This window comes from Cyprinus carpio, chromosome B3, assembly GCF_018340385.1.
Source record: "Cyprinus carpio isolate SPL01 chromosome B3, ASM1834038v1, whole genome shotgun sequence".
Taxonomy (NCBI): Eukaryota; Metazoa; Chordata; class Actinopteri; order Cypriniformes; family Cyprinidae; genus Cyprinus; species Cyprinus carpio.
Window position 1 is genome coordinate 46,026,291 of NC_056599.1, and position 72,089 is coordinate 46,098,379.

The 72,089-nt window shown below is 39.9% G+C and overlaps 2 protein-coding genes and 1 pseudogene across 2 annotated transcripts in view; all 3 read right to left on the minus strand.

Moving 5' to 3' along the window:
* Window positions 1-7,077: 7,077 nt before the first annotated feature.
* On the minus strand, window positions 7,078-31,986 carry LOC109110133 (annotated as a pseudogene).
* A 7,697-nt stretch (window positions 31,987-39,683) lies between these two features.
* On the minus strand, window positions 39,684-52,011 carry LOC109110134 (gastrula zinc finger protein XlCGF57.1-like). The gene is made up of 2 exons (XM_042721085.1): window positions 51,697-52,011; window positions 39,684-41,293 (listed from the first exon to the last, which is right to left on the minus strand). Exons 1-2 carry the CDS (start codon window positions 51,779-51,781, stop codon window positions 40,050-40,052), a joined length of 1,329 nt encoding a protein of 442 aa, XP_042577019.1. The 5' UTR covers window positions 51,782-52,011; the 3' UTR covers window positions 39,684-40,049.
* Window positions 52,012-66,807: 14,796 nt separating this feature from the next.
* Window positions 66,808-72,089, minus strand: part of LOC109110141 (gastrula zinc finger protein XlCGF57.1-like) — a 6,127-nt gene continuing 845 nt past the window's right edge. The window contains exon 2 of the mRNA XM_042721086.1: window positions 66,808-69,215. Within this exon, the coding sequence (XP_042577020.1) occupies window positions 68,041-69,215 (1,175 nt within the window). The 3' untranslated portion in view covers window positions 66,808-68,040. The remainder of the gene's footprint in view (window positions 69,216-72,089) is intronic.

A 72,089-nucleotide genomic window follows, 5' to 3' on the forward strand; every position in this document is an offset into this window, starting at 1 on the left:
TAATGTGTTGCTTAATAATGAAGCAACAAAACTAACTCAAACATTAGCCATGATAGTCAGGGCTATATATTAAGCATATCCCACATGGGCCCTAAAGGCCAAATTCAAAAGCAGTGACACTGCCAACTGTAGCAGCCGCACTACATCTGGATGTGCGTCCTTTAAGGCAATTAGCTATAGTAATTAAAAATATATCATTTCCCCTAGGTGTGAAATGAACTTCATCTTTCAAAAATAGCCCAGGACTGTCATGCTAAGTGGGAGGGTGCTACAAATCATGGCACCATTTAGGCTACGAACAAATGTAGCCATAACACTGTTGACAAACCTTCCTGAACTTGTCCAGTTTCACACGGATTGGCACCAGCCTTCACCGCGCACCGTGGGTCTGGGTCACAGCTGAAAAACATGATCTTAACTGCCAGGAGTGCGGAGTGAAGCTGGTGCAGGTCCTCCTTCATGACATTTGACCAGATGGACGCCGCTGCTCTCCCCATGTCCCTCTCACTACTTGACTGCCAAGGCCAAAGTGGATGATGAGGCCATCCTTTCCACCGGAGCCCTTCCCAGACACACCAGACAGACAGACCACCTGGCTGATTGAGGGTGCTTCCAATGGGTCTGGGCAGCTCTCGGGTGCACCACGTCTCATTAGATCTCTGGGCCCCATGTCTCGCATAGCTGGTCCCAATGATCCACAATGGAAGTTAAAATTTAATGTGTTTAATAAATGATATAAGGTAATGAAAAATAAGAAGTTAACTATGAAAGGTAGCTTAGTTTTATTTATTTTTTTACGTTGACAATACTGTCACATGTGGGAGAAAATAGAACAAGGGATCAACACCTCAAAATATAGACAGTCTAATTTTTTTTGGCTGACCTTTTAAAACAGACCGTGAAACATCAGCTGTCAAGTAGCCAAGACTAGTACTTACAGATATAAGCTGTGTGCACAGGCTGCTGTGGATGCAATCCATCAGGGGGCCATGGCAAAAAGGAATCAATCACTGAAAAAAAATAAAAAACATTTTATAAAAAATGCATCACTTTTGTATGATGTTAAGGTTCGTGATCATAAAAAACTGCGTTTCATTTTAATGTATTGTTTTCGTTATAATTGTAGTGATTCAAAGTAGAAATCAATAATGAACTAGTATTGTTAAACGCTCTGCGAGGCCTCTCGTGACATGCCTCTGGTGCATGAAACAGGCAGCAGCATCTCTCAGTGTCGGGGTCCACCTCTCTAAATGGGTTGGGGTTGGAGCGCTAGTCATCAATCATATTTTAAAGAAAGCCATAAAAAAAGTCCTGAGCAACATCACTAACCCTAATCACACGCCATCGATCTTCATCTTTACTGGCATTTTATAGAAAATTATCATCATTTCACCACACTATATTAAAATATATACACAATTTGTACTGCCATGGTTTTGGCTAATGCAGGACAATACTGAATGATGCACATCCATCAGAGGGGAGATTTAAATTAACGTTAGAAGTGGTGATATGCAAAGCCGACTGTTTTAAAGAGGTGGGTTTTATGCCGTGTACGTGCATAATAGCCTACCTGATATTACACAGTTTGTACAGGATGATAAAAACCATAAAAAAGCCTAGGGAAAGTCGCCACAAAGATAGCGAAACAGTGTGTGTCGTGTGTGTGTGTGTAAATGTCGGTGTAGATTTGAGTGTCCTTTGGGGATATCAATAACAGGATAAATGATTATTAAAATTTAATGTGTGTAGTTTCATGTTAATTAACTTACCTCAAGAGTAAGCTGGAAAACACCTCTGGAAGCGTCTCAAAAATCAACCGCCAATACGTCGAGATAGTACGCGCGAACGTGGTTTCAGCAACCAGGGCAATTCAGCTCCACCCACGTCCCGCCTCTTTTGCCCATTTTCGATTATCGGGAGTGACGCACGGGGTGATGCGGTTGCGCTCTAAGATGGCGCCGGTTTAGGCTTGCACTTTAGGCTTCAAAAATGCTCCTCCTGAATTCAATGGGTGACAATCATGGTACTAAGTCCATGTTTTTTTTACAGTCTATGGTTACACACAGTCCAAGGAATTGTCTTGGTGTTAGGAGCTTCCAGTACAGAAAGTACAAACATAGTCTAGACATACATAAAATAAAACTATCAAATTAAACAATAAAATAATAAAATAGTAAAAAAAAAATACATAAAATGGAAAATGTCCATAGACAGAACTGTGAATGTGCAGATGTGCTATTTACAGATGAAGGTTTGCCTGAGTTATTTACAGATGTGCAGTACTGAGGTGTGTTGGTATGTGTTGTTCGGAGCTTTCTGACCCTCCATAGACAGCAATGCATCCGGAAATGTAACCAGGCCCAGAAACGAAGGAAATCACATGCAGAGGAAAGCAACATGCATGCGTCGTGGTCATGGCCGGACTTAACATTGGGCTTGAGAAGGCTGCAGCAACAAGTGTTTTTTCCTCAGCGTTACACAGACCAACAAATGATTCAATCAGGCTATAAGAACAGTCATTGCAAAAGTTAAATGAATCAGTTTTTTAATGAATCGGTTGATTGAACTCACTTATTAAGAACATCACTTGCTGCCACCTACTGGCAGTTCTAGTTTCATATTTTAAAAAAACTAGCTTATTTCATTTTTGTAGTCATTTAATATTTCTACATTAAAATGTAATATTTAACTTAACATTTATGCACAATTACATCTATGAATTTTGTTGTTGATAGTGATTTCATTTTGATTGTTAATATCCAGCAAGTTATTTCAGGGTTTTGATCTCTCAACTGAGACATGTTGCATATTAATTATACTATTTATGAACCACATAAGCCTAAGGGGGCCTGTAGTATTTTGTGTTACTCCATAATGATGGTCTATTTGAGAGCATTTGTAGTGTAGGTATAGGGCCCAAAACATAACCTCAAGACCAGGGCCCCGCCCCCTCAAAGTCACTCCCCATAATTGATAATCACCATAATTGGAGAAATAATTGATTAATAAAATAATTATTTTTGTTTTCTTTGTGCACTTAAAGTATGGATTGCGCACCTTAAAGTATTTTTGTAGCTTTGTAAAATCAAGGTTGAGCCACTGATGTCACCATGCGACAGTTTTTATCGACGTCCTTACTTCGTTTCTGGGCCCTCTGGGCTTGGGCCTGGGAACATCTCAGTAGCATTATTGTCTATGGAGGATCAGAAAGCTCTGGATTTCCTTATAAAAAATCTTAATTTGTGTTCTGAAGATGTACAAAGGTCTTAAGGGGTTTGGAACAACATGACAGAATTAATGACAGAATTTAAATTTTTGGGTCAACTATCCCTTTAATGTTTCACATGATGTGGACTTGACCAAATTCTTGAGTCCAAAATGTCTGAGTGTATGTTTAATACGTTGTTAATAATTAGACTCAAGTTCAGACTTGAGTCCGAGTCTAACATTAACTGTACACTGTTTGTAAGATAGCACAACTAAACAGTCTTACTTTGTGATAACTCATCAATGCAACATAATTCAGAAGGGTGGGAATGAAGCACAAGAAAATTAACTGAGCCAATAAAAAATGAAAAACACAAGAAAAAAGAATTAGACCAATAAACAAAACAACTGACAAAACTTATTGAAGAGGGAAAATAAAGCTCTCCGAGCTAACGGGACAATGAGTCACACGGTATATTCAAAAAATGTATTCGTAACATCAACTCTTCTGTCTGCAAACCATAGCTGTTTTGTGGAACACTTCTCATGACAAACACCTGACTGGTCAGACAGTTTACCTGTTATTACGAAATGCTTGATTTGATGCAGACTTGACACAGAGTGCCAGTAATACTGCACTATGTAATGTAACTGCACCTGAAGTTACAAAAGTAACTTTTAATATGTTTTAAGACCCTGTGGACACCCTGAAATATGTACGCACCGAAAAAAAATCCAGACAACACGCACAAAAACTTCTCTATTGAAAAGATAAGAAATAAACCAAACCAAACTAAACTTTGTTCACATTTCGATATGCATTTACATTAAATATTCCACTCTCATTAATGGAGATGAGCACTGAAATGACAAAAAGTCCTTGTGCAGAAGTAAAAAAAAATATACATATCTCATGATACAAGAACATATTTTAGCAAGAACAATGATCGATGGACTCTTACTTATGGTGGACACTGCTGGATTCGGTGGTCAAACGGTCCATTGTCCTGTTTGAATAGGTCCAATCATAATAGTTTACTGCACAACCGCAGCTCCACAGAGGTGTTGATGTCATGTGAAGGCATCTCCACAACATTATCAAAAATACCACTGTATTTGAAGGATACAACTCAAAGGAAACGATAAAATAACAACATTCTCCTAAAAAAATACTTTAAGTAATGCGCCAACAGTTGTATTTACATTGGAATAAATATAGCTGGACCTATCTGTTTCCAAAATAGAATCTTCACCTTATTAGCAAAACTGCATAAATTTAATTTGATTTGAATCATTTAAAACAACACTGAAATACTATTTGGCCAGTGTAAAGAATAGAAATAACTCAGTTCTAAAATATATTCAGCAGAACTATTTTAAAATCATTTTGTTTTATGGATATTTTCATACGTTTATTACAAAAACATAACAAGAATACTGGATAATTTTTAGCAATAAAAATTAATGTGTATGGCACAAATGGCATTATAGTCTGTATCTTATATTTCCTTAATGTCTCGGTGTCAGGGCCGGCCCAGGCTCTGTTGGTGGCCTAGGTGAGATTTTAGATTTCCGCCCCTACTATCAGACCAGCCTACTTTGTTTTTGTTTTTTTATGTACTGGCCTTTTCAGTGCCAAGTTTGCACTTTCTATTATCCATTTTCTTTGATCTATTATTTTTTGCTCGCATATCTCCAACAACTGACCTTTTTGTTGTTATGTTTGTTGTTTCTTGAGCAAGGTGATGCTGTGAGGGGAGTCAAAAGATAATTATGTCATCATCGTTGCCAATTAATTTCAGAAATGGAAAATAAGGGACAATTGTGATTTGTTATCTTTTATTCTTTAAGAAAATAGTGTTTATTCTTGTAGAACATAAGTGTTTATTCTTTAAGAAAATAAGGGACAGACTAAGGGACGATCCAAATATTTGCACTGTACCCTAGCTGTCTGCATGCAGGTAAAAAGTTCTCAAAATAATCACAATTGTTTTGCTTAACCTATTTATGTACAGCTATTCTAAAAAGAATGTTAATGTCATACAAAAAATATATATAAAAATAAGTAATCTGCCTGACTAAATTGTACCAATATAAAATTGTGACTTCACAAGTGTATAATTTAGGAGGTGAAAATACTTCAAAATTACAAAATGGCATGAAATTTAAAAGCTAACAATTGCAGGTCTATGAAACATCAGTCAATAAAGCAGTTTGAACAATGGCATTTAAAGTTTAGAACTAAAATATCATTACAACCATATAGCCTTTGAATTAATGAAAATGCATATTTTTCAATTAAAGAAAACTTGAGAGAGTGTGTGCTGCTTCTGGGGGCTTGGATTTGTACAGAAGTTTTTTCTCTCTCTCTCTAACAGCAATAAATTACAATGAAAGACGTCTTCCCTCAGGTAGATTGAATAAAAATAAATAAATAAATGGATCGAATACAAAAAATAAAACAAAAACGAAAAAAACAAAAAAAAAAAAAACAGATTGAATGCAAAAAAAAAAAATTTGATTTCTGGATGTTAGGCTCATGATCAATAAGTTGTTTGCGTTCACCCAAACTGATTTGGCAAAATCAAAATGTGAACGGTGAATGAATTGCCGCTAGCATGAGTCCAGCTCGCCGTGAAGCGTGAGCAGCCAGCAGAGGATTCCGCTTGGTCTTAAAAGCCTTCTCCAAACAGCTAGTTCACAAATAAAAGAATGATTTGCACAAAATGATTTATTATCAATTGAGAATTTGTTATTGATATAGTCTAGTGAAAACAATAATATGGGTTGCGAGAAAACAATAAATAAAAGGGCTGCTATGAGTGCAGACAGCATCCATATTTCAACCCAGCAGCATGACAACACCACTCCTGCCCTCGTGGCCAAAAATATAGACCGGGCTCACCAGGAATCCTCCAGGTGCTCCCGATTGGCTAATCCGGGCCTGTTTAGAAATTATATTTTTAAGAGCACATAACCGCATAAACAATTTTAACTGCGTGCACCATGCATAATTTATTCGTTATGATGATGTATTATAATTACGTCATGAAGCAGAAAGTGTTTAAATTAGTCCAACATGACATGTTGTCAAATCTTATGATTTTTCGTTTGTCTATTTTATTCTAACATTATTTTAATCAGTTCGATGATCGATCAATACTAAAATTATGTAAACTATCAGAAATGATTTTGCTTAATATATGGGTGTAGGAGTGCACGATTGTCAAGAGGGTGCACTTCCAACCAAAAAAAAAAAAAAAACCTTTCTTGCGGTGCCTCCCCAGTCATTTTGCGCCCTAGGCAACTGCCTATGTCGCCTATGCCACGGGCCGGCCATGCTCGGTGTCAAATGTGGTATCATGTGGATGGGAATATGCATGGAAATGATATGAAGATCAGGTTATGCATAGTAAAACTAGGTGTTGTAAGCTCCATATATGGTTATTTCTGGGAGGAGACAGGGTGGAGATGCACGTACGCACAATCTTCCCCTGACTGGGATTTATAAAGGGATTTTTGAGTAGGTTCTGGCATACGCGTGGTTTGATAAATATGAAAAATTTTGTGCATACCTACACTTTTAGAATGAAATCTACGAGTTTTATAATGAGACCCCTTCTCATTATATAATGAGACCCCTTCTCAGTCTTCACTTCTGAGCTTCCTACACATCATAAAATTATTACATGATTCCTGTCTGCAAAACTCTTTCCACACTGATGACATAAAACAGTTCTCTCAAATGAATCCTTGTGTGTTGATTAAGATTGTGTTGAAAATATGCCATGTAATTTTCTCATGTGAAAGTTAGTTGTGATTTTGAGTAAAACTTTTTCCACACTGTTGGCAGGTGAAGGGCTTCAATTAAGTGTGAACTCTCATGTGGTCTTCAAACCTTCCCTGTAGATCAAAACTCTCTCCACACTGAGAGCATGTATAAAGTTTTTCTCTAGTGTGAATGGTCATATGCCTGTAAAGGTTTCCTTTTCGGTTGAAAAATTTTCCACACTGATGGCACACAAAACACTTTTCTCCAGTGTGAATTCTCATGTGTCTATTAAGGAATCCTTTATGAATGAAGCTTCTTCCACACTGTTGGCAGATAAAAGGACTCTCTTTGGTGTGAACTCTCATGTGCACTTTAAGGGTTACTTTTTGATCAAAACTCTTTCCACACTGAGGGCAGGTAAAAGGCTTCTCTCCAGTGTGAACTCTCATGTGGTCATTGAGGTTTCCTTTTCTACTGAATATTTTTCCACACTGTTGGCAGGTAAAAGACTTCTCTCCAGTATGAATTTTCATGTGCCTATAAAGGCTACCTTCATGAGAGAAACTTTTTCCACACTGTTTGCAGGAGTAAGGCTTCTCTCCAGTGTGAACTCTCATGTGCACTTTAAGGTTTCCATATTGTTTGAAACTCTTTCCACACTCAGGGCAAGTATAAGGCTTCTCTCCAGTGTGAACTCTCATGTGCCTGTTAAGGTCTTCTTTATATTGAAAACTTTTTCCACACTGTTGGCAGGTGAAAGACTTCCCTTCAGTGTGAATTCTAATGTGCCAGTTGAGGTCTCCCTTTAGGTTGAAACTTTTTCCACACTGTTGGCAGGGGAATGACTTCCCTTCAGTGTGAATTCTCATGTGTCTATTAAGAAATCTTTTTTTAATGAAGCATATTCCACACTGTTGGCAGATAAAACGACTCTCTCCAGGGTGAACTCTCATGTGCACTTTAAGGTTTACTTTTTGAATAAAAACTCTTTCCACACTGTTTGCAGGTGTAAGGTTTGTCTCCAGGGTGAACTCTCATGTGCACTTTAAGGTTTACTTCATGTGTGAAACTGACTCCACACTGCTGGCAGATGTAAGGTTTCTCTCCAGTGTGAACTCTCATGTGTCTGTTAAGGTCTCCTTTTCTATTGAAACTCTTTCCACACTCAGGGCAGGTAAAAGGCTTCTCTCCAGTGTGAACTCTCATGTGGCCATTGAGGTTTCCTTTTCTACTGAATATTTTTCCACACTGTTGGCAGGTGAAAGGCTTCCCTCCAGTGTGAATGCTCATGTGGTCATTGAGGTTTCCTTTTCTACTGAATATTTTTCCACACTGTTGGCAGGTGAAAGGCTTCCCTCCAGTGTGAATTCTCATGTGCACATTAAGGTTTCCTTTAAGTGTGAAACTGACTCCACACTGTTGGCAGGTGAAAGGCTTCTCTCCAGTCTGAACTCTCATGTGGACCTTAAGGTTTCCATGTTCATTGTAACTCTTTTCACTGTGCAACGGGGTGAAATAACTTTCAGTTCCTGTTTCACGAGCTGTTTTCTGTGAGAAAGCCTCCTTAGTCTGTGGCCACCTGAAAGATTCTTTGGTTTTAAAATTACGATGAGTCTCATATTTTTCTTTCTCTTCCGTTTTATTCGGTACTATGTGCTCCTCTTTCAGCAGCATGAGGTCTATGGTGAAAAACGGTAAATGAAAGTTAGCCCAGTTTAATAACCCATAGAAACAGACATCAAAACAGTTACCAACATTAACTAATCTATTAAAGGAAGTGCTTCAGTCATGGGGATTGCGAGAGGAGCGTCTGTTAACATGTTATTTCCTCCCTACTCTGTTCACATGGAAGAAGGTTCTTCCGGTTTAAAAATGAGGTTAGCGCATGCGCTGGTTAAAAGGTGAGTGAACGAGTAAAAAAGGGGTGTTGTTGTAGAGGAACGGTGCTGCAAATGTGAGAGAAGAGGTAATGAAAGGAATAAAGTGCGTTGAGCAAACCTTGTGTTTATTTGATTTATTATAGTAGCAGAGGATGGTTGAAGAATGGCAGCTAGTTATAAAGTTCTGCCGAAATTTGATTAAATGTTTTCATTTGATAAAAAGTTTTCATCCATGAAGTTGGCTCTAAGCAGATTTTTGGAGGAAAAACGACAAGCTCATCAAACGGAATACAAGTGAACCAGGACGTGGCATTTTTCACCAAACAAAGACCACAAGGAAGAGGAAAGTGGACAACCAAAGCAACCATTACCAGGGACTAATCCACTGGATAAGTACGGTAAGAGATCCAGATGTGCTATTTGCCAGTGCACATTTCATTGGGCTCAAGACTGTCCACACAAGGATGTAAATGGCTGCCCACTGCTCCGGGTGTGTGTTCACGGTGTGTGTGTGTTCACTGCTGTGTGTGTGCGCACTTTAGATGGGTTAAATGCAGAGCACAAATTCTGAGTATGGGTTACCATACTTGGCTGTATGTCACGTCACTCACAAGAAAACCGAAAAAGTAAAAATATCTGAAGATGCAAATATTGAGGAATGTAACATCACATTGTTTATAAAGGCCTCCATATTAATAACTGAATAATTAGGATCAGCGATTTTTGACACTGCATGTACCCGTACTGTGTGTGGGGAGAAATGGCTGGAGAACTATATTGAGGACCTCACTTAAGATCAAGTGAACAAGTTGATGCAAACAGAAACTCGCAGTTGCAGACCATTTTGGTTCGGAGATGGGAATTTGTTATATTCCACAAGAAATGTGAAATTACCAGCTAAAATAGGACTGACAAAAGTTTCCATGTACTGGGAAGCCGGGATGGACATTGGTATTTTTTGAAAACACCATGTGCCATGGACAGATTCTTCCAGCTTCAGTCACATTTGCATTTGGTCAACAATTTGGAGAAGCCGGCAGAGAACAATGATGTTTTATATAAGGTACGTCCTCTCTATGATGCCATGCACAGAAGATGCTTGGAACTTCCACTATAAACCTTTGTGTTGATGAACAAATGGTGCCATTTCGTGGATCTCTCTCTGTCAAGCAATACGTAGAATGCAAGCCACACCCTCGGGGGGGGGGTGAAAATATACTTCCTGTGTGGGAAAAGTGGCATGGCCTATTATTTCCTGTTGCACCAAGGAGCTACAATGGAAGTATCAGAGCAGTTTAAGACACAGCTAGGACTTGGAGCTGGAGTGGTGTATCATCTCAGCCAGCGCATTACAGAGGCCAACCACAAGTTGTATTTTGATAATTATTTCATGACGTATCTTCCAGAGCTGTTGGCTGAGAAGAAAATTCATGCCGCTGTGGAACAGCAAAGAGTCTGTCGCTTTGCCAACCCTCCTCTACAGTCTGACAAAGTGGTGGCAAAAATGCCGTGAGGAAGCTGCGATGAAGCTGTAAGCCATGATGGTAAGGTAGCACCGGTCAAATGGTTTGACAGCAGATCAGTCATCATGGCCTCCAACTTTGTTGGTGTCGGCACAATGGATGAAGTGCAATGGTGGGATAAAAAGCAGTGAAGTTTTTTTAAAGGTGTCCCGTCCGGAGGTGGTCAAGCTGTACAATGAAGCCATGGGAGGTGTTGACCTGCTCAATCAACTTGTTAGTCTGTACCGCACAGAAATTCGGTCAAGAAAGTGGACCCTGAGAATGATTACACATGCTTTTGATCTAGCTGTGGTCAACAGCTGGTTAGAGTACAGGCTGGATACCAAGAGGGCCATTTCAAGATGAATGTGGCCCAGTGTCTGGTGAGTGTCCATAAACCATTGGCAGCAAAACGTGGAAGACCCAGTATGTCTCCAGAACCACAACTGCATGCCCACAGACCATGAGTTCAGGATGCAAGACATCTACCTGAAGTGCAGTATGATATGGTTGACCACATGCAGAATTATGATGAGAAGACAGAGGCCATCAGATGCAAGAGGCCATACAGCACAGGGAAAACACATGTATTCTGTGACAAATGCAACATCCACCTTTGCTTTGTGCCACACAGAAACTGCTCATCGCAAATGAGAGAATATATGGGAATATCCAGCAGATGTATTTTTGTTATTTTCTATTTGTTAGTAATTGTGCGATCTCTTATTAGCTTACAGTGTTAAAAGTTAGCAAAGCGTTTGGAAGTTCCATGATAACTAAATGCAAAACTGAATTCTTGGGTTAAACAATACAGCAGATAGTGAAGAAAACACAGACGGCGAACAAGAAATCATCAGCGACAGGGAGGTTAATACAGGAGAAGTTGTTTATCCTAGAACAGGGCTATTATTAATCCGGCATGCCAATCATCTTCATCCGGCCCGGGGGAAGAGTCGCACACGAGCCTCGAATGGTTTTTGTCCTAATTAGTTTGTCCACAAGGTGGCAACACTGGCCCGAGCCATTGTTTCACAGCCAAAAAAGAAAAGGAAGACACTCACCGACAAGCACTCATGTGAGGGGATTACGAGATATACGCAACTCTTGTCTAAACAAGTATAATGACCGTGCTATCTGTCATATCTTCTAGTAAGAGCACAGAGACTGGAAAAAGTTGATTGTCAAATGGAGTTTGAAAGGCTGCATGTTCGACTTTCTACATATGCTGCTGAGCCACTTCAGCAGACAAAAACGCACACAATTATGTTAAAATGTGCGGTTATGGCGAAATACTTCATAAACACGGTCTTAAATGAGTCCTAAATGACAGTAAAATGCTGGCAGAAAATCAAACATTTATCAAAACCGAATAACAAAAAAAAAAATTAAAAATCATAGCACTGCTTTTAAAGTGAAACCTGATGAAGTCTGTCATTGATGTAAATCAAAGAACCAAAAAGGAGAAATCACTCCACTGCACTAGTCACAGATTAACTTTTGTAGTTTGAATAAAGATTAATTTATATTCACTTTATAGTTTATACATATACAATTTATGGTTTATGTGAAGACTGTTTTAAGTAGACTTAAATTAAAAGTTGTCATATTTTTCAGAGCCTCTTAAGTGTTAAAAAAATGGATTTCAATTATAATGTAATGTTGAAAGGCTATAATTATTGGCTAAAATTGAGGGAAATTGATTTAATAGAGATATCAGTAGCATTATTGGTACCAATCATACTGGCTTTCATTAACAGTAGGCTACTTAGTAAAAAAATGCTATTAAACTATATTTAAAATATACCATCTTTATGTTGTTTCTTCATTAATTTGGAGGTAATTGGGGGGTATTATATTTAACTTGTGTAAGATGGTAGAAAATAAAATGCAAAAAAAATACATAAGTACTTCTCAAGTTAAAATTAAAATGTAAGGTGTAAAAAGTTTTTCTTCAGAAATGTAATCAAGTAAAAGTACAAGAGGTTTAAAGGTTTGTAATTGTACATAGATAATGAGTACAGTAGTTAAGTTAAATTTCTAAAGTATTCTAAACACCTGGACATGCTTCAAAAATATCATGCATTTCTGTAGAGCTTGACATTTTAATAAGAATCAACTGAGAATGAAAACCAACCTGTTTGTTCCTCAGTATCTTCATGTTTGACTCTCAATGTTTCTTCAATCTTCACATCTTCACTCTCTTCTTTAAAAAACATCCATATAAAAAACAGTGTATCTAACCAAGCATTCTTTCTTTGTTACGACAATCTGTCATGTTTAAGATGAGAATAATTGACTCAGAGTGATAATTAATGGCATTAAATGACATACAGTTTCACAGTCTGAGCGGTTTTAACTGAATTAAACTTGCACTGCTGATCTTAAAATAACGTTATATCAATGTCTTTGTTTTGTCTCAAGATGTACACCAGTAATGTTTTTTTTTCTTTCTAAAAGTACCTGAAAAAGTAATGATTGAACTATGGCTTGATCCTGGTTTAAACTAAGCCCTGTCTGTGAAACCAGGACATAATTAGACAAAATCAATAAAAACTGGCACAACAAATTAATACAAGAACACACATTACTGACATTTCATATTTAGACACACGTGCATTTATGTTTGCATTTGTATTGTAATAGTTTGTTTATCACATTTAATCGATTGTACTTTACTCAAAACATGTGCTGTGGATAAATAAAAGTTATCATTATTAAACGCGTTTGTTTAAACTGTTTTGTCCCGCATGCTTCGCTGAATCGAGCGATTCGAAACAGAGAATCATTTTGTGAAGCAAATGATTCAATTGACTCGGAATTCGTGTATATGATGAACTGATTCTCGATTCTGTTCCTCGTGTGTGGACGCGCTTTACTCGCTCAAAACAATGTGCACAGACGCTAGATAACGCGCTGTAATGTTACGATAATGTTAATGAATTAACCTTAAATCGTTTGTAAAAACTATAAAATTAAACGGTTTGCATTGATGTAAACACTGTAATTTTTTAAAAAACACACCTTTCTTCAGCCGAATCACAACAGATGCAGGAGCGCGACGCAGACGTCACAGGGCCATACCAAAATAAAAGTCCCGTTCACACGCCAAACATATCAAGTAGATATTCAAGTTATTCAGTATTTCAACCTTTTATTCAAAGTTGAATAATTGATTAATTTGTCGTCTAAACATTTATTATATTATTATTATTGTAACAATTTAGAACCATTTATTTCTTCCCCAAAACAACAAATTAACCATGGTTTTACTACAAAAAAAGAAAAAAAGAGAGGTTACTATAGTTAAACCATGGTAACCACAAATTAACTATGGTTCTGCTACACTAACCATAGTTGAACCATAGTATTTGTAGTAAAACTGTGGTTATACAATTGGTAATCAATATGCGAAAACAACAACAACACTTTTTTACTCCACTTTTAATATAATAAAGCCATGGTTAATTTTGGTTTGGGAAGAAATTTTTATATTTTTATTGGATGCATTTTCTAGTGCCATAGCCAAAATCTTGTAGGCCTCATTATTTTACTGTTATACAATGAACTATGTTTGTAGATGAAAATTAACCTTTATTAGGGCCAGAGATTACTAAAAAACTCAAATACAAGTAATTTCTCAGTGATCTTTTCTTAAGTCCAGTATGAAATCAGAGAAAAGGCACAAAAACACAGACTTTATTTATAATGTAAAACAGAGGTGTTTCAGTGGAACAGCATCTGTTTCTCAGACATCAGTCTTACACAAACACTAGTATAACCAGTCTTAATGTAAAGTTTGTGTATTTTAATGTAGTAATTGTCAGTGGCCCAGGTGAAGGGTTAGTTTGCCCAAAAATTAAGATTCTGTAATTAATTACTCACCTTCATGTCGATCCAAACCCGTAAGACCTTCGTTCATCTTCAGAACACAAGTTAACATTTCTGGAAATTAACATTCAGAACAGAAATCTACGTTTCTGGATGTTGCTCATGTAAATTACATTGCTGTCTATGGGAGGGTCAGAATTCATCAAAAATATCTTAATTTGTGTTCTGAAGATCAACGAAGGTCTTATGGGTTTGGAGGGTGAGTAATTAATGACAGAATCTTCTTTTTTGGGAGTACTAACCCTTTAATAGTGTATATTTGTAAAATGTGTCATTTGCAGTGTGGGGCAAGTTACTCAAAAAAGTAATCCAAAGTAATTTAACCTTAAAAATACACTACAAAGAGAAACTCACAGTTCTTTCATTAAAGGGTAACTAAACCCCTGGTCAGAGCCTGACTCCACCCACTGGCAATATTTGAAAAATGCTGAAAAGTGGGCAGAACACAGCAGAGATAGAGGGGACGAACCGAGGGCGGGGCTGAGCGGGTGGGGCGTTTACCTGAGACCCGCAGTAACGGATTAATTTACAGCTGCTGTTAGAGTCGCTAAAATGGAGAGTGACTGTAGTGACGCAAGTAGCTTTGCAACAGGATGTCGAGGTGTCTGTGGACACAGGGCCAGGGCCTGAGCCATATCAATTTGGCTCAATATGCGGTCTTAGCTCCCACATCGCGATCGGTATCCGACGATGCTAGTGAAGCAGACGCTACAGTGATTTTGACAGAACAAGATGGTTTTATACTGCCAAGGGGCGTGGTAGCTCGTACCGAGGGCGTGGTGAGCTGGAAACTGCATACGTCACCTGCCACCGCTTACGTCACGTACCACCCCCAAACATCCAATAGGAAAAAAATCAACTGCAGTAGCCACCGTTCAACCTGAAGAGGGCAGCACTCAGACGTTTTTTTGACACCATATATTGTAGAATTAAAACACTTTATACTCAAATGTCGAAAAAGTTACTCGAATCAATGAACAGCACTAATAAAGCCCCATTCTTACAGATCATTAACTAAAAAAAATTGGTTTAGGGTTTAGTTACTCTTTAATTTAATATTTACTGAAAAATTACATAAGTATTAGTTGTATATGTGATGACAAGGCTGAGTCATTTAGATCCATCTGCAGCAGTTTATTGATACACGTAACCAAACAGATAACCGCAGACATAAACTCAGGCAGGCCTCAAAAGGGAACTCAGGCAGATTTTCGTAAAGAACTCAGATAAGTACAAACAGAGGGTCAGCAAAGAACAATAGAACAGGATTCAGAGATAATACTACTATGTGCGACATAGACCAGGAGCAAAGCAATACTTCACAAAATAACCAAGAGGGGAGCAGTCCATATAAAGGGAGAAGACAAGGTGCAGGTGATGATACTAATTGTAATCAAGGTAACTAGGCAGGGTTAGACGGGGATGATTGCACAGAGGAACACTGGGAAATGAAGTCCTAATATTCAGGCGAGAGGGATCTGATGCAGCCAGAGGAGGGCGTAGCAGACCGTCCCATGACATAGCCCCTCCCCTGCGAGCGGCTCCGGAAGCGAGGACCAGAACGTCGACGGGGTCTTCCTCGGGGTCTGGGAGCAGGTCGGTCAGGATGGTCACGATGGAAGCTGGTAAGCAGAGAGGGATCCAGGATGTCCTGAGACCTGACCAGGAGCGTTCCTCAGGACCGTACCCCTCCCAGTCAATGAGGTACTGTAGAGCCCCGCCACGACGTCTGGAGTCCAGTACCCTCTTGCACCCGGTAGGCCACCTCGCCGTCAACCTCAATAGGAGGATTCTGCACCGGCGTGTTCCCCTCTTGGACCTCCTCTCTCCTGGGGGGTGACTGCGGGTCTGAAAAGAGACACATGAAAGGTAGGTGAGATTTTGTAATGAGAAGGAAGAGCCAACCTAAACGAGACAGGGGTGATCTGGCGCAGAATTTTAAAAGGACCAATGAAGCGAGGGGATAGTTTCTTGCTGGGTAGTTTGAGACGGAAATCTCGGGCTGAAAGCCACACCCACTGGCCGGGGTTGGGTACCGGGGACCCCACGTCTCCTCCGATCTGCATAGTGCTGATATTGGCGAATGGCTCGCTGTAAATGCACATGAGCGGCATTCCACGTAGCCTCACTGCGACGAAGCCAGGAATCTACCGCAGGGAGATCTGAGGGCTCGCCCGCCCACGGGAAGAGCGGAGGCTGAAATCCCAGGACACACTGGAACGGTGTCAGTCCAGTGGCGGGCTTAACCAGGGAATTCTGAGCGTATTCAGCCCATACAAGGTAACGACTCCATTCCTGCTGATTTTGATGGCAGTAGGTCCTCAGGAAACAAGACATAATCATTAAAAAAATCCAACACTATTTAACAAAAAGGGCGTCGTGGTACCGGCAGTGGCTGTAAGAGACAAGCTGGTTTCAGGTGAGAAGACTTGATCATGTTACAAGTGGAACACTGGTGAACAAACTTGATCACGTCAGCCCGAAGGGAAGTCCACCAGAAACGATTGGAGACTAAACTGAGTGGTGGCTGTGATACCTGGATGCCCCGCACTGGGAGTACAATGAACCCATCGGAGGACACGGTCGCGGAGCTCAGGAGGAACAAAGAGGCGGTCCCCTGGACACTCCGGTGGTGCTGGATGTCTTTGCTGAGATGCAGAAATCTCTGTGATGATATCCCACTGCACTGGCGCAAGTGAGAGAGAGGAGGGCAGAATGGGGACGGGTTCTGAACACTCGTCATTACTGTCGAACTGGCGCGAGAGAGAGCGTCCGCCTTGCCATTCTTTGAGCCTGGTCTGAAAGTGATTTTTAAAATTAAATCTGGAGAAGAAGAGGGGACCAGCGAGCCTGGCGAGCGTTTAATCGTCTCTCACACTAGATATTCCAGATTTCTGTGGTCGGTAAGCACAGTGAACGGATGACCCGCCCCCTCCAGCCAATGCCTCCACTCTTCATCAAAGGCGGCCTTCATCGCCAGTAGCTCTCGATCGCCACATCGTAGTTGCGCTCTGCTGCATTGAGCTTGCGAGAATAGAAAGCGCAGGGATACATTTTAGCTGGATTGCCATGACGTTGCGACAGGATGGCACCCACGCCCGTGTTAGAAGCATCTACCTCCCCGATAAACTCTCGCTCGGGATCTGGGTGATGGAGAATGGGTGCTGTGGTGAATCTTCTCTTTAAGCTTTCAAACGCTGCCGTGCATTCCGAAGACCAGCGGAAACATCTTCCTCCTCCTTGGAGTAGAGAGGTGAGAGGAGCCACAATCATGCTGAAATTTCGAATAACCTGCGGTAAAAAATTGGCAAAAGCCCAGGAAGCGTTGTAGCTCCCTCACTGATGTGGGTTGAGGCCAGTTAACCACCGCTTGTACCTTGTTGTCATCCATCACCACTCCGTCTGCACTAATGATGTAACCAGAAACGAGATCCGAGTCTGATGAAACTCGCATTTCTGTATCTTCGCATACAACTGGTGCTCGATCAGACGCTTGAGAACAGCCCGCACATCCTGAACGTGCGCTTCAAGGTTATCCGAATAAATCAGGATGTCGTCAATGTATACAATTACACTCCGGTTGAGCATGTCTCTGAAGATTTCGTTGACAAACGCTTGAAACACTGATGGACTATTGGAGAGGCCGAACGGCATGACCCGATATTGATAGTGGCCAGAGGTTGTAGAAAACGCCGTCTTCCACTCATCACCCTCCCGAATTCGAATAAGGTTGTATGCATTTCTGAGATCGAGCTTGGTGAAATAGCGAGCCGTGCGGAGCACTTCCAGGGCAGCTGGGACGAGAGGCAGCGGGTAGCGGTATTTGACAGTTATCTCATTGAGACCCCGATAGTCTATGCACGGTCGGAGACCCCCATCCCTCTTTTTACAAAAAAAGAAAAACCGGCGGAAGCAGGAGATGTTGAAGGGGTAATAAAGCCCTTAGCAAGCTGCTCATCAATATACGAGTTCATGGCCTCGGTCTCAGGCTGAGATAAGGGGTATACTCGGCCGCGCGGCGGCATGGTTCCCGGCAGGAGCTCAATAGCACAGTCGCCGGCACGATGTGGAGGTAATTGTGAGGCGTCACGCTCGCTGAACGCCTGGGCCAGATCATGGTAAACAGCGGGGATTTCCTGCAGATTAACGTCCATGGAGGAGCTGGAACTCGGTTCTGGACCCTGGACGGCAGACATGCATCCATTCAGACAAGACGAAGACCACTGGATAATCCTCCTCTCCGACCAGGAAATTTGCGGGTTGTGTCTCTCCAGCCAAGGAAAACCCCAGAATCATAGGATGAAGTGGCGAATGAATAGTGTAGAACTGGATGGTCTCCTTATGTTGCGGGCCGATGCTGAGAGTGAGAGGTGGCGTGATGTACTGCCGCTCCCCTGTCCCCAGGGGGCGACCATCCAATGCTGTCACTGTCACAGAGGGTTCACAAGAGCGGAGAGGAATACGATGAGTTTTTGCAAAGGTTGCATCAATGAAATTTCCAGCAGCTCCCGAGTCGATAAAAGCCCTCGATTTTACAACCTCCCCATTAATAATCAGCGAAATATCCACAGTGAAAGATTTAGAAGAGAGTAAACGGGAACTCACCGCAGCGGGATTGGCTTTCACTGGGCAGGAAGCCCTCAAATGACCGGCCTGACCGCAGTACATGCATAAATGATTGCGCCTTCTCCTCTCGCGTTCAGCCTCGGAGAGGCGGGTGTATCCGATCTGCATGGGTTCGGCCTCAGAGATGCCCACCGGGTTGAAACTCAGACTGGTCCTGATGGGAGTGCGGCGAGCCCGGATGAGATGATCGAGCCGGATGGCAAGCTCCATGATCTGACTAAGGGTCTTTCCGTCATCACGACAAGCAAGTTCTCCCTGCAGCTCTGCATTCAGACCCTTCCGATACAATATTTTGAGGGGATCCTCCCCCCAGCCGGTTTGAGCCGCAAGCGTACGGAAGGAGAGAGTGTAATCCGCTGCAGTGGAATTTCCTTGACGCAGGGCGAGCAGCAGTTCTCCTGGATCCTTTCCTCCCGCTGGGTGCTCAAACACCTCCCTGAACAGGGTGACAAATGCATCATAAGTAATGGACGTGAGCTGACCTCCTGACCACAGTGCCGTTGCCCACTCTAGCGCTTTTCCCGTTAGCAGGGTGCAGATGAGGAAGATGCGACCCTCATCGGTGCGATGTTCTGGAGCCTGCTGGCTGAGATAAAGCTCGCACTGCAACAAAAAGCCCTTGCAAGTGGAGGGTGAGCCGTCATACTTTTCAGGTAGGGATAATCTTGGATTATTTGAGGTCGTACTCACAACCGGCAGCGGAGGGACAGGTACAGTGGGCACTGGTGCCTGATTGGCTGCTGCCATCTGCGGGGGTCAATGCCTGAACGGACCTGACGAGTTCCTCTGTGAGCGAGGTGAGTTTAACCAGCTGCCGCTGATGTGAAGCGAGCACCGAAGCCTGGGAAGAAACCTCCTTGGCGAGGCGATGAAACTCTGCTGGATCTTGGCTTGGTGAAGTATTCTGTGATGACAAGGCTGAGTCATTTAGATCCATCTGCAGCAGTTTATTGATACACGTAACCAAACAGATAACCGCAGACATAAACTCAGGCAGGCCTCAAAAGGGAACTCAGGCAGATTTTCGTAAAGAACTCAGATAAGTACAAACAGAGGGTCAGCAAAGAACAATAGAACAGGATTCAGAGATAATACTACTATGTGCGACATAGACCAGGAGCAAAGCAATACTTCACAAAATAACCAAGAGGGGAGCAGTCCATATAAAGGGGAGAAGACAAGGTGCAGGTGATGATACTAATTGTAATCAAGGTAACTAGGCAGGGTTAGACGGGGATGATTGCACAGAGGAACACTGGGAAATGAAGTCCTAATATTCAGGCGAGAGGGATCTGATGCAGCCAGAGGAGGGCGTAGCAGACCGTCCCATGACAGTATACACTCCCGATATCAACAAAACTTTTTTTTTTTAGATTTTGTAAAATAAACAAATAGAATGCGCTTTCTGCATTCTCAGTCTCTCTGAATATCTTCCTGAATAAAATGACATCGAAAATGACAAATATATCTAAAGAAAGCTTGAAGTGTCTATTTTTAAATGAAGTAATGTTGAAAACAAATAGTTTCTGATAAAATATTCTGTATGAAACCAATGCGAGGTACAGTCTTTCCCGTCTGATCTCACCTATAATGTTATCAATCCCAGGCACATCGTGCACTATTAAGATAATCGTCCACGCGAAACATGTAAACGCCCACATCACCTCTGTAAACAAAAGAAAGATTCATCAAGTTCATCTCGGCAATTTTGCGTTTTTGGAAGAATATAACTAGCTTATATTTAGTTAACTGAGATTATTTGAAAAGAATGTTCTTCTAGAATTATAATACTAATAGTACAAACAAATCCTCTTCACTCTTACATCATTTAAGTAATTACATTGTTACATTCATAAAAATAATAATGTGGAAACTAAAACTACAAACGTTTCTACTTGTATGCGCTGGACCGTCATCCTCCTCCTCTTCTTCATCTGTTTGTTTGTAGATTGGAGTGTTGTTCGTCAAAGTTTAGTGCAGTGTAACTAGACTCATATAACTGTACTTAGATCAAAGATCAAAAACATCTTGCTGATTTATTAGCTTTAGGAGGAGCATAACAAATGTATTCTGGCAAATCAGTACGCGAATTTAACCTCTTGCCAGTTTCATTATGAACTAAAATACTAAAATGTAAAAACACATCTATGCTAGAAATATTTAATCATATTAAATAATAAATATTTAATCCCATACATCCACATCTCTTGGTAAATAATCCATTGTGATTTGCTGTTATCACAGCCCAGAGCACAGCTCAGCTGACTGACGGAATTGTAATTCAGTCCTACAAATAGTGGCCGCACCACTGTGTGATGTCACATGAAACCCATGAATAACATAGGCATAGCTATGTTATAAAAACAGGAGCTCATTAAATTGCTATTTCTTTATTTGAAAACATTTTGATGACATTTGTGACCCTTGCTAAAAAATATACGCTGGGGTATATTTTTAGCAATAGCCAAAAAAAAAAAACCTTGTATGGGTCAAAATGATCGATTTTCCTTTTATGCCAAAAATCATTAGGATATTAAGTAAAGATCATGTTCCATGAAGATATTTTGTAAATTTCCTAAAATTTCAAACAAATGTAAACACGCAAAGGCAGGGCCCCCTACAAGGTGGGGCCCTTGGGCTGCAGCCCTCTCAACCCCAATGGTAAGTCCGGTCATGACCACGACGCATGCATGTTGCTTTCCTCTGCATGTGATTTCCTTCGTTTCTGGGCCTGGGAACATTTAGTTGCATTGCTGTTTATGGAGGGTCAGAAAGCTCTGAACAACACATAACACACCTCAGTACTGCATATCTGTAAATAACTCATCAAACCTTCATCTGTAAATAGCACATCTAAGCAGTTTATTCCATTTATTACGTCTCAACACCAGCATATTTAAAGAATACATTAATACAAATGATCATCACTGTTTTTCTGTAGTAAACGGCACCAAATTACTGAATGTAATATCAGACTAACTTATGTTTTGAAGACATAAATTGTGTTTTTGTGAAGAATCATCTGACTGGTGCTCATCACATGAATGAAAACTGTACTGTTTATAGTCTTCTATAGAAAGTGTTTTAGGTATACATTATAAATCACCAGAGATGGTTATAACATGTTACACAGTAACTTACTGTATTCTAATTACTTTTCCTGGTTACGCAGTTAAGTAATGCGCTACATTTTAAATTTCTGTAATTTGATTAACGTTACTAATGTCAATAAAATTGTCACTTATGTTACAAAATGCAGTGTTAAAAAATTTGAAATAAAAATTATGTTTTGTGCATCAGTATGCCCTTTAATAAATCTAATAAAAATAAATTTAATAAATCCAGACAAGTCCTACAACATTTAGATGCAATGAAAAGTTGCCTATCATTTCAAAATATTGCACTTAAGTATTTTACTCTGGCATTATAGTTTGGGAAATATATATACTAATATAAGTACAAATAAATGGCTCCTCAGAATGAGATTCATTGCTGGATTTAGCCGCGTCACATTCTTCTTCTGAGGTAAATTCAAGGCTTATTCGTAACAGTGTAGGATGATATACACTTTAAATTTCAAACATACTGGACACAGCCACTTAATGTGCTAGAATTAAATGGGTAAATAACAATAAATAAATAGCCTTTCAAACAACATGTACTTTAATACAATATAATTTCATTCAGTTTGGTGCATTCAGTCAGACCTTAAGTAATAAATACTTCTGCATTATGTGCTCTTTACAGGTGCAGAAGTGAAAGCTTCCAAGCAAAGAACTCACTGGACTAAGATGAGGAAAGACATGCTGCACAATGAGCAACAACCAAGAACAGTATTCACTGATTACCTTTAAATATTATTCATAGTAAATTGTAAAACACCTTTTACAATTTTAATGTTTTAACCTTTATTTATTAAATGTTACAGAGAGCTGAAGAGCCAGGGTAATGGGGAGGATCCAGAGGTCCTAGTTGGAACTGATGGCGCCGGTGACCGACGCGGAGATGTGGATCCAGGAGGCTGCGGTGGAGCCAGAGCGACAGAGGACTGAGATGGAGTCGAAAGGATGAAGGAGCCTGACAGAGCCAGAGGGACGTGGCGAAGCCAGAGTAGTGGAGTCCCGAGGCGCAGGATGGTCGACGCCAGACCAAGGTGGAGCCGGAGGGACGAGGGACCCAGGCAGAGCTTGAGGACTGCCGGGCCACAGCGGAGAGGAGGAAGCTAGGAGCCATGGTGGAGCCGAAGGGTCAATGGGCCAAGGCGGAGTCCAGGCCTCGGAGGCAGGAGGCGGAGGTGAGGGAGACTCCGACCACGGCAACGCTGGAGGATGGCAGTCCCGCGGCGCTCTCACCGCAATGATGGTGGGCTGAGGGTGAGCAGAGGGGCTACCAGACGACAGTGGTGGAGGAGGCAGGAGCAGGTGAGAGGGTGGGCATTTCCAAGGAGCGGCCACAGAACGAAACATTCTAGGAGCAGGCACTGGAGGACACATTCTAGGAACTGGTAGTGGAAGACACATTCTAGGAGCAGGCACTGGAGGACACATTCTAGGAACTGGTAGTGGAAGACACATTCTAGGAGCAGGCACTGGAGGACACTTTCTATGAACAAGCAATTGAGTGACCTCTGGGGCTGGAGCCAACACTGGGCTTAACTGGGGATCAGGAGCCCTTCCTGGGCTTAACTCGGGAACAGGCACTGGAGAACTGGAAGCCCCTTCAGGGCTGAATGAGGAAACCAAGGACGAAGGAGGGCTGGACGGGACCAGCGGAGACGTCGGAGAGGGGGCAGTTCATCCTCCAGTTCAGATTCCCAGTCTATAAAATCCACTTCCTCATTTTGTCCCTTTTGCCACGCCATATCCAGCTCACCCTCAGCCGCGGTGCAGGGGGCAGAGCTCCTCTCCTTCTCAATATAGAATCCTGCTGAATATACACCAGAATCTCCTGGAGTCTTATTTATAAACGTTGCGTATTGACAAAATGGGCATATAAAGATGCATAATCAATTTGCCATGCACATATCAGGACTAAAAAAATAATAAACTTGGCGTAAATACAGGGTATATACAGGAATCATAGAGTTAAATTTAATACCTTTTAAGACCTTTTTTAAGACTCTTACCATACATTTTAAGACCTCATCACCACTCCAAGTTGTAACCGGTTATGGATGGCGACACTTTACCCCAGTTTCACAGACAAGGCTTAAGCCTGGTCCTAGACTAAAATGCAAGTCTGAGCTGTTTTAACTGAAAGAAACTTGCATTGACCGATCTTAAAATTGATCAGGGCCTTTGTTTTGTCTCAAAAAGCACACTAGTAATGTTTCTTCTAAGCATGTTTATAAAAAATGACTTAAACGCTCTAATTTAACTTTGGCCTAATCCTGGTTTATTCTAAAGCCCGAGACACACTGCACAATTTTCAGCCGTCCCAGATGAAAGATTGGTATCATGAAACAATCGTGGTGATTTCTGTGACCGTGGCTCCTAATCGGTGGTTCTATGTTGTACAGTGAGAGAGGTTCAAAGATGGCTGTTGTCACAGTCTTGCGACCAAAGATAGCCTACGTTAATTTTCTGGCAGTGTCAGAAATTCAGCATGTTCATCGCACAGTGTGTTTGCAATTAACAACGCAAGTTTACCAACCAACCAGTAAAAATGCAACATGAAATCAACGCGACGTTGCGCTAAAACATAAAACTGCTTACCTCAAGCTCTTATTTCTTCCACTTTCGCCGCTCCCACTTTTTTTTTAGCACACTTAAAAACTATAAATGTCAAATTTTGATTCATTATGTTCTTTTTGTTTACCACTAGCGCATGCAAATGACGTTTTATTCTTCTACAGAAACATGCGTTGTAGCCTACGAGTCAATAGGTGTCATCATCGTACAGTCTACATGCATGTCGTATCCAAGTTTATTAGATCCATGTCACACAGTGTGACCAGCAATGATCTTATAGGATTGCTAAAAACGTGCAATGTGTAGAAAGATTAAGCCCTGTCTGTGAAACCGGGCCTTTAACTTACATTTACTGTACACTGTTTGTAAAACAGCACAACTAAACAGTCTTACTTTGTGATAACTCCTTATCAATGCAACATAATTCAGAAGGGTGGGAACGAAGCACAAGAAAATTAACTGAGTGACTAACCAATGCAACCCAAGAAACAAGAATTAGACCAATAAACAAAACAACTGACAAAACTTATTGAGGAGGGAAAATAAAGCTCTCTGAGCTAACGGAACATCAACTCTTATAACTGTCTGCAAACCATAGCTGTTTTGTGGAACACTTCTCATGAATAACACCTGACTGATCAGACAGTTTACCTGTGATTACAAAATGTTTGATTTGATGCAGACTTGACACAGAGTGTCAGTAATACTGCACCTGATCAAGTCTGAATGATCATGGAGGGTAAAATGATGATCACAACTATTACATAATTTTAACTGTGCATCCCGTGCTAGTAAAAAACAGCCCAAAGTAGCGCAATGACCATGTCCCGAACATCAAAATATGTCATTTTCATCCCTAAAATGTCACTGTTATGCACATTGACCATAAACACAGCTCAAAGGCTTCCTACTAGTGGCCCTCCTTCACAAAACATTTAGCAAAGTTTTATTACAGGTAGAATGCAAAATATTTGAGTAAACAGTCAAATGTAATGTATGCAATATTTCTAACCTTTAACCCACAGGGAAAAATCAACCCAACACAACATTTTAAAAGCAGCCCAATTCCGTAAAAAAAAAAAAAACAACAGTGATTTAAAAGTTCAAGCAGGTAAGTTTCAATTACATTTTTTATATTTAGTGCTTCTGTTATGAATATTATTCCATATTTTAATTTGAATGTCGGATTGAAATAAACATTGCCTTTAGCATATACATAGTAAATCATTAGCATAAGCATGGCTAATGCTAATATAATGAGCATTAGAATGAAGTTTCTTTGTTAACTATTTAATTTGTTTTAATTTGTATATCAAATACTACAGCTTCCATCTATTTGATATACACTTAATATATGTAACCTTCTCTAAATTTATTATAAAAGCTGAGGTTTGTTATTTACTGAAAAGTTATATTTTTGCTGGTGTCACTGATCTAATGTTGCATTTGGTCAAACTCAGCCCATTGCTTTACTTAAGTATATTATATTTTCCTTTTACACCTGCACACTTAGGAAGATCCTGAAACACACCAGCAAACCCAAAAACAGACAACAGTTTACAGTTGTTTTTCAGTGGCAGCAGAACTATGACTAAACTTTTGGGTGAAACTTGTTTACTTTTATTACTTGTGGAAAAACTTGAAACAATTTTAAGTATAAAGAATAGCATTGGTTTTCTACTTTTAATTTTGGTTTAACATTATTAATAAAAATAATGTTGTTCAATTAGCATGTTTTTGCGTTTTGTTTTGGTACCGAAATTGGTATAGAGAACCATGGATTTTTACTGGTATTGGTACAGAATACTGAAATTTTGGTACCGTGACAACACTACTGAGGGCATGTATAACGTTTTTTTCTAGTGTGAATTTTCATGTGTTTGTTAAGGTTTGCTTTTCGGTTGAAACTTTTTCCACACTGATGGCACAAGTAACTCTTCTCTCCAGTGTGAATTCTCATGTGTCTATTAAGGAATCCTTTATGAATGATCCTTCCACACAGTTGGCAGATCTCTGTAGTATGAACTCTCATGTGGACAGTAAGTTTTCCTTTTCTATTAAATATTTTTCCACACTGTTTGCAGGTGAAAGACTCCTCTCCAGTGTGAACTCTCATGTGCCTGTTAAGGTTTCCTTTATGTGTGAAACTGACTCCACACTGTTTGCAGGTGTATGGTTTCTCTCCAGTGTGAATTCTCATGTGCCTGCTAAGGTCTCCTTTTCTATTGAAACATTTTCCACACTGTTGGCAGATGTAAGGCTTCTCTCCAGTGTGAATTTGTATGTGCCTGTTAAGGTTTACTTTTTGAGTAAATCTTTTTCCACACTGTTGGCAGGTGAAAGGCTTCTTTCTAGTGTGAATTCTCCTGTGGTCTTTAAGGTTTCCATGTTCATTGAAACTCTTTTTAATGTGAAAAGGGGGGAAATAAATTGCAGTTCCTCTTTTATGAGCTGTTTTCTGTGAGAAAGTCTCTTTAATCTGTGGCCAACTGAAAGATTCTTCTCCGGTTTTAAAATCGTGATGAGTCTCATATTGTTCTTTCTCTTCCTTTTCATTCGGTACTACGTGCTCCTCTTTCAGCGGCATGAGGTCTATGGTAAAAAAAAGGTAAATGAAAGTTAGCCCAGTTTAATAACACATAGAAACAGACATCAAAACTGTTACCAACATTAACTAATCTATTAAAGGAAGTGCTTCAGTCATGGGGATTGCGAGAGGAGCGTCTGTTAACATGTTATATCCTTCCTACTCTGTTCACATGGAAGAAGGTTCTTCCGGTTTAAAAATGAGGTTAGCACATGCACTGGTTAAAAGGTGAGTGAACGAGTAAAAAAGGGGTGTTGTTGTAGAGGAACGGTGTTGCAAATGTGAGAGAAGAGGCAATGAAAGGAATAAAGTGCGTTGAGTAAACCTTGTGTTTATTTGATTTATTATAGTAGCAGAGGATGGTTGAAGGATGGCAGCTAGTTATAAAGTTCTGCCGAAATTTGATGAAACGTTTTCATTTGATAAAAAGTTTTCATCCATGAAGTTGGCTCTAAAACAGATTTTTGGAGGAAAAACGACAGGCTCATCAAACGGAATACAAGTGAACCAGGACGTGGCATTTTTCACCAAACAAAGACCACAAGGAAAAGGAAAGTGGACAACCAAAGCAACCATTACCAGGGACTAATCCACTGGATAAGTACGGTAAGAGATCCAGATGTGCTATTTGCCAGTGCACATTCCATTGGGCTCAAGACTGTCCACACAAGGATGTAAATGGCTGCCCACTGCTCCGGGTGTGTGTTCACGGTGTGTGTGTGTTCACTGCTGTGCACTTTGGATGGGTTAAATGCAGAGCACAAATTCTGAGTATGGGTTACCATACTTGGCTGTATGTCACGTCACTCACAAGAAAACCAAAAAAGTAAAAATATCTGAAGATGCAAATATTGAGGAATGTAACATTACATTGTTTATAAAGGCCTCCATATTAATGACTGAATAATTAGGATCAGTGATTATTGAGACTGCATGTACACGTACTGTGTGTGGGGAGAAATGGCTGGAGAACTATATTGAGGACCTCACTTAAGAGCAAGTAAACAAGTTGATGCAAACAGAAACTCGCAGTTGCAGACCATTTTGGTTCGGAGATGGGAATTTGGTATATTCCACAAGAAATGTTAGGACTGACAAAAGTTTCCATGTACTGGGAAGCCGGGATGGACATTGGTATTTTTTGAAACACCATGTGCCATGACAGATTCTTCCAGCTTCAGTCACATTTGCATTTGGTCAACAATTTGGAGAAGCCGGCAGAGAACAATGATGTTTTATATAAGGTACGTCCTCTCTATGATGCCATGCACAGAAGATGCTTGGAACTTCCACTATAAACCTTTGTGTTGATGAACAAATGGTGCCATTTCGTGGATCTCTCTCTGTCAAGCAATACGTAAAATGCAAGCCACACCCTTGGGGGGGGTGAAAATATACTTCCTGTGTGGGAAAAGTGGCATGGCCTATTATTTCATGTTGCACCAAGGAGCTACAGTGGAAGTATCAGAGCAGTTTAAGACACAGCTAGGACTTGGAGCTGGAGTGGTGTACCATCTCAAACAGCGCATTACAGAGGCCAACCACAAGTTGTAATTTGATAATTATTTCATGACGTATCTTCCAGAGCTGTTGGCTGAGAAGAAAATTCATGCCGCTGTGGAACAGCAAAGAGTCTGTCGCTTTGCCAACCCTCCTCTACAGTCTGACAAAGTGGTGGCAAAAATGCCGCGAGGAAGCTGCGATGAAGCTGTAAGCCATGATGGTAAGGTAGCACCGGTCAAATGGTTAGATCAGTCATCATGGCCTCCAACTTTGTTGGTGTCGGCACAATGGATGAAGTGCAATGGTGGGATAAAAAGCAGTGAAGATTTTTTAAGGTGTCCCGTCCGGAGGTGGTCAAGCTGTACAATGAAGCCATGGGAGGTGTTGACCTGCTCAATCAACTTGTTAGTCTGTACCGCACAGAAATTCGGTCAAGAAAGTGGACCCTGAGAATGATTACACATGCTTTTGATCTAGCTGTGGTCAACAGCTGGTTAGAGTACAGGCTGGATACCAAGAGGGCCATTTCAAGATGAATGTGGCCCAGTGTCTGGTGAGTGTCCATAAACCATTGGCAGCAAAACGTGGAAGACCCAGTATGTCTCCAGAACCACAACTGCATGCCCATAGACCATGAGTTCAGGATGCAAGACCTCTACCTGAAGTGCAGTATGATATGGTTGACCACATACCGAATTATGATGAGAAGACAGAGGCCATCAGATGCAAGAGGCCATACAGCACAGGGAAAACACATGTATTCTGTGACAAATGCAACATCCACCTTTGCTTTGTGCCACACAGAAACTGCTAATCGCAAATGAGAGAATATATGGGATATCCAGCAGATGTATTTTTGTTATTTTCTATTTGTTAGTAATTGTGTGATCTCTTATTAGCTTACAATGTTAAAAGTTAGCAAAGCGTTTGGAAGTTCCATGATAACTAAATGCAAAACTGAATTCTTGGGTTAAACAATACAGCAGATAGTGAAGAAAACACAGACGGCGAACAAGAAATCATCAGCGACAGGGAGGTTAATACAGGAGAAGTGGTTTATCCTAGAACAGGGCTATTATTAATCCGGCATGCCAATCATCTTCATCCGGCCGAGGGAAGAATTGCACACGAGCCTCGAATGGTTTTTGTCCTAATTAGTTTGTCCACAAGGTGGCAACACTGGCCCGAGCCATTGTTTCACAGCCAAAAAAGAAAAGGAAGACACTCACCGACAAGCACTTATGTGAGGGGATTACGAGCTATACGCAACTCTTGTCTAAACAAGTATAATGACCGTGCTATCTGTCATATCTTCTAGTAAGAGCACAGAGACTGGAAAAAGTTGATTGTCAAATGGAGTTTGAAAGGCTGCATGTTCGACGACTTTCTACATATGCTGCTGAGCCACTTCAGCAGACAAAAACGCACACAATTATGTTAAAATGTGCGGTTATGGCGAGATACCTCATAAACATGGTCTTAAATGAGTCTAAATGACAGTAAAATGCTGGGAGAAAAGCAAATGTGTGTCAGATCCGCGTCATGTGCATCAGGTTTTAAAGAGATAGCACTGCTTTTCAAGTGAAACCTGATGAAGTCTGTCATTGATGTAAATCAAAGAACCAAAAAGGAGAAATCACTCCACTGCACTAGTCACAGATTAACTTTTGTAGTTTGAATAAAGATTAATTTATATTCACTTTATAGTTTATAAATATACAATTTATGGTTTATGTGAAGACTGTTTTAAGTAGACTAAAATTAAAAGTCATATTTTTCAGAGCCTCTTAAGTGTTAAAAAAATGGATTTCAGTTATACTGTAATGTTGAAAGGCTATAATTGTTGGCTAAAATTGAGGGAAATTGATTTAATAGAGATATCAGTAGCATTATTGGTACCAATCATACTGGCTTTCATTAACAGTAGGCTACTTAGTAAAAAAATGCTATTAAACTATATTTAAAATATACCATCTTTATGTTGTTTCTTCATTAATTTGGAGGTAATTGGGGGTATTATATTTAACTTGTGTAAGATGGTAGAAAATGAAATGCAAAAAAAAAATACATAAGTACTTCTCAAGTTAAAATTAAAATGTAAGGTGCAGGGGTAAAAAGTTTTTCTTCAGAAATGTAATCAAGTAAAAGTACAAGAGGTTTAAAGGTTTGTAATTGTACATAGATAATGAGTACAGTAGTTAAGTTAAATTTCTAAAGTATTTTAAACACCTGGACATACTTCAAAAATATCATGCATTTCTGTAGAGCTTGACATTTTAATAAGAATCAACTGAGAATGAAAACCGACCTGTGTGTTCCTCAGTATCTTCTTGTTTGACTCTCAATGTTTCTTCAATCTTCACGTCTTCACTCTCTTCTTTAATAAACTCCATCTTTATAACAGTGTGTGGATCTTAGGAGTTTCTCTGTGTTTGGACAATCTGTCGTGTTTAAGATGAGAATAATTAACACATAAATATCTGACTCAGAGTGATAATTAATGGCATTAAATGACATACAGTTTCACAGTCTGAGTGGTTTTAACTGAATTAAACTTGCACTGCTGATCTTAAAATAACGTTATATCAATGTCTTTGTTAATTACCAAGATGTACACCAGTAATGTTTTTTTTTCTTTCTAAAAGTACCTGAAAAAGTAATGATTGAACTATGGCTTGATCCTGGTTTAAACTAAGCCCTGTCTGTGAAACCAGGACATAACTAGACAAAAATCAATAAAAACTGGCACAACAAATTAATACAAGAACACACATTACTGACATTTCATAATTAGACACATATGCATTTATGTTTGCATTTGTATTGTAATAGTTTGTTTATCACATTTAATCGATTATACTTTCCTCAAAACATGTGCTATGGATTAATAAAAGTTATCATTATTACACGCGTTTGTGTTTAAACTGTTTTGTCCAGCATGCGTCGCTGAATCGAGCGATTCAAAACAGATTCATTTTGGGAAAAAAATGATTCAATTGACTCGGAATCGTGTTTATGATGAACCAAAACAACATTCACATACTCTAGTGTGGACGCGCTTTACTCGCTCAAAACAACGTGCACAGACGCTACATAACGCGCAGTAATGTTACAGTCAATATTAATGAATTACCCTTAAATCGCTTGTAAAAACTATAACACTCAACGGTTTGCATTGATGTAAACACTGTACATTTTTTAAAAACATACCTTTCTTCAGCCGAATCACAACAGATGCAGGAGCGCGACGCTGCCTTATGACGTCACAGGGCCGTACCAAAATAAAAGTCCCGTTCACACGCCAAACATATCAAGTAGGTATTCAAGTTATTCAGTATTTCAACCTTTTAATCAAAGTTGAATAATTGATTAAATAAATGTCTAAACATTTATTATATTATTATTATTGTAACAATTTAGAACCATTTATTTCTTCCCCAAAACAACAAATTAACCATGGTTTTACTACAAAAAAGAAAAAAAGAGAGGTTACTATAGTTAAACCATGGTAACCACAAATTAACTATGGTTCTGTTCCACTAACCAAAGTTGAACCATAGTATTTGTAGTAAAACTGTGGTTATACAACTGGTAATCAATACGGCAAAAAAAACAACAACAACAACACTTTTTTACTCCACTTTTAATATAATAAAACCATGGTTAATTTTGGTTTGGGAAGAAAATTTTATATTTTTATTGGATGCATTTTCTAGTGCCATAGCCAAAATCTTGTAGGCCTCATTATTTTACTGTTAAGGCCCGTTCACACCAAGGACGATAACTATAAAGATAACGATAAAGATATAGTTCTAAAAATCGTTTTCAGTATTAAAGAACAGCAGCGTCCACACCACAACTTTAACGATAAAGACAAAGAAACGACGATATCGTTGGAATCACTTTCAAAACGATTTTTTTCCAGCTGATGAACGATAAAAAATTGACAGCCAATCAGAATCCATCCTGCTGTAACGCGCTCGAGAACTTAAAGCGGCAGACGAGCGTGCGCTTACAATAAACAGAAGATATCGTTCGCTGGTGTGGACGCTAATATCGTTATCTTTATAGTTATCTTTATAGTTATCGTTCTTGGTGTGAACGGGCCTTTATACAATGAACTATGTTTGTAGATGAAAATTAACCTTTATTAGGGCCAGAGATTACTAAAAAACTCAAATACAAGTAATTTCTCAGTGATCTTTTCTTAAGTCCAGCATGAAATCAGAGAAAAGGTTTGATATGACAGACTTTATTTATAATGTAAAACAGAGGTGTTTTAGTGGAACGGCATCAAATTCTCTGACACAGTCTTACGAAAACACTAATATAATTTGGTGCACACAAGTGGTCTGCAGGTACGCATGCGTGACCAAAATAAGAAATGCACTGTGCGTTTGCATACCAACATGGTTAACAGCTGTTAATACACAATTAGCATTTTTGATCAACAAACTGTACTTTATAAGATTTCTATTCAAACTGAAAGCATAAATCTTTATGATCTTTAGCTAAATGACTAAATGTAAATCTAGGCTACCTGCTAACGTTTTCAAACCACAATACAAAACTGTGACGTTTCCATAGACAGTAAAAGAAATGGACACAGCGACGCCGTTGGATTCAACGGAGACAAGTGAAGTCAATTAGAAGCACGCACTTCCTCAGCTTGATGATGTAGATCTGACGTGAGCAACCTGTCTGACAATTGTAAGTCTTCTAATCGCTGTGCCAAGAGAAATCTGAATCACCCACCAAATCTTGCAGAAGTTGTTGAATAATTTTGTCCCGTGTCTTTTATAGACTCTCTATGGGCTTCTCCCTTGACTCCATGCCTCCACGTCCCCCCGATAGCCTCATAGACAGTAAAAGATTGCCTGCGAGCTTCTCCTCCTGTCCATACGGTAATTTCTCTACTGTGCGACAGAGAGTCGCAGGTTATGACGCAATCATTAGCCTATTTTTACAAAAACTGCTTCTAAGGGGGCCATAACGTAAGATACAAGGTAATGGGGCTTTTATAGATTTTCGTGTTTCTTTAGAAATAATGAATGGACAAATGGAGTCTTTAAACACCTCAGATGTAAAGTTATTCGCTGTCAAAGTGACGCCAAAATGAATGGGAGTCAATGGAATGCTAACAGCAGGTGGGGGTCCGCTAGCCAATGGCAGCGCCCAGGGATGCTTCAATAAAATATGAATCCCTGCCCCCCTGGACGTTACATTCACTGACGCTCTACAATCGGTAGTGTTAAACCCGGAAGTACATGTACTTATTTGCCGGCAACCCGCCAAAATAAAAGCTTGCTGATTTTAAGTTTGTAATGAAAAATTAAAATAATAAAAATATTAGCATTTTATTTTTAAGTTTACTATAAAATCATTGTATTTGTATTTAAAACCCCCCTTTTTATTTTAAAATAAAAAAAAATATTATCACACTTTACTATTTAGTTTATTTTATTTAAAAAAAAAAAAAAAAATAAACTGCAAAAATATTATCACTATTATTCTTTTTTTATATATAGTTATATTTGATGGGTAACACCATGTGTGAGGACCAAACCAAATCTCCAGGTTCTCATATGAGACAGGCTGAAAAACTTATGAGACAGGCTGAAAAACTTAATGTAGGGTTTGTGTATTTTAATGTAGTAATTGTCCATGGGATAGTTCACCCAAAAATGAAAATTCTGACATTAATTACTCACCTTCATGTCGTTCCATACCCGCAAGACCTTCGTTCATCTTCAGAACACAAATAAAGATATTTTTGATTAAATCCGAGAGCTTTCTGACCCTCCCATAGACAGAAATGTAATTTACACGATCAAGGTCCAGAAATGTTACAATCTGAGCTGACTTATAATGTGATCAATCCCTAACTTCACGAGACCTGGGTGAAGTTAGGGGACCTCAGTGCATATTCTTAACTTGTTCCAGCCAACTATCACTTTTACAACGCTCCGCGATCATCAGGCAGAGGCAGCGGGCTAGCTATCATTGCTAAAGATTCTTTCAGACCTCGATGCTGACTGTTATCTTCCGCCACCTTCACGAGTTTTGAAGCTCAGATTTTATTTCTGAACAGATCTGAAACTGAGGTCTTTGCTCTTATCTATTGACTACCACATTTAAGCAAAGACTTCATAGTACAGTTTTCAGAGTTTGTAGGGGATTTGATCACTAAACACGATCGCATCCTTATTTTAGGTGACTTTAATGTATGTTGCCCCTCCAAGCAGCTTACTCCTGAGTTTTTAAACATTGACTCTTTTAATCTGCTGCAATGGGTTAATCATTCTGCACATACTCATGGACATATTTTGGACTTAATTTTGACACATGAAGGCCTTTCACACCGCTTTAGTTCTAGAACTAAATGTACAGTACTAAATTACTGGGACGATTTTGCGCGAACTATTTCCCAGCACCATTTAAAGGGTTGCATTCGCACCAACAGTGTGTACTAGGAAGTGATGTAAACCGGTCGACAGAGACGTCATTTGTGCGCAGCGTTCAACAACAGAAACAAAGAAGAACGACATTAACAACAGGAGGATGGAGGATGCTGTGATCGGAGATGTGTTTTGTTGTGTCTCGCAGGTTTCACAATAATGGACATGGAATGTCAACGTATACGTAAAGAGATTGAAAGAACAGAAAGGAGGACTAAGAATCTCCAGCAACAACTGGCAGCGCTACATTTCATCGAGGCTGATAGAAGCACAAAACGGCGTGGACGAAGTCTTCAGGTAAATGCCATTTATAAAAGCTCTCAGTTAGGGCTGGGCGATATATTGCATGCGATTGTCACGCGCATTTTGTCAGTAAAGCCGGTTCCCTGATTACCACTAAATCGCTATCACCTGCTTTCAAATGGAGCAGCATTTAATAGACAGAGCCGTAGATCACTGACAAGCTACGCTATATCACGTTCATTATCGAAGGCGATTCATCTGCGATAATGAACGCAATATTGCGGTGCTTGTCAGTGATCTACGGCTCTGTCTATTAAATGCCACTCCAACAATGGTTGCAAATAAAGGTACTTTAATGCCTGCCTGGTTGGTATGTTTACTTATAAACTTATTGCAAAGATATAAACAACAAAAGAAAAAAAAACACAGTTGTCCTTTTCACCTCAATTTAACGTGTATGACCTCGTGGCAAACACTTTGTGTCTGACACTGTGGTTGAGCGCTACACATAACAAACAATGCGCGACTGGAGCAAACAACACTCTATTCTCTTTTAAAAGCTTATAAAGATTAAGCGTCTTTATCATATCATGTTAACAGTTCGGTTTAAAGCACAAACTCTCAGCGACGGAGTTGGTTGGTGAACTCTCCGTGGTCAGCTTCCTCCGAAGCCCAACAGCTGAATCCTTTGTCCCGGCACTACCAGAATAAGCTGGTCTGTGGCCAAGAATGTTGTCCAGTAGCTGGTACCTGGTACCGCTCTGATTGTTGTGGCCTTTAATTCGTTTGTAGTCTTGTTTTAACTTCCTAATTTTGACACGGCACTGCTTAGCTGTATGCTGGATACTCAGCGCCGCTAGCTGAGAAGCAATAGACACAAACACCTTTATGTTGCATTTTGTTCCTTTGAATTCCAACTGGATTTCCTCGGTTGCGTGAATGTTCAAAACTTCCTGCACTTCAGACTCCGACCATCTATTGCTGTTCTCCATACTTGCGAAATAACTTGACACAATCTTTACAGTATGTTACATGGCGTTTTAAATCATGGCGGGTGAGGGCGTTTTTGTATGCATCTGGCCAATCAATGTCTACTTGCGTCACGGGTAGTACCAGTTGTGCTGGTTAGACCCTGCTCAGGAATAGGAGCTTATTTGGTTCTCGAAAAAGGCAGTCCGGTACTAAAATTGCGCATAGTTCCGTCGGTGCGAAAACACCAAAAAGTGGGTAGTTCCACAATTAGTTCTGGTACTATGAAAAGGTTCCCGCGGTGCGAAAGGCCCTGTTGTCTATCTGTAACTGGCGCTGAAGTCGTTGATTCTGTCATCTCTGAGAATTTTCCTGTTTTATTTAAATTGTCCCTCCCACTGCCTTCTCTTATACCTGTTTTGATGGTACACAAGCCCGTGAATATTTGCCTCATTTTTGTGAGGATTTTGTCAAGCTCTATAATGAGGTCAACCCTCTTTTATCATTAGAGTCTCTATTATCTGATCTTGATGCTGAAAACCATTTTATTGTTTTAAACAGTGCATGGACAGATATTTTAAACCTTACAGCTCCTTTTAAGCCAAAATCTACTTCTAAATTGGAGGCATGGGTTGATCACAGTATTCGTTCCTTGAGACAGGCATGCAGAAAAGCAGAAAGGAAGTGGAAAAAGGACAAATTACAGATTTCTTATGAGATCTTAAATAATTGCATCATATCAGTATGCTGTTAAAGGGGTCCTATTATGCTCTTTTACAAAGTCTGGATTTTGTTTTGGGGGTGTACTAGTACAGGCTCTCATACTAGGTTGTTAGAAAAACACATTATTTTTCACATACTTCACATTGTTACAGTACCTCTCTCTCCAGTCTGGCATGAACGGCTCGAATAGTTCCTGTATCAAATGAAGGCCCACCTTCTGGAATATGACATGTGCTGTGATTGGTTAGCTGGGCCAGTGTGTGTTGTGATTGACAGCACTCGCCGCCTGGTCGGGAAATGTCCTGCCTCTTACCATCAGTGTTGGGGAAAGTTACTTTTAAAAGATATGCATTACAATATTGCATTACTCCCTAAAAAAAGTAACTAATTACGTTACTTAGTTACTTTTTATGGAAAGTAATGCGTTACGTTACTTTTGCGTTACTTTTTAAATATCAGCAGGGCTTGATTGTTTTTAATATAAGAAGTTTTATTTATAGCAAATGTAAAAACCCTTTCACATCAAAAAGTGTAATGAATAAACCTCAGGCTGAAGGAAAAGTAAATTCACCTTTGTACAGTAGAACACAGGAGACGGTTCATACTCTATTCAGCAATAAAAAAAAAACAAAGCACAATTGTTAGTTTATTTAAAGTCATTTTTGCTTGTTAATATGGATAAACTTGATCAAAGGTCAGCAGCAAAGACATTAGTTAATAAAATGGGATTAGATACATTTGTCTTATTTAACATTTTAATTATTGCAGGTCACTGTTTTAATTCATTTTGATGAATACTTTTTTGCGAGTAGGATTAATTAATGCACATTTACATTTAGTCTAGAACTACATCATGTTCACACAGCGCACACAACACCTCTGTACTTCCGTTTTCTCCCAATATGGGGACAGGAGACTTGTCGGTCAATAAATGGGAAAACAAAGTAACTGGGGTTACTTTTTTGAAAAAGTAACATATTTTCTTGTAAATTAAAAAGTAATGCTTTACTTTACTAGTTACTTGAAAAAAGTACTCTGATTACGTAACTCGCGTTACTTGTAATGCATTACCCCTAACACTGCTTACCATAGCTTACCTGCTGCAAGCTTCAGTTTAAATATTGCAACAAAATCTAATCAATTTGAGCACTATTTAAACCCAGATGTCTCCGACATAGTGATAACACTCGTTGTCTTCTCTAGTGCAGCTCAACCAGGTCTCGTCGCATTTGTCGATCTTTGTGAGATATATTCGTTGTAGTTTTTGAAAAGTGATTTCTGTTAAATAAAATATCTCCTTTTAAATTGGACTTTGAGCTTTGTAACTTTGCAGATCTTTTTTATGCTCAAACAGCAAAATTACAGACTAACTAAAGTTGAAAAACTGCAAAAGCATTATAGCACCCCTTTAAGAAAGCCAAGGCTAAACTAACTGAAAAACATCACCACACCCCAAAAGTTCTTTTTTTCTGTTATCAACTCCATTCTAAACCCCCCTGTAATTTCTCTTCACTGCCCGTCTTTGGCACTTTGTGAGGATTTTGGCAATTTGACAATAAAGCTTATAAAAATAGGACGTTTCTCTTCTTCTCTTCACAATCTATCCTGTGGTGTGCCTCAAGGCTCTGTTTTAGCTCCTGTCCTTTTTTCTCTCTATCTTCTCCCTTTGGGTTCCATTTTTAGGAAACATACATTTCATTTCATTGGTATGTCTATGATATGCAAATCTATATGCCCGTGTCTAGGAAAAAATACGAGTTCTCTAGGCTACCTAACAGCATGTCTTGAGGATGTGAAAGCTTGGCTTGCCAAGAACTTTCTTTTTCTGAACTCAGACAAAACAGAAGTCATTGTTTTTGACTCCTCAGAATTCAGACCAAGAAATCACCTCAACCTTAAATCTTTAAATAAATTAACCTCTCCCCAAGTACAGAATCTAGGTGTGATGGTAGATAATTGCCTCAAATTTGACAAGCAGATTAGAGCAGTCATTAGTTCCATCTTTTTCTCTCTTCGTTCTCTATCAAAAATCAAATCCTTTCTTCCTAAGCGCTCCTTTGAGACTGCTATCCATGCTCTTATTACCTCTCACCTGGATTATTGCAATTGCCTGTACTTTGGTATATCTAAGTCCCAAATAGCACGCTTACAGGTCGTTCAAAATGCTGCAGCGAGATTCCTGAAGGGAAAGAGGACATCTGATCACGCTACCCCACTTCTGAGATCCCTTCACTGGCTTCCGATTCATTTTAGAATTGAGTTTAAAAATTTATTACTGGTATTTAAATCATTAAATGATTTAGCACCCTTTTATTTGTCCAGTCTACTTCACCCCTACTCTCCCACCAGAGGCCTTAGATCCAAAGATAAGCTCTTCCTTTAGATACCCAAAATCTGGGTAAAATTGAGGGGTAAGCGAGCCTCTGAAGTGGCCGGCCCGACACTGTGGAAAAAACTCCCAACTCTATATTAGATCGGCTTCCACTTTGTCTGAGTTCAAGTCATGTCTCAAAACTTATTTATTCTCTGCTTTTAACTTAGAAGAGTGTTCTGTATTAACCGTTTTGCTGCTGCTATTAGAGTACTTAATTTCTTATTTTATTCTAACTTGTACAGCACTTTGGTCGGCCTGTGACTGTTTTTAAATGTGCTTTATAAATAAACTGAACTTGAACTTGAAATATGATATGAATAACCTTTCATTGCATCTAAATGTTGTAGGACACGTCTGCATTTATTAAATGTATTTTTATTAGATCTATTAAAGCTCAGACTTGAGTCCAAGTCCAAGATCCAATACCCAACTCTTACGGTGCCACACAGCACCTTCTCAATATAGAATCCTACTGAATATACACCAGAGTCTCCTGTCCTTCACTTCTGAGCTTCCTACACATCATAACATTATTACATAATTCCTGTCTGAGAAACTCCTTCCACACTGATGACATAAAACAGTTCTCTCAAATGAATTCTCATGTGTTTATCATGTTTGTGTTTAATAAACGCAGTGAAATTTTCTCATGTGCCTGCTAAGGTTTCCTTTTTGAGAAAAACATTTTCCACACTGTTGGCAGGTGAAGGGACTCTCTCCAGTGTGAACTCTCATGTGGGCTTTAAGGCTTTCATGTAGTTTGAAACTCTCTCCACACTGAGGGCATGTATAAGGTTTTTCTTGAGTGTGAATTCTCATGTGCCTGCTAAGGAATCCTTTTTTAATGAAGCTTATTCCACACAGTTGGCAGATAAAACAACTCTCTCCAGTGTGAATTCTCATGTGCACTTTAAGGTATCCATGTTGATAAAAACTCTTTCCACACTCAGGGCAAGTGTAAGGCTTGTCTCCAGTGTGAATTCTCATGTGCCTGTTAAGGTTTACTTTTTGAGTGAAACTCTTTCCACACTGTTGGCAGGTGAAAGGGCTCTCTCCAGTGTGAACTCTCATGTGGTCATTGAGGTTTCCTTTTCTATTGAATATTTTTCCACACTGTTGGCAGGTGAAAGACTTCTCTCCAGTGTGAATTCTCATGTGCCTGTAAATACTACCTTCATGAGTGAAACTGACTCCACACTGTTTGCAGGAGTAAGGTTTCTCTCCAGTGTGAACTCTCATGTGCACTTTAAGGTTTCCAAGTTGATCAAAACTCTTTCCACACTCAGGGCAGATGTGAGGCTTGTTTCCAGTGTGTATTGTCATGTGCCTGTTAAGGTTTACTTTTTGAGTAAAACTCTTTCCACACAGTTGGCAGGTGAAAGGCTTCTTTCCAGTGTGAACTCTCATGTGGTCATTAATGTCTCCTTTTCTATTGAAACTTTTTCCACACTGTTTGCAGGTGTAAGGCTTCCCTCCAGTGTGAACTCTCATGTGCACTTTTAGGTTTCCATGTTGATCAAAACTCTTTCCACACTGTTGGCAAGTGTAAGGCTTCTCTCCAGTGTGAATTCTCATGTGTCTGTTAAGGTTTACTTTTTGAGTAAAACTTTTTCCACACAGTTGGCAGGTGAAAGGCTTCTTTCCAGTGTGAACTCTCATGTGGACTTTAAGGTTTCCATGTTCATCAAAACTCTTTTCACAGTGAAAAGGGGTGAAATAACTTGTAGTTCCTGTTCTATGGGTGTTTTTTTGTGAGAAAGTCTCTTCAATCTGTGGGCAACTTAAAGATTCTTCACCGGTTTTAAAATCATGATGAGTCTCATATTGTTCATTCGGTACTATGTGCTCCTCTTTCAGCGGCATGAGGTCTATGGTTAAAAAAGACAAATGGAAGTTAGCCCAGTTAAACAGCACAAAGAAACATACTCTCTAACATACATATTGTAAATGATTTGTTGTCTATCCACTAATCTATTGAAGGAAATGATGCATATCATTTTAGAAAATCTTCTCAATATTGTTAACTCTTCTCTTTGTTTATGACACTTCCCAAAAACGTTCCAGCTGTCAATTATTAAACACTTTATCAAAAACAAGCACAGTTTGGCCCAGGACAATTGGTTAATTACAGATTGATCTCAAATCTACCATTTGTCTAAAATATCAGGAAAAATGTTTATCTTCTGAACTACGTTTAGTTCTGCAGAGAAATGAACATTTAAGGATTTAAGCCCCATCATAATACATAAACTGTGCTTATTAAAGTTATAAATAAACAACTTTTGGCATCTGATTGTGGCTACATCTCAGTTCTAGTGCTGTTAGATCAGCAGAGCCAGGACGTTTTCATAGGGGTGGCAAGGAAGAGGCCAGCAACCAGTCTGGGGTGGCACAGAAATCTATTCAACAATTCCTTTGTCAACAGTCTCCTCTGGCTGTCGACATCACCGTAGCGCCATTTTGGAGAATATGAGCTGACGCAGGCAGCTTACTCTCCTGTGTCAGCCACACTGCACAGATGCACTGTTTTCTTTCAAATCAATGTGTAAATACACATAGAAAAAGTATCCTTGTGGTGCAGCTGACATAGAAAGAGCGTAGGCCGCCTGCGTTCATCTCATATTCTTCAAAATGGCGCTAAGGTTTATGTGGAGAGACACAAAGACTGTTGACAAAGGAATTGTTGAATAAAGTCGTTATTTTTGTTTTATTCACGTACAAAAAGTATTCTTGTTACTTCATAATGTTACGGTTGAATCACTGATGGCAGATGGACTATTCTGACGATGCTTTTCATACTTTACTGGACATTGACACTGGGTTTGGAACGACATGGGAGTAAGTGATTAATAGCAAAAAAAATAATTTTGGGGTAGAGTATCCCTTTAACTGATGACAGAACTACAATGTTATATGCTCATAGTTTCTTGTACGCTTTATGAAAAAATAAGCATAGTAAATTGGCTGACAGGACAAGTTTGTTTTTATTAGTTTTACTAACGTATAGTCTAACAACATCTCATCAGACTCGCAGTTCACTGTTGTTCAGCTGAAGCTCAGTTGGCTCCTGTAACTTTTCTGCGCTCGTTTGACTTGTGCAAGTGTGACTTGTTGAAGTGTGTGTCTGAAAAGTAGCTTCACTCTAAAAATGGCTGGGTTAAAAATAACCTAATTGGGTAAATGTTGGACAGAACACATGCTGGGTTAAAGAAACCCAGCATGCTGGTTTACAAATTTTAACCCAGCTACTGGGCTGTTGAGAAAACCAAAGATATAGTCATTTTTACCATTTATGGGTTTGCATTTTTGTGGTTCTGGGTTATTATTGCTGGGTTATTCTCATAATTTTTCCAAGATGGCGGCGCGGCCACATGCAGCAGCTGCTCTAGATCCTGACAGAATGGTGTTTTCATGTTTTTTTGTCCTGTGAGTCGCAGTGTTTTTGTACGTTTTCATTGCGTCTACCTGTCTTTAAACGTGCATACAGTCGTGAGTTTCTGCTGGATGTTGGCACAACCACATTTTTAGAGTTAAACTCTGCGCACGTGGAAGAGCTGCGTGACCTCGGTCTGCTCCGGAGACCTACACCATCACTGACCCCCACTGTTGCATCTCGCCCACAGCGGAGGCGCCACAAGCCGCGTGAGAGGAAGCAGAAGAGGGGCTAGCACGGCGGTATCCAGGCTAGGCTAACAGCTAACCCACACAAGCCAGCTATCCCCACCATCGTACTGGCTAACGTACACTCTTTGGACAATAAACTGGAATACATCCGATTACTACGCTCAACTCAGAGGACTGTAAGAGACTGTTGTGTTTTTGTGTTCACGGAAACATGGCTTAGCAAGACAGCACTATTCAGCTCGATCAGCTGACATGATATCGAGTGGACAGAGCTCTCGTTGCGGAAGGTAAAACCCGCGGCAGCGGCCTTTGTGTTTACATCAATGATGCGTGGTGCCGCGATGCTGTTGTGGTCAACAAACACTGCTCACCCCTGGTGGAGTTTATGATTATTAAATGCCTGCCGTTCTACCGAGGGAATATACAGCCAAACTGCTCGTTGCTGTATACATTCCTCCGAACTCCAACAACAGCAACTGGAACAATGCACTAAATTAACTGTACCAGCACATCAGTGAGAAGCAGACAGCCCACCCTGATGCTTTTCTCATCATAGCTGGGGATTTCAACAATGCAGACTTAAAGAGTGTGTTTCCAAAAATACACCAACACATTAACATATCAACATGAGGAAATAACATTTTAGATTTTGTTTACACCACACAGAGAGGAGCTTACAGAGCCCTCCCCCACCTTGGTGCCTCAGACCACTTCACTGTCATGCTAATGCCTGCATACAGACCACTCGTTAAAGTCACCAAACCAGTTCACGAACAAATTCAATTGTGGCCGGAAGGGTCGTCAGAGGCTCTTCAAGACACAATAACACCACAAACCTCCAAGAGTACTCAGAGACTGTCACTGCCTACATCACCAAGTGTATTGATGATGTAACAGTCACAAAGACCATCACTGTCTGGGCCAATCAGAAGCCATGGGTGACAGGGGAGGTCTACAGACTCCTGAAGAGGTGGAACACTGCCTTCAGAGCTGGAGATGAGGGGGGCCTGAGGACAGCTAGGGCCAACCTATCCTGCGGCATCAGACAGGCTAAGAGACGGTACTCCAGGAGAATAGCCCATTGTTTCAACGACAGCAGAGACACTCGGAGCCTGTGGCAGGGGATACAGACCATTACGGACTACAAGCCCCCACCGCGGATCTGTGACAGCAACATCTCCCTGAACGAGCTGAATACCTTCTTCGCTCACTTTGAGGAACAAAAAACAGCACCACTGCACAGAAGACTCCACCTCCTCCCGGTGACCAGGTGATGATGCTGACCCCAGACAGCATGAGGAGATCCTTCAGCAGGATCAACGCACGCAAAGCTCCGGGTCCTGACAACATTCCTGGGCATGTACTGAGAGACTGTGCAGCAGAACTCACTGATGTCTTCACAGACATTTTTAACATCTCGCTTAGTCAGGCTGCTGTTCCCACATGCTTCAAAGCTACCACCATCATTCCAGTCCTGAAGAAGCAGTCTCCATCCTGCTTCAATGACTACCGTCCTGTTGCACTTACTCCTATTCTCATGAAGTGCTTTGAATGGCTAGTCATGCACCATATCAAGTCTGCCCTCCCCACTCCCTGGACCCATTCCAGTTTGCATATTGGTCCAACCGCTCGACCGATGACAGCACTCACACATATAGACAAAAAGGACTCAAACGTCAGAATGCTGTTCATAGACTTCAGTTCAGCATTCAACACAATCATACCTCAACAGCTCATTTACAAACTAGTCTCGCTGGGGCTCAACACTTCGCTGTGCAACTGGCTGTAGGACTTTCTGACTGGAAGATCACATCCAGCACTACCACACTGGGGCCCCCCAAGGATGTGTGCTGAGCCCCCTCCTCTTCACTTTGCTGACCCACGACTGCACACCGTCACACAACTCCAACCTCTTTATTAAGTTTGCGGATGACACGACTGTGGTGGGGGTCTCATTAGCAACAGAGATGAAACAAACTACAGGAGCGAGGTGAGCCGCCTGGCCGGGTGGTACAGTGACAACAATCTCTCTCTGAACGTGGAGAAGACGAAGGAGATTGTTATTTAATTCAGGATAGTGCACACTCAGTATGCTCCTCTGACCATCAACGGTGCAACTGTGGAGAGAGTGAGCAGCACCAAGTTCCTGGGTGTGCACATCAAAGAGGACCTCTCCTGGACTGAAAACAGCAACACTAACCAAGAAAGCACAGCAGCATCTCTACTTCCTCCGCAAACTGAGAAGAGCTAGAGCCCTGGCCCCCATCATGTGCACCTTCTACAGAGGCACCATCGAGAGCATTCTAATGAGCTGCATCACTGTGTGGTATGGCGCCTGCAACGCATCCTGCCAGAAGACCCTTCAACGCATTGTGAGAGCATCTGAGAAGATCATTGGAAGAGAAGAGCAATGTCTGAGGCACACTGTTAGTGGCACTTGCTAGTTACCCTTAAACAAGTCTAATTTCATTACAAAAAGGAAAAGACAGCAACACGATCAATACAATACTTCACCCTGGGTGACAGGAAATAGTTCGATTTGGTGAACCTGGATTCAGCACCAGAATATATGGTCAGATCCACAGACTTGAATTGGGCACCGTGAGTCCAGGCATTAACAGGTAATCTACCTCCTTTATCTCTTCCCTCTTCCAGGGATTAGGGAAGGGGTGAAAAGCTATAAAAGACAGCTGGAAATTATTTTTAAATGTAGCTATGTTGTCATGTCTGATCTCTCTTTGCTGGAGGATCACATTTTCAAAAAGCACGCTGATCTGTTTAGTGAGAGCACAGATTGGCTTCGAGGTGTTGTCGCCATTCTTTGCCATGATTTCGGTGAGGACATACATTCACGTGATTTATAAAGGGAGGTGTTGTCGCCATATATGTTTCATTGAAGGCATTTCTGAATGCAAACGACCATAAAAGTGAACGAACGTGTATTTAAGAACATTTATCAACAATGATTACTTGCTGGTGTGCCTGATACAGATCACTATTGAGTATCAATGCGTCCATCTGTGAAGGATGCAGGCTGTCAAAAATACACAACTATTAGCCAATCATAGCAGTGGGAGTCTACAATCCACCTCTCCTATTCAAACAGCTTTCAGATGAGGGGGGTTCAACACAGGACTGAAAATAGCCCGTTACTTTTAAATTATGAGTTTTTTTTATTTTTCTTTATGTGAAAATCTTGATAAAATTATAAGTGGACCTCAGAAAACAATTCAAATTAATAAAGGCAGTTCATGACCCCTTTAATAGATACAATCCTTGTACACACAAAAAAAATTTGATCCATGATGGAAATTATTATTTTTTGTTTCAGTTCAAGCAAGTAGTTGCATTCTGCTAAGTGTTATGTGCTAGCCCTTTTAGTCTAGAGGTAACGGACCTAGAAGTAACACATTTTGGAGAGAGAAAGCACAGGACCTCTCGTCTCCAGCACCAATAACACGTCCAAACAAAAGAACTTAAGTTTTTATTAAATCATAAGAAAATAATAAAGGGAAACATAAGCTTCAGGAGGGGGCAAAGGCCAACACAACAAAAACAAAAAGATTTCTAACTTAGTTTTAACCATAAATTACCTATACATAAACCAAAAGAAAATGAATAACAAAATTAACTTCCCTATCTCCTTGACTACCCAGATAACCAGGAGAAAAGCAATTAAAGAAAAAGGCACCCACCTCCCTACAAGTTTCCTTACAAAACACTGAAATTCTAAACAAACAAAACAAACAAAAGAAAGCACACCACAAAGCACATAGAACAAGGACGTAACATAAGCTCAATGTGTTTCTGCTTCTGTTGTTGAAGGGGTCATCGGATGCTAAAATTCACTTTTACATGGTGCTCGCTTTAATTATAATTTCCTTAGTTTTTATAGCGGGCACTGCACTTTGACAGGGCTGAGGGACACGAGCACGACATATGTAATTCAAATATACGTCGTAGGAATTCTTAATTCATGTCCACCAAATCTTGTTTACCACAGTAAGAGAACAGTAACAGTGATTAAAAGTGAATGCCAATAAAATAAACCTACACAATTAGAGAGTGAGATGGTGAGCAGTTGGGAAAAGAAACAAATATGATTAATGGAAATTCGTGACCGAACGGCAAAACAGAGCACAAAGCCACATATATGACTTTAAATGTATGGCCTCAGACAGCATAAATCCAAAAAAGTGAAGTGACATGTAACCAAGTATGTTGACCCATACTCAGAATTTGTGCTCTGCATTTAACCCATCCAAGTGCACACACAGCAGTGAACATACACATGCGGCGCAGTGGGCAGCCATATTGCTGCACACCCAAGGAACAGTTGGGGGTTCAGTGCCTTGCTCAAGGGTCAACCTCGTGGTATTGAGGGTGGAAAAGAGCGCTGGTTATCCCTGCTGGATCCTAGACTCGAACACGTAACCTTTGGGTTACAAGTCCAACTCTCTATCCATTAGGCCACGACTGCCCCAAGAATACGATCACGATGTAACATTTGCCTGCTAATACCTTATTTCTCTTATAAACAAAGCTTTGTACCTCACTCGTGTCATAATATTTTAGAGCCCAAACTCTGGAATAACCTACCTAACATTGTTCGGGAGGCAGACACACTCTTGCAGTTAAAATCTAGATTAAAGACCCATCTCTTTAACCTGGCTTACACATAGCACACTAATACACTTCTAATATTCAAATCCATTAAAGGATTTGTAGGCTGCATCAATTAGGTAAACCGGAACTGGGAACACTTCCCATAACACCCAGTTTACTTGCTACATCGTTAGAAAAATGGCATCTACGCTAATATTAGTCTGTTTCTCTCTTATTCCGAGGTCATCGTAGCCACCAGATCCAGTCTGCATCCAAGTCAGAGGGTCACTGCAGTCACTCAGATCAAGTATGTATCCAGCCCAGATGGTGGATCAGCACCTAGAAAGGACCTCTACAGAAACAGATGATTCTTCTGCACAATCTGACTTTGCTGCAGCCTGGAATTGAACTGCTGGTTTCGTCTGGCCAGAGGAGAACTGGCCCCCCCGACTGAGCCTGGTTTCTCCCAAGGTTTTTTCTCCATTCTGTCACCGATGGAGTTTTGGTTCCTTGCCGCTGTCGCCTCTGGCTTGCTTAGTTGGGGACACTTCATTTACAGCGATATCGTTGACTTGATTGCAAATTATTGCACAGATACTATTTAAACTGAACTGAGCTGCATGATGACATCACTGAATTCAATGATGAACTGCCTTTAACTGTCATTTTGCATTATTGACGCACTGTTTTCCTAATTAATGCTGTTCAGTTGCTTTGACGCAATCTTTTTTGTTTAAAGCGCTATATAAATACAGATGACTTGACTTGAGTACTTACATAAAAAATGTTTCATGTGAGCAACAGTGTGTTTTGCCATGAAAGTGGTATCAATACCACAAGTTCCTGTTTCTATTTGGTGTACTATTCATACGCAGAAATTGACTTTGGTTTGCATATGATATGCAAAGGTTAGTATTAGGGGTGTGGGGTAGGTGTGTATTATATGTATGTCAAAACTGCGTATCATATGAACACCAAAGTCAATTTCTGCTATAAATAGCACCCCAAACAGAAACAGAATATCATGCTATTTATACGCATTTTCATGAGAACGGGCTCTTCATTTTAAATACCAGCAATGTTAGTTGCAAACATTGCGATTGTGTTTTAAAACACAACAAGGAGCACCATGAAACTATTTAAAAGACACATTCAGTGGTCTCCGTGACAGTATATGAAACAGCCAACAAAGTAAAATGATCCCAAACACATCTATGGCGTGCGCTCTTCATTTTATCAAATGATCATAATCACATCTATTCATTTTACAATACTGCTACTAGCCTTTTATTTTGACTAAATACCCATTTCACTCGGTCGAGGAAGCTGGCATTTTAAGTGGGATTTGCACATTCTGTCATGCTGGTGACTATATGCCACTGTAATAGACGCGTTTTGCAGTATAAATGTTAATGGGTGGTTCTTACTAAACTATGTCTATGTCTATAATATTAGAAAGATAGTGTCCTTTCAACTATGTTCAGTTTGCAGAGTAATAGTATCTTTGACTTATATAAATACCTGTCTAGACATGCCAGTATTCAGTAATGCGATATATCACGATAATGAATATGGACAATATTGTCATCGTGGGCACTGCAAAATACCAGGAATCATTTACGGAGGAGAAGCGCATGGCATCCAGAGCGTCTCTCATGCGCTTCTCCTCCATCTTTGACACAGCATAAAGTGGTTGTGCATTGTGACCAGTTGATGGGAAAAGTATTCTTAAAATGCATTCAAAATTCTGAAAAATATGTAATAAAAAAAGATTCCCAGCATTTTGAAGTGCCCACGATTACAATATTGTGCATATTCATTATCGTGAATATCGCATTACCGAATATCGGCACGTCTAGATAGAGACAGAAAGTGGTTTACCTTTCTGTCTGGGGTTATTAATATGCTTAATGACAAATCATGTCCAAATTCATCAGTCAACACCATCTGCAGTTTGAAACAGCCAGTTTCCTACAATCACAAACATAGATCTAAAGCCCTACGTGAGACTTTTCTTGATCCTGCTTCCTGCTGATTTTCTGACCATTACCACTTGCTTCCACAATGTGTGTGTTCCTCTGCCGCTAATTTTGTATATAATTTTCACATATTAGAGAGCTATAATGTTTTGGGGGCAGCTGTGGCCTAACGGTTAGAGATTTGGACTTGTAACCAGAAGGTCGCAGGTTCGAGTCTCGGTGCTGGCAGGAGTTGTAGGTGGGAGGGAGTGAATGAACAGCGCTCTCTTTCACCCTCAGTACCCATGGCTGAAGTGCCCTTGAGCAAGGCACTGAACCCCCAGTTGCTCCCCGGGCGCTGGATATATAGCTCTTGAATGATCTAAATGCATATTCACGGTGTGTTCACTTCTCACTGCTGTGTGTGTGCACTTGGATGGGTTAAATGCAGAGCACCAACTTTTTTTAAAAAAGTTAGCAAATTAGGAGTTTATTAACTCAAAATCCTTTTTCATAAATATGCAGGATTTTGAAATAAATTCTGAATTTGAATTGGCTTTCAATTTCGTGATAATGCATAAAATGTGCACATTATACAAGATATTTGTCATTGAGCTCAGGATCTGTTGAGCTCAACAGATCCACCACGGTGATCATGTTGGTCAGTCATCTTTCCTTTCTCTTGGCTTGTGTTAGATACGAGGTTCCCAAGTCCTTTGTGCTGTCTTTATGATCAATGTGCAAAACAGTGATTATAAAATCTGTATTGTAGGTATGGAAATATTTTGAAAAGTAAATTTACGAGTGTAGAGTTCTAGGATTAATTATTGTATCTGTAAATCATATTTAGGTCACAACTGTCAGTTGTTTGTGAATTAGTCTGACGTAAAGGGCGATCTGTTTAAACCCACTGAAATGCTTGAATGAATCAATGTTTGTGTAGGTTTTATGTAAAAAAAAAAAAAAAAAACTTAAAATAACACATTAAAATAACACATTAAAATAACGCATGCATGGTGATCTTCGCCACTGCTGTAGCAGTTTTATTAAAATGTTATTCATCTAACACTACTTGACGTCTGCTTTCACATTTTGTCATCACACATCATGTATGTATCTGGACGCACTTATCTTTTTACTGACTGCTGCTGGCTACTTGACAACTCATAATAATTCATGTGTAGAGTGAATTATAGTGAATTACAGTTTGTTTTTCTGTGAATCAAAATTAAATGTGTCTAGAATAGTTCTTGTTTGCAGTGACAATAATAACTTAAAACCAAAGAATTTGTACCAAGTGTGTGTTTCCCACAGGTGGGGTCAAATTCCAGAAACCATTTGCTTCATACTTTTAGAGAAAAATCATAGCACAAGCAGTTTTAGTTTAAAGGACATCTATTATCCCCCTTTTTTACAAGATGTTATATTGGTCTTAGGTGTCCCCAGAATCCCTCCTGAGTCTATTTTCTCTCAGTTGGATTTCTGCACCCGATCCACTCATTACAGTTATTTTGAAGTGTGACGATGTTGTAATACTTTAATTTACACAGTTATTAAAAAAGAGAAGCAATATACAGAAAGTGAGCGAAGAACAATTATATTATCAAAGAACATAATCACTGACTTCATAACGAATGAAACCACTGTGAAATTACTCCTCTCATATTTAGAGATCTCTTACTGCTTATATATTGCCAACATGAGCAGATCTAAATTTTAATGCCAAATGTTAAACTTTTCATTTTCATTTTATTCACGACAGCTGTGATAGATTAATTGTGCAGGGGGTACTTTGTGTAATTTTCTGTCATCTTTGCCTCAAGGCCCCTGTTAACTTTCAGACCTGTGGCCAGGTGAGACTAAGCTTTGCCAAAGATTGATAACGACAACTATAACTATTAGTTTATCTATATTTGTGTCCACACTAGCCTTTGTTAACGGTCTGTTTATTATAAGCTCACAAGCTGCAGTTTCAAAATAATGAAAGTGGTTTGTAGGTGAGCAGCTGCTGCTTTACGTTTCGCAAAGGCACATCTTTAAAAAAAACAGACACTTTTGGACACATGAGATCAATGAAAACCAACCTGTTTGTTCCTCAGTATCTTCTTGTTTGACTCTGAAAGTCTCTTCAATCTTCACTTCTTCACTCTCCTCTTTAATAAACTCCATCTTTATAATAGTGTGTCATTACTAAAATCATTAACAGAAAGGAAATTAAATGCAAACTAAATCTGTCTAAATCTGTCCGTTTCTCTCATAACTAACAGTTACTGGACACTGACTTTTAATATAAACTTACTCACTATTTATGGAGCAAAATGAGACGCACCTGTTCTGCCAAAAGCTATAAAAGAGCGGTTTGCATTGATTCAAACAATTCAGAAAACAAACACCACAAAACCTTTCCTCAGCCTGATCACAGACGCAGACTTGTGACGTCATACCGCAACACCAAAATAAAAAGTCCCGTATGATGCCTAGAAATATTTAATCCAAATAAATGTGCAAGCACAGATAAAAATAAACAATCAGATGTATTTAAATATTCACGTTATCCAGTGAAGTGCTAAAAATAACTATCAATGAAAGAGTAATACATGAGAGGGCTTTTTAACAGACAAAACAGTCATTGTTAAGAGACCACAAACCACTTCAATGAATTCTTTCACACTTATGATTTAATATTATTAATTATTATTTAATCACATTCAATTTTCTTGTGCAGGGAAAAAAAGGAGAACAGATGTTAATTTTATGATGTATGATGCATCAAATTAAGTATAATAATAAGTTTTTCTTTCTGTACATTATAATGCTTCCTGATAAATTTTTTTCTGAGCAAAATAATAATAATAATAATAATAATAATAATAATGAGTTTCACACATTTTTAGGATTATTCACAGAAGGCACCCAATAAAATGTCCTTCATTGTAGCAATAGTTTATATCTAACCGTTAGACTAACCGTAACGCTAAAAGATGAATTGGTTTTATTATATTTCAGATAGTTGAGACGCTTGAAGCAGATTTTGTAATAACTGGGGTGTCAGAAAACAATGTAAAGTGGCTGAAGACTAGATTGTAGCAGTTCATTTCTGCTCAGACAGCATTAACAGCAGCTCCCTCTGAAACTAAACGCCAGTCATGTTCACAGAAGTGTGCTTAACATCTGTGTATCAATTAACATATTTATTAATAATAACATTCAAATGTGTAACCACGCTTCAATGACAGTGTAGTTTTTATTAATGGTTTAGTTTGTTTAGGTTTTGTTTTTAATTTGTTTGCCATTTTCCTTTTATCATATTTATTCCACAAGTACTCAACCTCTCATTCTGTAATGAATAACTACAGTTTAATGATTTATTTCTGTGCTCTACATTTTAAATGCTCGATTGTATCGCACAATCACTAAATCTGGTGTTTTCATACCTCCCCACCACAAACTCATTTACAGAGAAACCCTTAATGCTGTAGAAATCTTAAAATATTAGAAGTTAAAGTTTTTAAGTGAACAGACAGGCCAGAAAATAACTATGAATAAGTCTTTTAATAACAATAACCAACATGAAACAAGACGTGATAGACTGGTAGGGCATGACCCTCAGCCGCACAAGTTTAGTTGATGTAACCAGATTAACTTCCGCATGCTCACTCTGCTCTGTGTTCCTGTCTTGTGGGCTGTAAAGGTCCAGGGGTTTATGTCCGGTTGCTTTCTCCTGGTGTGTGTGTGTCTCCCTGAAGTGACGAGCGCAGGTAGCATAAAGCTTACTGTTGTCTAAGAATGAGGTGTGGCCTGAGAGCGCTAGCTGTTGTTTCATATGCCTGTATCTACGGCTGTTTTTGTATACTGTCTGATCCTACGGTTTCATTGTCCTGTGCATGCAGCTGACTGTGTGGCCATCACGGTGCTGGACCGCTGCTCCCCTGAGTGTTCTGTGCATTTATATCCACAGGTGGATGTTTGACGAGCTGTGATACTGAAGCATAACAGAAGGGGAGTGTGTATTTGTTTCTTTTGCTGTAGTTTCTTTTTGGTTTGTCACTTGCTTATGGATTTGTATGCACTGATTTGCTGTGGGGCTTGTCCCTTCTGTTTAGGTAAAGCTTTATTACGGTCTCTTTGTAACTGTGGGTATTTAACTGGTAAACTGACGAGACCATTCTTTAATGTTTTAGGATTAATGACTCGCTCTTTAGTAGTATTGAACCTGTTTCCTTGAGTAGCACCTGAAGGTGCGTGGTATTTCCCTGGATGCAAGCCTAGGGTGGCGTAGTCGTCTCTACAATATTTCTTTTGTGTGGACGCCAACGTTACTACATTGATATATAGGAAGTATTTCTGGGAAGCTGTGAGGTAAATAAACTGTTTGGACAATTGAATTCAGTCAAACAGTTAACTAATGCATAATCACATACTTGATCAAACGTGTTACTATCTATTTTTCTGTTAGCTAAAACCCTCTCCTGGGCGTGAGTGAGTGCCTCAAAATCTTGACCTTGTTCCTGTCTGTGTGTCCTCTGTCTGTCATCCGCCTCCAAGAGAAAGAGGGGCACAGAGCCAGACCTCCACTGCTGACAACTTCTGTCAGTAGAAAGTAGCTAAAGCCTGCTGGAAAAGGTGATTAAAAAAGGGTTAGTTCACCAAAAATGAAATTTCTGTCATTAATTACTCACCCCATCATGTCGTTCCAAACCTGCAAGACCTTCAGTCATCTTCAGAACACAATGAAGATTACAGTATCAGATTTCCACTTCATTGCAATGCACTTCTTAGCAATTATTAGCCAAATTGATCATTTAAGATTTTTCAGAACACTAATATGTAGGCACTTGTGGGTTTCATCTTCATTTGTGGTGATTGTACAGGTATTAGGCTACTTAGGAATAACATTATACAAGGTCATTATGAATATCCTGAAAATGTAAATGGAAAAGTCAGGACAGCGTGAACATCATAAGTGACATAAACTTTGCTTTTATTAATAATTCGTGGTTACAGTAAGTATTTGAAAGAGATTGATTATTAATTACTAGACAAATATTAGGCCTATAATGGTCGTCTATTCAAAATGTACTTCGTCATGTTTAATAAACATACAACGTTCGGGGACTTCAGCTGGCTAACTAGCACATAGTTAGGAAAAAGCGGGTTGCAAAGAGCATTAAATAAATGAATTAAAAAAAAAAACACTTTACTCACTTCTACTGTAGATGAAGTCGATCAGGAATCATCATGCTCTCGCGTCTGCGAACATCAGAGACGCATTTAGGCAGACTGCACGCGCCCCTTCCAACACATATTGTATGTTCAAATAGCAACTTGTAAAGGGAATTTGGGCTCATCCCAGCCATCACGCTGACCCGCTTTTAAAACAACAACATGGTGTCAATATTTCGTTCATCTGACTCGAACCTGCAAATATGTAATTAAAAATATTTCACATTCGAATTACATTTTTTAAGTTCATTATTAATAATGACGAGCTCATATTGTATTTCAGATCCACTATTTCACAGAAATATAAAAACCCCTTGGCCCCCGGCATTTCTTTTCCCCCCCCCCCCTTTCGTTCCCCCCCCCCCCCCCTCGTGGCAATAAATAACTGCGCAAAGTTAATAAAAATTATAATAGTAATTAATAATACACATTTAAAAAGAAAAAATACGAGTTGTACATGGTCGACTTGTTTTGAGGTTCTTTTCCGGCTGTTATAAAATTAATGGGAATTAATGTATAATAATTATATATATATATAGGCAGCAGCCCATCCATTGCACCCTTTTTCTGACATTCAGAAAGGTAGTTGAAAATTCTACATGCGTTAAAATATTTAAAAGTGACTACAGTGGTTAAACCCTTAATTTTATGAAGGCGACATTTGTTTTTGTGTGCGTCACACTAAGTATTTCTGCTCTCTGTCGCTTCATAACAAAAAGGTTGAACCCACTGGACGTATCCTCACCAGTTGACTATTTTAAGACCTCCTGTTTTCAACTACCTTTCTGGATTGTCAAAAGGTGCAATGACGTTGCTGCCTATGTGTTGTGATCTCCAGATACCCTTGGATTTCATGAAAAATCTTAATTTTGACATTTACCATTTCGACTAGCCGCTTTTATCCAAGCGCGACTTAACAAATCAGGTAATCAATAGAAGGGCAATTCAGACAACAAGAGAAAACAACAACGCGGTATTACAATGTGCTATTAACAAAGTCTCAGTTAGTCTTAGTACAGAACACGTAGCCAGGTTTTTTTTTTTTTTTTTAAGAATATGCTAGACGAAAAGGAAACGAAAAGGTAAGTGCTAGTATTTGAGTTGGTTAAGTGCATGGCAAAAAACAGATTAATCTTTAGAAATGTTTTTTTGAAAACGCGGTAGAGCACTCAGCGTTGCGTCTCGAGATCTCGGGGAGGGTCATTTCAACCAGCTGGGCACAGCTTCTCCAGTTAAAAGTTCAGTTGAGTCGTGATTTTTGAACCTCGATTTGAAGATGGCACCTACACGGTTCATCATTCACACGTTCGTTTGACTCCGTTGTCAGAGCGCTCCACTTTTCTGGAGGTGCATATTATTTTGACCCTACTGGTGACGTTTAGTTATATGGTGCCTGGTCCCTGATGGCATGTGGTCGTTCGTTTTAGCTAGACGCATCAGTTACCTTTTTATTTGAATGCGCAGCATCCTACTGGTAGCCCAGTGTCACCTCTTGATGGGACGAGAAGTAAACCCCGGTTGAGCTCGTTTTTGGGCTTACACTGAAGACCGACCCTCCTCGCCTGAGTACTGTCACCTTCTGCGATTACACGTTGTTAGAGGCTTGAGAGTTACACTTGCAGGTAAGGGCCCCGTCCAGGAGAGCATTGCAATACTCCAGCTCTGGAGAGAACAAGAGCTTGGACAGCAATTTGGGTGGTGGGATTGCTCATGCAAAGGAAGGGTCTATATCTTCTTATATGTTGGTATGTAGGCAATCTGCAGGAGCGTCGGGAAAGTTGTGTATGCAATAGTGTCTGTGCATATTCTTTCACTTGTTATCTTCCTCGGCATTCCTACAACAACCCCTCCCTCTCTTCTAACAGGTTTTTTCCTTTGGCTCGCTTCTGACTGTGCGAATTATTAGATCTACTTAGCGTCTGTACTACAGCCCCAGTCCTGTTACTTAAGAGAAGGATGCCTTTTTGTGATGAAACGATGGGTGTTAGGGCTCTTCTGTCGATACCATCCTCCTGACCTCAGCATCGGTTGCTGTTCTTCGTTCAGGTGGAAGACTGTTGGCCGCTCGATAGGTGATTTAGGTCATCCAGCCCTTAGACATGGGTCACATCCCGCTCCTTAGTCACTACCCCACAGACTGACAATCGCTGAGTCAATCCTCACCACTTTCTGTTGTCGGGTTCCCAGCCCCTTATGTTGAATTGAGAAGTGAGAGCTGTGTTGTTGACTCAAAGTCGCACCTAGCACAGCGTTCAGCAGTACGCATACAGGAAAGCCTGTCCTGACGTTCTGAATTACAGACCGTCCGATAGTGACGCCCTCAATGTACGCTGTCCGCAGCATAGAACAGATTCCAATGTCCCGGTCCTACGCTACATAGTACTGAGCCACTGTCGACAGGCGACCAATTAACTAGTATGCAACGTAGTTTGGTACTTAGAACTTCCCCCTCCACTGAACACCCTGAAGGATCTATCTGCGCGGTAGGGACCCCCTCCGATGGTGTTCAGACAATGTCCGATCTATTTTCTCGTCGTCTGAGGGGGGATCTTAGTTTATACATTCATCTGGTCGAAATTTTACTGTGCAACTTCATCGTGTGGAGGGGGGAGGGGGTCGAACGGGCGTCGAGGGCGAAAGCACAAGATGAGTTACACAGATGGGGAGGAGTGAAGCTGCTCGTTATTTGGAGGGGGGGGGGGGGGGGCCGCGCAGGGGCTGTTGGGCAGGACTCAGAGCAATGCGAGGCCCGGTTGGTGTGGTCCCGTCGCTTTGTGAGCCTCATTGATGCTGCTGTCCAGGAGAGTGTTGTGTTCTGCTCTACAAGGAGCTGTTTAGAGAGCTGGTTGACCACACTAGCCACATATTCAAGTGTTCTTTGGCAATTAATGGAGTGACGGCGATACCAGTCAGTCTGTAGTTTGATCTAGATGTGGTGCTGGGATGATTTAGAGATGGTTTCCCGTTTATCAGCTCTCCTTACCCCCCTGCCAGCCTTTTAAAGCTGAGGGAAATGTTCCAGTAGTGAGAGAGGAGGAAAAGGAGGAAACAAGCAGACGCAAACAGAACTGAGAAGGTCATATTCATTGCGTTCGCAGTTTTTCCCTAAGCGCTGTGCTTTGATTTCCTTTTGCTTGAGATACCTGCTTGTCAATCGCAATGGTCGTCTGTGAACCACCGAACGTTAAATTAATCTCTTTATGTTATATGAGAGGAGTAAGTCTTTTAGGTTTCGATTGTAGTGGCAACCGCATGAGTTGGGACCCGCGATTAGACTGTGCGCGGCCAACCCGCCCTGTCTAGTCCATTAATGAATGGACGCACTCCACTTTTCCAATCACAGTTCAAACTGCAAATATTCAGATGCTGGGCAACGCAGTCGTGCTTACGGCAGGCGTCTACCTGTGCAGTCCTGATTTCCTGGATTGAGGTAGATTACCGATTAACGTCCCTTCTCTCCTGGCCCTCCCGTTTTCTTCTCTCCGCTCTCTCGTCTCTTGACTCGCTCTTGTTATCGTTACTTTTACATATTTTAATCAAGATCAATTTGCCAACTGATGATTCAAACGGTCGAGTTTTGAGGAGCCGTGTAGAGTAGCGCTTAGGGATGCTCCATTTATCGACGATTAATTTTCCCGCTCCCCAGGACCGAGGTCAAACGTCCCAGCTCAGTCCATTCCCCTCTTCCTGTTATAGTCGCTTTTCATCACTCTCTCCTCGTTTGACTGATACAGATTTATATCCATATTGAAATGCGGCATTAAATAAATATCGCAATTGACCTTCTAGCTTCGCGTCTAATGGTGACCCTGTTTAAAAAACTAACTATTTGTGACACTTTTTTTTTTTTTTTTGTTTTTTATCAAAGGGTTGATTGTTAACGTTTGCAAAGTTGCAAGAACGCAGCATGTTAATTCATCCTAGACGAACTCACCACTAGAACCTCGGATTCAGTGTTTAATTTCCACGCTACCTGCAGCACTTTCTGACCGTGAGAGAAAAATAGAATAGAAAATGATACCAATAAAAACAAAAAGGCCTCCAGGACTAAAGTATATAATTTTTTAAACTTTAACACCTTAGACCAACATTTTCCCTATGAACCGAACTTTTCAAAAACTCCGCAATTATTTTTTTTTTTTTTCATTCGTTAGACTAAGATGTTTTTTCGTATAAATAAACATAGCAGCCCTACCCCTCAACACCTTGTCTAATTTTGTTTAAAAAAAGCAACCATATCACACGTGACATGTGGGGGTCAGTCTGGAAGCGCTAGCCTGTTGACAGTTAGACCCGCTGGCAGAGAAGAAAAACACCCTCTCCGATGTGACGGATGTTAACCGGGGTATACCGACAGGTGGAATCGTTCTCGCTAGAGTTGCCAAGCTCTCAGGGAATAGAGAGCTTTTAAAAAGCAGCACACATTTCCCAACATAAGGTTTTTTATTTTCTTCGCTTTGCGGACCTTCTTTCTCGTCTTGTTGCCAAAAAACATGGACCATTTTTGAACAGATTCTCTGCGTTATCCTCCTCAAGATCGCTAACGTGTATCGCATCTTTCTCCCTGAAACCATGGAGGGCAAAAGTTGGATGACCACTTCATCAGTCTCGAAGCTTTAGGGCCCAACAAATGTTTGTTCGTAAATGGGCTACTGCATCGTACTTGTGTCTTACTGCTGTATTTTAATACATGCGCCGCATAATTTAACAGGTACTTTCCCCCTCTGTGAGACCTTTCTGTTTTAAAATGATCCCACACACGTGCTTCTTTTCGCTCGCTTCATTCTGCTTCCTCTTTCGCTCGGAAAAAAAAAATAACAACACATTCTGCAGGCATGTGTCAGTGTGTGTAAGCATTTTTGAGCGTAGCCGACGCGCTCCGTTGAGTTATTAATGATAAGGCTATATAGTAGGGACTATTTTTTTTACAAAAAAAATTTTTTAACCCATTGCAGCAAACATAAAAAAAAGAACCTTAAAAAACGTTTATTTAAACAAAGTTTAACCTGATAGTATTAATCGGTTCCAAATTGTTTACCTTTCGAGTTAACAGTTATTTAAAACACGGTCAATATGAGCATCCCTAGTAGCGCTTGTTTGCTGTTTCTCCAATCACAAATGCATAACATGGTTTTATGTTAGTAAGCGCCGCAGTATGCATTTTCACAACCGACACGGTAGCAGAGCATAGCAGCGCATATAGCTAACACTTTTTTCAGCGCCCATGTTAACAGATTAGAGTATTCCAGCACCAGCAGCCGCGCGTAGCAGAGCAGAAGTGGCTGTGCGGCGATCATTTTGGTGTTGAGTCTATTTTTACAGTGCCGCTTATGCTTAATTAAAGCCACAGTGTACTGTTCTTGATCAAAAATTGACGAAACCAGCATCCAGAAAAATAACACATTTCACCACAAAGTCATGAAAGTTGAGTTGTTTCACAATTAACCATATGATAAAATAAAAGCACGAAACACACTCTTACAAGTTTTTGCCCAAACTTCAAATGTCCATGTTAAAATTCTACAATATGAGACATTGTTAAACCTTTAAGATTCATTTTCAATTCAATTATTCCATCCAATTACACTTTACTGTTGGAATTCTTTCCAAATGTATCTTGCATCTCACAGTGTGTACCTCACTCATTCCCATCGAACCATTCTAAACAATTTATAGATCCACCTTAATAAACAAACAAAACAAAGTATAATCCATAAACCCACAGCTTCATTTAGAATAGTGATCCTTTCTACGTCCAGCCCAGAAGCCTATCTGAAACCCCAACATTTTGATTTATTAATTTTACAGGCTGACACACAAAAGTTTTTACGTAATATATTCACTATAGCATATGTAACTTTAAAGGATACCCAACCCCTAAAAACGAAAAATTTTGTCATTAAATCACGTTCCACAACACCCTGTCAGTTCCCACCCCGTAAAAGCTTTGTTCTGTCTTCTGGAACACACTCTCTAAGATATTTTGGATGAAAACCTGGAGGCTTGAGTAAGGTCCCATAGACTGCCACATACATAACAGGGTCCAAGGTGGGAAAGTATGAAAAGCATCGGTCAGAATATTCCATATCTGCCATCGGTGGTTCCACTGTAACGTTTGAGTGATGAGAATACTTTTTGTACGCAAAGAAAACAACAATAACAACTTTAAATTAACAATTTCCTCTCCCTCTGGGTCTCTCCAAAAACGTTTGACTATGAATTGGAAATACCTTCGCAGCTGTAAATGTTTTTCCATTAATCCACAAGAGTGATGCCAGGAGGATTCACACAATTCCATTATTTTTGTTTTTGTTTCTAGCTAATTGGCTTAGCCAAGTTTTCTTTAAAACTGCTCCCATTTTTGATAATATTGGATCAGTGTTGGGGACATAACTTTATCCCAAGTTGTTAAAAGTGGAGAGAGCAAAGGTGTCAGGCTTGCTTGTCGGGCAGGTTTTTGAGTTATTATTAGGGCTCAAGCCTGGAGGGCGAGAGCCCTTTGGTCTTGTTTTTTTAATAATTACACCTCAGTCAGGCAGATATTTTTTGTTAACTTCCACATCAAAATATTATTTGATAAACTTGTATATAACAATGTACAATCCATCCTAATTCAAAGAAAATCTCACAAAAATAAGCTAAAGTTCACCTCTTGAAATGTTAAGGGGGATGATCAGAATGGTTAAGCTTAAACAAGTTGTGACAAGGATTAAACAACTGAAATCTTCGATAGTATTTTTACAGGAGACTCATTTACTCAAAGGCCTCCTTTACTGTGCAGGTCTTGATGCCCGATTCTGATTTGTTGCCTATATCCGTTTTTTTTTAGCTGAACTCCCGTTTACACGTTCTATACAATACATTCGTGACAACCATAGCCTATCAATGTGGGTTTACACTTGCTATCACCCGCCTGACAACATCGCGCATGCGTTGTCGTCATTTACCGCCTCCACAGTGTCTTCCGTCATGGGAATAATTCCTTGTGCTGACAAAACGAGTCACACGATGAGGCAATTATAATTTTTATTTAAAATAAATCATAAAATCATTTTAGGAGGAAGGGGGTTGAATCTCTATTTAAAAGAACCTATCTTCAAGTTGACAAAAAAATGAGTCACAACACCCATTTTGAAGCGATATGTGAGTCCCTCTTCTTTGTTTTCTTAATTATTAGAATTAACTGATATGAAGAAATCAAAATACAGCTATTTTAATCTTTGCTATGATACCTAAAAATGGATGCAAAAAAACAGTATAACAATAGACCTAGAAATAAACAATTAATGTCATTACCTTTGTCATTTGATATCTAAACTCAAGCATTCAGTCAAAAAAAATCAATGTAAAAATCACTTAAGTGTGTTCATTACCAATAAAGTGGATTATCTAAACTATAAAAGCAGTGAATGAAGTGCAGCGAGTGATTCCTCCTTTTCATTATTGTTACATTACATTATGATAATGCTACAGACTCCTACTTGTAATGCATGGCTCTAAAATATAATGTTCACATCCAGTAGCCTTTAGCTTACAATCGCACCGTTTTTGAAGTTACAACCGAACTCATTTGTGCTCAGCACCGGTCACATATCACCCATTTAAACCGCAAAAAAGATAGGACCAAATTTGTCGCAGAGTTAATGACATTACAGAACAACACAGGGCCTCAGAAAAATCCGCATAGCAGTGGGTGTTGTTACCGGCAGGGTTTATTAGTTTGCATTGGGCACAGATGCTGATTTATTTCTACATATGGAATGAACGGGTCTGAACACTGATCTGGAAATAATTTCAAAATGCATGCGTTTTTTTTCTCCCGTTTTACACTGTCATAGAGAGCAGATCCAATCTGTGTCACCACATGAGCAAAAAATCGGAATTGGGTACATTTAAATGGCAGTTGTTAAAACGCTGCCAAATAGGAGTACTGAAGGTGCAACATAGGAAGCTAAGATTTCGAGGGGGAAGTAACGTACTGAGTATGGGCCAGGTCAAAGTCTTTGGCCGTCATGTTTTTTTATTCTTCTCATTCCAGAGGGATTATGTTGTTGGAATATATTTAATGATTTCTTAATTTCCCCGTTCTGATTCATTTCTGAAATATAGACAGCTGGATTTATATTGATAGTGCTGTTTTGGTCAGATCATTACTCCTCAGTTCGTCTTTATTTATATAGATTCCAAAAGAACAAACAAAAGGTTCCCACTATATGGTGCCCTGCACCATAACTTGGCATCTGCCGAGAACCCTCATGGCAGCTTTTTTTCCACTTGCAGGTGTAACGGGCTTGTTTGGTACTGTTCACTTTTGCGGGGGTTTCCACCTTGGGTTACAGTACCGGGTACTTTGTTAGTACCCCCCTCGGGTTGAGGTTCCAAGTGAACCCGTAACATTACCAAAATCGTGATGTGGAAACTTCTGCTGATTCCGGATTGGGCCGAAGAGAAATTCGTCCAATACCATGGTCCTGAACTTGTGCCACAAACACAAAAGAGAACCACTCAGATTTAACAATAGCACACAGACAGCGAATGATACAAAACACACCTGTTTTGAACAGTGGCCCTTTTTGTAACAACAAAAAGTTGTCATTGTCTGTTTCGGAAGTTACAGACGATTTCCTCTAGTTGATAGCCAGAGAGCTTGATTTTTCGCCGTTTCTTGAAAAAAACGTTTTTTTTTAGTGAGTTATGGGTAGAGGTTTGGGCGACTGTGGAGTGAGTAAATAAGGCGCACGCCCACTCTAAGGCCATATTGTTACGGATGGCACTCACATCGGAGCTAAAAGACACGGTCAAGTGGAACTCCAGTGGAGGTGGAATTTATTGTCGGATAGTGTAAAGACCCCCACAGCAAAACATAACATATATAAAGAGTACACTATCTGGAGTCCCTTTTGTTTGGAATCACAACAGTTAGGTACTGTACACAACGGTCTATTGCTTGTCCTCAAACAAACAACCTGGAACCTAACCCAGCAATGATGAGCCACATGAACCTCTCTGGCAGCCTTGTTATAGTCTAGACCCACCCCAGATTTACCAATCTACAGGTAAGTTTACTTTCGTTACAGATGCGCCTTCAGCAAAATCACTAACCTACTATAAAAGCATCCTAAGTACCAAGATATGGAATTCTCTTGTTGGCATCATACAACATTAGGTACATTTTACACAAGACATATATCGCTTGTTCCACAAGTCCATTGAACCCCCCCGGAAACCAACCGATGGGCAAGTGCATACATCAACTATGTGTGTTGTGGTTATTTATAATGAAAATGATTGAAAAATGTCACGGCTAATGTTACCCAACACTTTGTGCATACATCAACTATACGTAATGAACAAAATACACATTGTACCCTGACTTATCTTAAACACATAATACACAATACATTCGAATACCCACAGGCATTATACAGGTCCGTGTATACATGATGTCATTGCCGGCAAACAGACCATGTTAATGATGCATGCAGTGTATATGTGTGTGTGCTAGATATTGTGTACGTGCATACAGTCCATTTATGATCACGGGGTTGCTCCGTGACATATATTAGAGGCCAAATGATTGGGTATACTAGCTCTAAATTGAATAAATTTAAACAAACGATGATTAATTTGGATACTAAAAAATGTAGAGAAATTAATAAATATAGATAAATCCAAACAACTTAAAAATTATTAGCCCTTAAAGTGGAGTATAAGGAACTTTACACATTAAAAGCTGAAAATAGTATATTAAGATTGAAGCCAAATTATTATGATCAGGGAAAAAAAAAAAAAAAACACCAAATTGTTAGCCTGGCAGCCTAAGAAATTAATTTCAGAAAGACCCATTAATGAAATTACGAATGAAAATGGGGTAATCACGACAGATCCTAGTGATATTAATGACACTTTTGTCTCATTTTATAAATCTCTATATCAATCTGAATTTCCTACAAAGTCTCTCTAATCAGGATGACTTTTTAGGTGGATTGGATTTTCCCTCTATCACTGAAGAAACCAGATCTGAACTTGATAGGGAATTTGGATTGGAAGAGGTTTCTAATGCTATCCTTAGTTTGAGGATTGATAAAGCGGCGGTTCCGGATGGGCTTCCAATTGACATTTATAAGGAATTTAAAGAGAAATCGATATCTCCTTTATTGGATCCGTATGTGGAAGCACTTCAACAAGGTTATCTCCCTCCTTCGATGAGAAGTCCCCTCATAACTCTTATTTTAAATCCAGGTGCTAGCAAGATTTGGATTTGGTGACTTTTTTTCGCAGATGGATTGTAATTCTTTTAGTTGATTCTTCTGCAAAGGTACTCACTAGCAGTCTAACACCACCTACAGTAAACTTAGTCGTGGTAGAAGCAAGGCTCACCACTTTATCTTCTACTTTTTGTACTAGCTACGGAGCCTCTGGCAACAGCAATAAGATCACAACCTACTATTCATGGTATTTTACAGAAGCTTAAGAACATCACATTGCTCTTTACGCTGATGATGCCATGGTATTTCCATCAGAACTTGAAAAATCTTACCCATCCCTCTTAAAGCTTATTGGCCAGTTTGACATTTTTCCTGGATTTAAAGTAAAAAAAAAAGATAAGTCTTCAATTATTTTTCTCAATGAACAAGAGAGATTAAAACTTTTACCCATTTGTAAATGCTCTAAATGGTTTTGATTATCTAGGAATTAAAATAATCCCTAAAATAAGCCTCCTCAGTTCAGCTAATTATGAATGTTTGATGGCTAATGTAACAACTGATCATAGCTCGGGAAGGAGGAGGCGGGAACCGGCGGACATTCAAATAAAACTTTAATTACAAAATAAACACAAAACAGACAAACAAACAAAACCAAAAGACAAAATAAAATCCAGGCCTGGTACTCTCTCGTCCTTCACTGTCGTAACTCCTCCTCTGTATCCTAACTTACAACAACCACAGCGCCCTAAACCCATGAGTGGCGCAGATGTTGCTCATTTCCAATTACTCCACCGGCCTCGACCCGTTCCCATGGCTCTCGGCCCCGCCCCACTCGTCACAGCTAAATTATCTGAAGATATGAACAGATGGATGACACTGCCTCTTTCTTTAATGGGAAGAATAATTGTGATTAACATATACTACCTACATGTTTATGTTTTTCAATCACAACCGCTTCCCCCTCCCACAACATTTTTTAAAAGAATAGGAAAACTTCTAAATTTTATTTGGAACAACAGGAAGCGAAGACTGAGACTTTCTTTACTATATCTGCCCTATAAAAGGGGAGGGTTCCAACTACCTAATTTCTTTTGGTATTATTGGGATGCTCAGTTGAGGGCTGCATTGTGCTGGTTCTCTAGTGAAGCTGCTGTGCCTTGATTACATGTCGAAAAATTGGCCGCAAAAGGCTTGACACTTCACAGCTTTTTATATTCAGCAGCAGTTCGTCGTCATAATCGACTTGAGTGGGCAAATGCTCACATTCAATGGCGTCTGGCACTTTGGAGAGGTGTTCTCTTCATGGATGAATCCAGGATTTCACTGTACAGGGCAGATAGCAGACAGTATGTATGGCGTCGTGTGGGTGAGCGGTTTGCTGATGTCAACGTTGTAGATCGAGTGGCCCATGGTGCCAGTGGGGTTATGGTATGGGCAGGTGTATGTTATGGACAACGAACACAGGTGCATTTTATTGATGGCATTTTGAATGCACAGAGATACAGTGACGAGATCCTGAGGCCCACTGTTGTGCCATTCATTCATGACCATCACCTCATGTTGCAGCATGATAATGCACGGCCCCATGATGCAAGGATCTGTACACAATTCCTGGAAACTGAAAACATCCCAGTTCTTGCATGGCCAGCATACTCACCAGACATGTCACCCATTGAGCATGTTTGGGATGTTCTGGATCGGTGTATATGACAGCGTGTTCCAGTTCCTGCAAATATCCAGCAACTTCACACAGCCATTGAAGAGGAGTGGACCAACATTTCACAGGCCACAATCAACAACCTGATCAACTCTATGTGGAAGAGATGTGTTGCACTGCGTGAGGCAAATGGTGGTCACACCAGATACTGACTGGTTTTTGGAACCCTGGTTTAAACTACACAAAACCCCACTATTCAGACAAATACACAATGAAAAGATGTTACAAAATTTAATACCTTGGAAAATGGTAATTAATTAATTTTCCTTAAATTGATTTATCAACTTTTAATACTTTTTAAGACCCCGTGAACGCCCTGAAATATGTTCACACTGTACAAACATTCTAGATCAAGCATACAAACTCTTTTGGAGTGAGAAGTTAAGTAAACTTATGTTTTCATTTCAATATGCATTTGCATTTAATATTCCACTCTCATTAATAGAGATAAGCACTGAAATTACAAAAGAAATTTATACATATCTCATGATACGAGAACATATTTTAGCGAGAACAATGGTCAATGCTCACTTACTTATGGTGGACACTGCTGGATTCGGTGGTCAAACGGTACATTTTCCTGTTTGAATAGGTCCAATGATAATAGTTTCCATTCTGTTTCCAAAATAGATCTTCACCTTATGTTCACCTTATCAGCAAAACTGCATAAGTTTAATTTAATTTGATTTGTTTAAAACAACTGAAATACTATTTGGCCAGTGTCTCAGAACTATTTTAAACAGTTTTGTTTTCATGGATATTTTCATATATTTATTAAAAAAAAAAAAACAAGGATACTGGATAATTTTTTACGATAAAAATTAATGTGCATGGCACAAATGGCATTATAGTCCGTATCTCGTATTTCCTTAATGTAACGGTGTTAAACATGGTGTCATGTGGTTGGGAATATGCATGGAATTGATATGAAGGTGAGGTTATGCATAGTAAAACTAAGCGTTGTAAGCTCCATATATGATTATTTCTGGGAGGAGACGGTGGAGATGCCCGTACACACAATCTTCCCTAGATTGGGATTTATAAAGGGATTTTTGAGCAGGTTCTGGCATACGCATGGTTTTATATATCTGAAAACTTTTGTGCATACATACATTTTTAGGATGAAATCTACAGATCATCTCATTTTATAAATGAGATCCCTGGTCTTCACTTCAGAGCTGTTCTACACATCATAACATTATTACATGATTCCTGTCTGCAAAACTCCTTCCACACTGATGACATAAAACAGTTCTCTCAAATGAATCCTCATTTGTAGATCAAGATTGTGTTGAAAATATGCCATGTAAATTTCTCATGTGCCTGTTACGGTTAGATTTTTTAGTAAAACTCATTCCACACTGTTGGCAGGTAAAGGGCTTCTCTCCAGCGTGAACTCTCATGTGGTCTTCAAACCTTCCCTGTAGATCGAAACTCTCTCCACACTGAGAGCATGTATAAAGTTTTTCTCTAGTGTGAATTCTCATGTGCCGGATAAGGTGTGCTTTTTGGTTGAAACTTTTTCCACACTGATGGCACACATTACGCTTTTCTCCAGTGTGAATTTGCATGTGTCTATTAAGAAATCCTTTTTTAATGAAGCATATTCCACACTGTTGGCAGATAAAACGACTCTCTCCAGGGTGAACTCTCATGTGCAATTTAAGGGTTACTTTTTGAGTAAAACGTTTTCCACACTCAAGGCAAGTGTAAGGCTTGTCTCCAGTGTGAATTCTCATGTGCACATTAAGGTTTCCTTTACGTGTGAAACTGACTCCACACTGTTGGCAGGTGTAAGGCTTCTCTCCAGTGTGAACTCTCATGTGCCTGTTAAGGTCTCTCTTTCTACTGAGACTTTTCCCACACTTTTTGCAGGTGAAGGGATTCTCTCCAGTGTGAACTTTCATGTGCTCTTCAAACCTTCCCTGTAGATCGAAACTCTCTCCACACTGAGGGCATGTATAAAGTTTTATTCTAGTGTGAATTGTCATGTGCCTTTTAAGGTTTCCTTTTTGGTTGAAACTTTTTCCACACTGATGGCACACGTAACACTTTTCTTCAGTGTGAATTTGCATGTGTCTATTAAGAAATCCTTTTTTAATGAAGCATATTCCACACTGTTGGCAGATAAAACAACCCTCTCCAGTGTGAATTCTCATGTGCCTGTTAAGGTACACTTTTTGAGTAAATCTTTTTCCACACTCAGCGCAGGTGAAAGGCTTCTCTCCAGTGTGAACTTTAAAGTTTCCATGTTCATTGAAACTCTTTTCACTGTGAAAAGGGGTGAAATAACTTTTAGTTCCTGTTTTATGAGCTGTTTTCTGTGAGAAAGTCTCTTTAATCTGTGGCCAACTGAAAGATTCTTCTCCGGTTTTAAAATCAAGATGAGTCTCATATTGTTCTTTCTCTTCCTTTTCATTCGATACTATGCACTCCTCTTTCAGCGGCATGAGGTCTATGGTAAAAAAAAAGGTAAAAGAAAGTTAGCCCAGTTTAATAACACAAAGAAACAGAAATCAAAACAGTTACCAACATTAACTAATCTATTAAAGGAAGTGCTTCAGTCATGGGGATTGCGAGAGGAGCATTTGTTAAAATGTTATTTCCTCCCTACTCTGTTCACATGGAAGAAGGTTCTTCCTGGTTAAAAATGTGGTTAGCGCATGCACTGGTTAAAACGTGAGCGCGCAGGTAAAAAGGGGTGTTGTTGCAGAGGAACGGTGCTGCAAATGTGAGAGAAGAGGCAATGAAAGGAATAAAGTGCGTTGAGTAAACGTTGTGTTTATTTGATTCATTATAGTAGCAGATGATGGTTGAAGGATGGCAGCTAGTTATAAAGTTCTGCCAAATTTTGACGAAACACAGCCATACAAGTGTTGGAAAAATGAAGTTAATATCTGGACGCGGGTTACCAAACTCGACAAAAAGAAACAAGCCCTCACTGTTGCCTTGGGGCTTGAGGGAAGAGCCCATGACACTGCGATTGAAATGCCTGCAGAGGATTTAGACAGTGACAATGGTGTTGCGACGCTGATGGCTAAGCTGGACGATGTGTTCCTAAAAGAGGAAAAGGATCTCGCATATGAAGCCTATTCTTATTTTGATGGAAAAACTAAGAATAGTTCAGTTTCCATGGCGGAATACATAATTGATTTCGAACAGCGATACAATCCGATGAAAAAGTATAATATCCTGACACTGTCCTGACATTTAAGCTATTGTACACGGCCTGCCTCAACGGAAAAAAACAGACGGCTTGCACAGAAGTTTTCATCCATGAAGTCTGCTCTAAAATGGATTTTCGGAGGAAAAAACGACATGCGCATAAAATGGAATACAAGTGAACCAGGACGTGGCATTTTTCACCGAAAAAAGACCTCAAGGAAGAGGAAAACAGAACATAATGTTGCAAAGTGGACAACTAAAGCAGCCATTACCAGGGACTAATCCACTGGATAAGTACGGTAAGAGATCCAGATGTGCTATTTGCCAGTGCACATTCATTGGGCTAAAAGACTGTCCACACAAGAAAACCAAACAAAGTAAGAATAACTGAAGATGCAAATATTGAGGAATGTAATGTCACATTGTTTACAAAGGCCTCCATATTCATGACTGAATCATTAGGATCAGCGATTATTGACACTACATGTACCTGTACTGTGTGTGGCTGGAGAACTGTATTGAGGACCTCACTCAAGATCAAGTGAACAAGTGAACAACAGAAACTCACAGTTGCAGACCATTTTGGTTCGGAGATGGGAATTTGGTATATTCCACAAGAAATGTTGAATGTTCATGGCTACAGTCCATACCAATAAGTGTTTGGACAGAACCCTAACCTTCCTTCTGTATTAGTTGATAAATTGCCTGCTCTAGAAGGTACCACTGTGAGTGCTAAAGTAGGAGAACACATTTCTGCTTTACATGCTTCTAGAAAAGCATAAAGAGAAGCAGAGTCTTCTGAGTGAATAAGAAGGGCACTACATAGGTAGCTTAGGCCCACAAATACATGTATGTGGTGGATGACAAGGTGACAGATCACCTGAAACAGATCACGATGTGTGTGGTATTCCTGTCTCTTCATCTGGTGTAAAGTTAAAAACAGGACAGACTTTAACATTTATGAAGCAGGACAGTGGTGGTCTACAGAGAGCCAAGGTTTTAGGCAGAGCAAAGCCTCTGGAAAATATAAAAACTGGTTCAATCTGCAACATATTGAACATGATGGCAGAGATGGGCAAAAGGAGTCATGTGTTGATAATCTTCACTTGTACCAACTGATAGAGAGGCTGATGTACCCTTAACAAAAGATATTTCATTTGATGCAGCTAATCAGGATGAAATGGTGAATTGGTACAAAAACAAAAGTCTGTCTTGTCTCTACCAGATGGGTCTATCGTCTCAAAGAAACTCTGAATGGTATTGCGCCCAAAGCACGACTCGTAGCCAGAGGTTTTGAAGAGCTATATATACACATCTCGAGCTGTAGAAAGATTCTTCAACCTGTGCTTCTGACTCTCTTCGGCTATTATTAGCTGTAATCTGTCAAAATCAGTGGCAAGTACATTCTATGGACATCAATGCTGCTTTCTTTCAGGGCATGCAGTTGTCCAGAGAAATCTATGTCCGGCCCCCTCCTGAAGCAGGACAAGAAAATGTTCTATGGTAACTAAACAGCTGAGTTTAAATTGTGGAGGTCTGCTAAGAACAGGTCTATTTTAGCCTGTCTAATTAATATTCATGAGTCTCTCTTCTGATTGGCCTGTTGTTTTCTGAGTGACGCAACTCCAGGCAAACCACTAAAAAAAGTCAGCCGACGTCACAGCGCTAGCTGGATCCCACAAAACAAAGGGGAAACTGGAGGCAGCCCACTCAAACAAGAGCAGATTTGGCTACGTAAGGAGCTTAAAATATCATCTTATTGTGACGTTGGGTGCCAGAATCGACGAAATACAGCCTCAAATTAGAAATCTGATCGCATATCTGCTGCCACTGCCAGACAAACAAACCGATGACAGCGATTAAACGCGGACTGGACAGAAACAATCGTCAAAAATGCTTGTATTTGCAACGCACACTTGTTATTAGAAAAGGTTCAATGAAGTATTGTCTTTTGTTGTTACGTACGAGTCTACAGATTTCTTGCCATATGTTTCTTGCATCTCACGATGTCGTGTATGAAAAATGTCTGCATGTGTGTAAAACAACAAACTGACAATTTATTTTTTGTTGTGATAAATTGTGGCTGGAACAATAATGTAGCTGTAAAAAAAAGTTGCCTGCTGAAACTGAAATGTATATACATCTTCATGACTGGATAGACACG

What these genes read in the sequence shown, in the direction of transcription:
- LOC109110134 (XM_042721085.1), bottom strand. Translation starts at nt 51,781, where the DNA reads ATGGAGTTTATTAAAGAGGAGAGTGAAGAAGTGAAGATTGAAGAGACT. An exon ending in AGATACTGAGGAACAAACAG is followed by an intron (nt 41,294 to 51,696) that starts GTTGGTTTTCAT and finishes TTTTAACCATAG; the next exon opens with ACCTCATGCCGCTGAAAGAG.